Source organism: Oryza sativa, chromosome 2, assembly GCF_034140825.1.
Source record: "Oryza sativa Japonica Group chromosome 2, ASM3414082v1".
Taxonomy (NCBI): Eukaryota; Viridiplantae; Streptophyta; class Magnoliopsida; order Poales; family Poaceae; genus Oryza; species Oryza sativa.
The window spans coordinates 31,344,219-31,414,804 of NC_089036.1; the positions used below are offsets into that span (position 1 = coordinate 31,344,219).

At 44.4% G+C, this 70,586-nt stretch overlaps 5 protein-coding genes and 1 pseudogene across 6 annotated transcripts in view; 2 read left to right on the forward strand and 4 right to left on the reverse strand.

The window, feature by feature from the left end:
- Positions 1–10,000: 10,000 nt before the first annotated feature.
- On the forward strand, positions 10,001–11,821 carry LOC136355317 (uncharacterized; annotated as a pseudogene).
- Positions 11,822–12,579: 758 nt separating this feature from the next.
- LOC4330669 (dynamin-2A) lies at positions 12,580–22,066 on the reverse strand. The gene is made up of 22 exons (XM_015771175.3): positions 21,868–22,066; positions 21,710–21,760; positions 21,490–21,610; positions 21,284–21,388; positions 20,750–20,811; positions 20,292–20,409; positions 19,845–20,190; positions 18,911–19,058; positions 18,715–18,816; positions 18,513–18,632; positions 17,710–17,793; positions 17,488–17,615; positions 17,031–17,109; positions 16,765–16,903; positions 16,505–16,581; positions 16,292–16,348; positions 15,957–16,095; positions 15,722–15,879; positions 15,301–15,414; positions 15,128–15,195; positions 14,393–14,565; positions 12,580–13,194 (listed from the first exon to the last, which is right to left on the reverse strand). Exons 1-22 carry the CDS (start codon positions 22,021–22,023, stop codon positions 12,968–12,970), a joined length of 2,772 nt encoding a protein of 923 aa, XP_015626661.1. The 5' UTR covers positions 22,024–22,066; the 3' UTR covers positions 12,580–12,967.
- Positions 22,067–23,702: 1,636 nt separating this feature from the next.
- LOC4330670 (DExH-box ATP-dependent RNA helicase DExH15 chloroplastic) lies at positions 23,703–32,985 on the forward strand. Of its 2 annotated transcripts, none has more exons than XR_010739009.1 (16): positions 23,703–24,251; positions 25,179–25,354; positions 25,818–25,931; positions 26,285–26,393; positions 26,477–26,563; positions 26,964–27,082; positions 27,264–27,441; positions 27,576–28,175; positions 28,262–28,540; positions 29,130–29,336; positions 29,602–29,946; positions 30,363–30,599; positions 31,172–31,392; positions 32,345–32,394; positions 32,481–32,627; positions 32,726–32,985. XR_010739009.1 is itself a non-coding variant. In NM_001416878.1 (16 exons), the coding sequence occupies exons 1-16, from the start codon at positions 23,730–23,732 to the stop codon at positions 32,822–32,824; spliced, it is 3,540 nt and encodes a 1,179-aa protein (NP_001403807.1). In that variant the 5' UTR covers positions 23,705–23,729; the 3' UTR covers positions 32,825–32,983. The 2 variants fall into 2 exon arrangements, 1 of the variants encoding a protein (NP_001403807.1); NM_001416878.1 differs by having other exon boundaries at positions 23,705–24,251; positions 32,295–32,394; positions 32,726–32,983.
- LOC4330671 (formin-like protein 16) lies at positions 32,984–37,393 on the reverse strand. The gene is made up of 2 exons (NM_001417120.1): positions 35,881–37,393; positions 32,984–34,606 (listed from the first exon to the last, which is right to left on the reverse strand). The coding sequence occupies exons 1-2, from the start codon at positions 37,179–37,181 to the stop codon at positions 33,187–33,189; spliced, it is 2,721 nt and encodes a 906-aa protein (NP_001404049.1). The 5' UTR covers positions 37,182–37,393; the 3' UTR covers positions 32,984–33,186.
- Positions 37,394–50,513: 13,120 nt separating this feature from the next.
- LOC4330672 (probable galacturonosyltransferase-like 9) lies at positions 50,514–52,229 on the reverse strand. The gene has a single exon (XM_015767508.3). The coding sequence runs from the start codon at positions 52,057–52,059 to the stop codon at positions 50,938–50,940; it is 1,122 nt and encodes a 373-aa protein (XP_015622994.1). The 5' UTR covers positions 52,060–52,229; the 3' UTR covers positions 50,514–50,937.
- Positions 52,230–69,690: 17,461 nt separating this feature from the next.
- LOC4330673 (pyruvate dehydrogenase E1 component subunit alpha-1, mitochondrial-like) overlaps positions 69,691–70,586 on the reverse strand; it is a 4,184-nt gene continuing 3,288 nt past the window's right edge. Inside the window, exons 7-8 of the mRNA NM_001416879.1 lie at positions 70,582–70,586; positions 69,691–70,104 (exon numbers count right to left, since the gene is read on the reverse strand). The exon at positions 70,582–70,586 is cut by the window's right edge and continues 61 nt beyond it. Coding sequence (NP_001403808.1) covers positions 70,060–70,104; positions 70,582–70,586 — 50 coding nt within the window. The 3' untranslated portion in view covers positions 69,691–70,059. The remainder of the gene's footprint in view (positions 70,105–70,581) is intronic.

The following is a 70,586-nucleotide window of genomic DNA, read 5'->3' on the forward strand; positions in this document are numbered from 1 at the left end:
ACTCCAAAAGAGTTGGCGGTGGAACAAAAGGGCCTAACACACGGACGGCTGCTGCAGACTGCCTCCTCTACTCCTCGTCGGCCTGGCTGCCTCCTGTAGTCGGCTCCTCAGTCAAAGAAACGTCGATCGGCTGACGCGAAGGGACCGGCGGAACCTGTCGAGGGCCGGCAGCAGCACGGGCCGCTGGCGGTGGGGGAGCTGGGTAGTCGAAACGGAACACGGTGGAAGAACCAACAACACGATTCCGCGCAGTGCAGATAAAGCGTGGGCCACGGCGGGAGGAAGCAACTGGGGTGTGTCCGGGGGTGTAGGAAGGGCTAACTGGGTGTGGGTAGGGGGAGTACACTGGTGAGTACGGCGCACGCGAGCTGGGGGAGCGCGGGCCACTGGGGGTGCGAGCAGAGCCGCGGGAGCTGTGGGAGGACAGGTGGCTGGCATGGCAGAGGCGACCTGAGTCCCAAGAGACAATGTCAACTGAGGTGACACCCTCCTCGGCCAGACGGGCCTCCAAAGCGGCGTAGCGGCGGGCAAGGGAGCGGTAAGCCTCAAGGAGTAGGTCGTGCTGAGTGGCCTGAGCCTCCGAAAGCTTGACCATGCGAGTCAGCACTGGCTAAGACTCGCTGTACGGACAAGGGTACCTGGCGTCTGCGTGGCCAGAAGGAAGGCGTGGAAGCTGCCGGAAGGCAGAGCCCCCGAGATGGTGGCTGTAGTCGTGGGCCAGGCGACGAAGCGCAGTCCAGGAGAGGTCCTGGTACGCGATCTGGAGAGTGGGCCTGGCCACAGAGAAGTGGTGTGGGCGAAGGCCAGCTCCGTGTATACCTCCACGAGGGTAAAGGTACACAGAGAGCTCACAGCGAGGGGGAACACGGTCCACGGAGTACCCCGTGTACTCGGGACACGAGAAGCCAAGGAAGCGGGCGAGGTCACGAAGCTGAGCGACGTGGTGACCCTCACCGAAACCGTGGGAACTGAAGCTGGCGTTCACTGCCATCTATAATTTTGAAAGAGGGAGAAAAGATCAGTAACCATTTTAGAAACAAACTATTGAAAATAAGGAAACCAAAAGAAGCCTTAGCTTTTCGCAAGTAGTTTTGAACTTAGTATCCTTAGGGTCGTCCTAAACGTCGGGTTTCGCCCTAGGGCCAAGCCTGTGCTCTGATACCATCTCTTGTCACGCCCCGAACTAGTACCGACCGGAACTAGCCCGTGACGCTCCAAATTAACCTGTTAATCGATACCAGTCCTAGGAAACAGTGCTGGTATCATAGGAAGACGGATTATCACAGCAACATAGGTCTCTTTATTATAGAGTAGAGGTACAGTCATGTTGGGCTGCGGACAGATCCCGAGCTCACAACTGCATTACAAAAGGGAAACGGAAGCCAGGACTTGGACCAAACAACACAGGCGCGACTTGGGAACTAGGCCGAAACCCTAAAACTCATCGTAGCCGGCTTGCTCCTGGAAGAATTCCTCATCAGCAGGATCCGCTTCATCTTCTTCAGCAACTGGGGGGATTATTTATATAGAGCAAGGGTGAGTACGGGAGTACTCAGCAAGCCATGGGAAATAAGTGTTTAATGCAGGCTTCAAGGAAAGGCTGTTGTTTTTGCAATTGATTTTATTTGAACTCTCTTCTGAAAACAACTAAGTGAGTGGTTCTCAAACGACACGGATGAGACAGTGCGTCTCGTCCGGTCGGAGTATGTGCAATGTATCAGTCTTTAGAATTGAATCAAGGTTGGCACCCGGCCAACAGCTTTTCAAACAGCCACCCGGGCCAACAACTTTCAAACGGCCACCCGGGCCTAGCTGATCCCATCAGCTGCAGATTTTTCAAACATCGAACCCCTTTCCACAACAGCAATTTCACAAGCAGTAGTCAAACAAAACTACGCTAGGAATCACCTGACATCCACCCATGACCGTGGGCACGGCTGTTCGAACAGTTTGTTAACCTCTGCAGAGGGGGTACACTTTACCCACACGACATTACTAACCCGGATCACCCAGCCCGTGGGGATCAGCCACGTCGGGAGACCTCCAAGCTTTCATGACAAGGCATTTTGAAAGCCGACACAGGTTTACCATATGCCGACGAGAGGGGTCCCAGACCAACAACAGGTTAGGTCCCAGACCATACTGTGCCAGGAAGCCCAGGGGTCCTCCCCGACACCACCCCGGTGAATCCACATGTCTCTCGGCATCAAGGTTCCCCTGATAAGCTAGTTACTCAGCCAGGGGTGTCCCATTCCACCCATGTGGTCGTACTTGTCTTATGTTCGGATGAAATTCCAAGGAAACGGTCCTTAAGTGCAAGAGCGGAAAACCGTACACCCGGTACGTTCCCCGGTCCGCGGTTTTGGAAATTTCTTTAGTTCGCAAGCACCGACCCAGGTGTCAGGTTTTCCAAGTCTTCTGTAAAACCCAAGTTTTACCCAAGTTGTTTTTCAGATTTTAAGTTTGAAGGCGACCGTCGGTACTCGCACATAGTGCACGATTTCCGAGGCGCAACTGGGTGGTTACAAGGGAACATGGTATAACAATTAACAAAGGAAGGATCAAATGCAACAAACTAGGTAGGTCCGCCAATCTGCCTTGCAGATGGGACAAACAGATTAAGTGTGATCCTATCAATGCATAATATTTTTCAAGCAACATAATTAAATTCAAATATAGGCTCAAGATGTTCAAGGGTGGCTTGCCTTGCTCGAGATCTGGAGCTTGATCCTCGAAATCCTCGCACTGCGGGTCTTCGGGCTCCGAAACTACACGCGAAACCGGACAACTCAACAAACGGCGAAAATAAAGCCCTATTAATGACCTCTAAGCATGCCATTAGATAGATCTCGAGATTTGAGGAATTTTGGAAGTTGAACGGAGTCAAATGGATTTACGGTTGGGAAGATATTGAATTTCTAAGATTATTGGATTTTTGGTCTAAAGGAAAAGGATTTAATTAGATCCTTTTTGAAAAAAGAAAAGAAAAGAAAAGAAAAGAGGGAGGGAAATTAGACTTTTCCTCGGGCGGCTAGGGCGCGGCCCGAGAGAAATGGGGCGGTCCGGCCGAGCTAAATGGGCCGGCCGGCCCAAGGCGGCCCAAGGCGCGCGCGCGCGGGAGGGGAGGAGAGACAGAGCCGGTGGACCGGGCTCACCACGCGTGGTCCTGGGTGGGACCCGCTTGTCGGTGACACGGTTCACCGTGCGGAGCGAGCACGCGGCGCACGAGCGCGGGCGGGGGAGGGATGCGATGCACGCGTGCGGTTCGCGGTGGAACGGATGCGGCGGGCCCACGCGCAGCCTCACGGCTCGCGGTGGAACGCGCGCACGGGAGGGGCTGACCGGGGTCGGCCCGACCCGATCTCGGCCGAGCTGGCGCCGACGTGGCGCCTACGTGGCGCCTACGTGGCTGCCACACGGGCTGGCGGGAGGTAGACGACGACGCCGGCCGGAACGGACGGCGGACGACAGCGGCGAGCGGCGGAGCGAACCACGGTGATACAGGCGAAAGCGAGCACACCGGGTGGTTGTTCAGGACGAGGGGAGACGAGCCAACGGCTCGGATTCGCCGGAGGGAGTGCGTCGACGGCGGAATGCGGCGGCGGCAACCGGCGGGGAGGGAAGAGGGAAAAGGCGACGAGGTCACGAGGGGCCGATTCCCGGCGGCGAGAGCAACTATGCGGCTACGGGAATCCGCCCCTTGCTCCGGATTAGGAGGAAACGCATCGAGGGAGGCCGGCGACGAGAGGCGCTTCCGAGCTCGGGCGGCGACGGCGGCGAGCACACGGCGAGCGACGGCAACGGTCGGGGCGGCGCCGGCTAGCTACGGGTAGGCTACTCGTGCTACTACCCGAGTCTAAGGGGAGGAGATGGATTGAGGAGGGAGAACGGGGAGATGCACTACCGAGATGAGGCGGGGTGCTGTGACGAGAGGCCGACGGCGCGGGAGTAATCTCTCCGGCCTCGGGCCGGGGAAGAGGAAGGAGAGGGCGCGCCCGAAGTCCCCTTCCGCGTCCTCGCTCGTGCCGGCTCCTCCGACATGCGCAACGACGAACGGCGACGGCAAAACAGAGGGGCGGCAACAATGGAGTGGAGGCGATAGGACAACGAGAGGAGAAGAGAGGGAGGGCGCCTGGGCTTTAAAGGGCGGCAATGTCGGTTTGGAAACCGACTTTGGGCGGTCAAGGCGCGAGCTGGCGCTCCGGCTAGCGACCAAATCGGTGACAGGGCGGAGGGAGGATGACGCCGGCGGGAGGAAAAAGGGGGAAAAAGGAGGGAGAGAAAGGGGGCTTGCCCCTTGCCTCTTTGGGAAAAGGAGGAGGGGAGCGGGGGCGACGCGGCAGAGAGAGGAGGGGGCTCTGCCTCCGTCCCTTGGCGGCTTGCGCGCGGAGTGGCGGGGCCGAGGCGATGACGACGGCGATGACGGCGGGGCGGTGTGGAGCGGAGCGGCGACACGGGCGACAGGCGCGGGCAGGCGCGACAGAGGGTGACGGCGGCGGCGACCAGGCGGTCGGCCACCACGGCACGCGCGCGCGGGTTGCAACGGGAGGCGCGGCAGTTTGAGTGGCGCGGCTCGGGCACGCGCGCTGGCTTGCGGGGCCGAGCGGCTGCAGGCGCGGCAGGGCAGCTGGGCCGGGCGGTGCGGACGGCGCAGACGGCGCGGCTCTCGCGCACGCGCGCGCGGCGCGCGGGCGGAGCGGAGGGAGAGGGAGAGAGAGAGAGAGAGGGCGCCGGGGAGGGAGGGGGAGATAGACCGAGAGAGATTCGGCCCATCGACCCTGGGGGAGGCAAAATAGACTTTTGCGGAGGAATTTGATTTGGAAGGATTTGGATTCGGGATTGAACTCGACGATAGATCGGGGATTTGAGATCTTGAGATGGCACGGACACTAGACAACAAGCAAAGAAGCAAATTTCGCAATTAGGGTTTTTAAGAGATAATTTTCCCGCTAGGCGCCACGACGGAACGGGCGCTACATAACAGCACATCCTCCAATAGTGAAAACATAACATGTGAGCGATCTTCTCCTATCCAAATCTCCAGCAAAATCTGAATCCACATAACCAACAAGTTCATCTCTAGATCTCCCAAACTGCAAACAAGCACTAGATGTACCACGTAGGTATCTGAAAATCCATTGAACAGCTTTCCAATGCTCTTTGCCAGGATTAGCCATGTATCTACTGACAACACTCAATGCATGTGATAAGTCAGGACGAAAACATACCATGGCATACATAAGTGAACCAACTGCATTTGAATAAGGAACTCTAGACATGTACTCAATATCATAATCTGATTGTGGACATAAATCTGAAATGTGCAGCTAAAGGAGTACTCACTGGTTTTGCATCATGCATATTGAAACGACGAAGAACTTTTTCAATATAACCTTTCTGACTAAGATATAACTTGCCATAATGTCTTTCTCTAGTAATTTCCATACCGAGAATTTTCTTCGCTGTACCCAAATCCTTCATCTCAAATTCACTACTCAATTGTACCTTCAACTTTGCTATCTCTGATTTGTCTTTTGCAGCAATCAACATATCATCGACATAAAGTAGCAAATATATAGCTGAACCATCAACAACTTTGAGATAAACACAACTATCATAATTGGATCTTCTAAACTTCTGAGAAAGCATGAAAGAGTCAAATCTCTTATACCATTGTCTAGGTGACTGCTTCAACCCATAAAGAGATTTCTTTAACCTATAAACTAGGTTCTCTTTTCCAGGAACAATAAAACCTTCAGGTTGCTCCATATAAATGTCCTCTTCTAACTCCCCATGTAAAAATGCAGTTTCAACATCCATTTGCTCTAGTTCATAATCATGCATTGCAACAATACTGAGTAAAGTGCGAATTGAACTATGCTTCACAACAGGGGAAAAGACATCATTAAAATCAATACCTGGAATCTGGCTATAACCTTTTGCAACTAACCTTGCTTTGTATCTTGCCTCACCACTTGGAGACATACCTTCCTTTCTTTTGAAGATCCACTTTCAATGGATAGGTTTCTTCTCCTTTGGCAATTTCACCAATTCCCAAGTATGATTCTTTTCAAGTGACTCCATCTCATCATGCATAGCAGTTATCCATTTATTGCAATCATCAGAAACAATAGCCTCAGAATATGTAGAAGGTTCGGCATTACCTTCAATTTCTTCTGCTACACTCAAAGCATAAGTAACTATGTTCGCTTCTTCAATATATCTTTGAGGAGGTTTAGTATTTCTTTTGGGCTTATCTTTTGCAATAGAACGTTTTGGAGACTGCTGAACATTAGAAGAATTTGTATCTTCAATAACAGGTGCATCTTGATTAATAGCAACATCTTCTTTTTCTGGTGCATGCCCTGAACTGATCAAGTGCTCCACCTGCACATTTGCTTTCTCCTGACTCTCAACAGGAACATTAGTAGAAGGTTTGTCATGTAACATAACTGATTCATGGAAGACAACATTTCTACTAATCACAACCTTTTTGGTTTCAGGACACCATAACTTATAGCCTTTCACACTAGACGGATAACCAAGAAAAATGCACTTAATAGCTCTAGGCTCCAATTTACCATTATCAACATGAGCATAAGCAATACAACCAAATACTTTTAAGGCTGAATAATTTGCTGGGGAACCAGATCATACCTCAATTGGAGTCTTCTTATCAATGGCATAACTGGGTGATCGATTGATAAGATAACAAGCAGTGGAAACGGCTTCCGCCCAAAACTGTTTAGGCAAACCTGCATTAGACAACATACAACGGGCCTTTTATATAATTGTCTTGTTCATACGCTCAGCTACGCCGTTTTGTTAAGGTGTGTGAGGAACAGTGTAGTGACGCACAATGCCTTCAGACTTGCAATATGATTTAAATATCTTAGAACAGAACTCCATCCCACTGTCAGTACGAAGGATTTTCACCTTTCTTTCAGTTTGTCTTTCAACCATAGTTTTCCACTCTTTAAACACATCAAAAGCTTGATATTTGCGCTTCAAGAAATAAGGCCAAACTTTTCGCGAATAATCATCAACGATAGTCATCATGTAACGAGCACCTCCAAAAGATGTCTTACGACCAGGCCCCCATAAATTAGAATGCACATAATCAAGAATACCTTCAGTAGTATGTGTAGATGTGTTGAACTTCACCCTCTTATGCTTGCCAAAGATGCAATGCTCACAAAATTTGAGCTTCCCGATGCTTTGTCCATCTAGCAATCCTCGCTTGCTCAATTCTGCCAAACCAATTTCACTCATATGCCCAAGACGCATATGCCAAATATTAGTAGCATCGGAATTAGATAATGAATCAGAAACTGCAGCAATATTACCTAATATAGTTGTACCTCACAAATGGTACAGGTTGGCAGATTTAATATCAGCTTTCATCACAACAAGAGAGCATTTAGTTACCTTCAAAATTCCGTCTCCACCGGAATATTTGTACCCTTTACGATCAAGAGTACATAAACAGATGAGACTTCTCTTTAAATTTGGAATATGCCGCACATCTGACAAATGTTCTGATACAGCCATCAAACATCTTGATCTGAACTGTTCCAATACCTGCAACCTCGCATGGTGTATCATCACCCATCAAAACAGTACCACCTTGAACAGCTTCATAGGTAGCAAACCAATCCCTATTCGGGCACATGTGATAGGTGCATGCAGTATCAAGAATCCACTGGTCACTAGTTTGTGCACAGCCAGCATAAGCAACAAGCAATTCTGTATCAGACTTCTCATCAGTAACAACTGCGGCTTTACCTTCCTCTTCTTTCTTACCTTTTGGTATATACTTTCTGGTTCTCTTGTCTTTGTCCTGTAGCTTCCAACACTCAGAGATATCATGTCCATCTCTCTTGTAGTATTTGCATGACTTATACCTGCCTCTGGACTTTGATCTCCCACGGTAGCTACTTGAACTTTTGTCTCTTGATTTATTGTTTGTGTTCTTCTCATGTTGCCTGCCCCGAACAACCAAGCCTTCTGCTTGTGAATTTGAACCTTCAGAGGGTATCATCTTCTTCATCTTTTCTTTGGCATGCAAAGCATCATAAACTTCTTTCAAAATTAGAGTATCACGGCTATAAAGTATAGTATCCCTGAAGTTTGCATATGAGCTAGACAATGAATACAATAAAATAAGGCTTAAATCCTCTTCATCATACTTTACCTCCATAGACTCAAGGTCAGCAACAATTTCCTTGAAAGCGGAGAGATGGTCCATCACAGACCCATCATCTTGCAACTTGTGCAAAAATAACTTTTGCTTCAGGTGCATCTTACTGGTCAGATCCTTAGTCATGCATATCTGTTCCAGCTTCAACCACAGCCCAGCGGCTGTCTCCTCCTTAAGCACCTCCTGCAAAATATTGTTAGATAGATAAAGATGAATATATGACATAGCCTTACGATCCCTTTTCTTCTCATCACCGGACCAATCCTGTGTCCTCTTGTCAAATCCAGAAAGCGCATCATCGAGGTCTTGTTGTGCAAGAACAGCTCGCATCTTCACTTGCCAAAGTGAGAATCTTGTGTCTCGGTCCAGGAGCGGTAGATCATACTTCAAACTCGCCATGGGAATTAATCCTGAATTTGCTAGTAAGAAATTAGAGTAAACTAGCAAAGACGCGAAACCTGGGTGCACTTCCTGTGTGCACAAAGCGAAGTATGTAGATTTTCTGGTACACAAGCTTTGGTGCGCTTAGCAATTTTCTCTGGAAAAATCACCAAGGACAAAGCCACACAGGGGCTTCGGCTGTGGCTGCCCTACTTTTTCTTCCTTATCCGCGTGCGCTGCTGGCTTGCTCCTCCCGCGCGGCTTCTGTACTGCTGCTTTGATGCGCGACGAGACGATGAGACGATGCGCGGCTGCTGCGGCTTTTCTCCTCTGCGCCGTGTGCCGACGACGTGCCGCCGTCGCCGATAGATGAGATCGATTTCTTCGATTCGAAAAAACACGCCGGTGGCCGGGGACAGTAGATCGATCTCTAAAGCTCTGATACCACTTGTTATGAAAATAGATGCACAACGGAGACACAAATTTTACGTGGAAAACCCTTGCGGGAAAAAACCACGGGCGCCGACCGGCAATGATCACTATAGAAGAGTTGATTACAAACGTAGGGGAATCACAATGGGAACGTCTCCCCTTCCCGTACGGCTTACAAGAGTATATATAGAGGATAAAAGAAAGACACCTAATAGGAACTCCTACTAGAAAACTAATCTGAATATATTATGAGCCTAAAATTCGGATCATATATTTAACAGATTTCCTGGACTTCAAGCGATCGCTACATTTTCAGATTGCCAGCCATCGTGAGTGTTGTGCCACGGACCGGACGCCACACCTCCTATTGGATGGGAAACTATTCTAAATTCTCGATGGGATATCCTTCCGTTATTTACAATACATGTTACTTAAATAGTTATAAAAGAATTTAAGAAGATATATTAATATGTGATATATCACTCCACAAACATATAACTTAAAATTCAACTTCGACACGTTGCAACGAAAAAAATTAAACTACAGCTAATTAATGTATATTCACAGTCAATTTTTTTTATATGTAGAAATTGAATTTTAAGTTGTATGTTTGTAAAGTGATATATATCACATGTTAGCATATATTCTAAATTTTTTTCATAAGTATTTGATCAACATGCAAGCAATAAGAGGATATTCTTTTGAGAGTTCAAAAATCCACTCTTCTATTCGACCATGACACGGCTTAGACTCTTGGCCAGCGTTACCCGAGTTAAGGTTCATACATTTCGAGCTTTCAAGCAGGTGATCAGAAAGAAACCGAGCTATCCCCGTATGGAACATTTCAAGCAGGAACGGCAATGTTCGTGCATGCTAACAGAGAAAAGATAGGATGGCGCGAGAATGATGAAGATGAAGCTTAGTGCCTCGCTACCCAAAAGGCAATATTCTTCTATAAGGTGATGAAGATAATTCCATCACTCTTACAAGCTAGAAGGCTCTCCCCCATCCCCCGGCGTCGCCCCCGCGCTGGCGACCGGGGGGCGAAAGCCCTAGCACCACCGCCGCCTTCCCTCTCCCCCTCCCCCACCTCGCCGCCGCCGGAGCTCGCCCGCCGGCTCCGGAGCTCGCCGCCGGAAAGCCGGCGGGCGAGCCATGATGGCAGCGGCGGGGCTCCCTCCAGGGCGGCGACCCCTCTCAGGCGCGGAGAGGCGGCGAACGGCGGCGGTTGGGGGAGCGACGGCGGTGGCCCATCCTGGCAAGGAGGCGGCGGATCCAACTCCGCCTTCGCCGGATCTAGCCATCCCCTGGCTGGATCCAGCCGGAGGGTGTGTGGTTGGTGGCGGACGAGGCCGTGGCGCTGCGGCGCGTCAAGGACGGCAGCACCGGCGCAACGAGGCGGTAGCAACGGTGCGACGTTGGCAGAGGAGGCGGCGGCAACGACGCGCCGGCGACGATGCTTGCACGGCTGCTGGCGGTGGCTGCCGCGGCGAGGAGATGCGCGCGGGCGGCAGAGCTCGTGCCGCCGGGCCGGGCGGCAGCGGGGCGAGCGACGGCGGCAGCACGGCGGCGATGGCGGCTCGAGGCTCGACGGTGGCGGTGCCGGTGGCTGCCGCGGCTGTGGCCCGAGGCAGCCGGGGCAACACCTGTGGTGGCAGTGGCGGTGGCTGACGGTGTGGAGCCTAAGGCCTCGGAGCTTGGCGCAGGTGGCGTCAGCGGCTGACCGGCGACTGCTGTGGCACGGTGGGAGGAGGCACGGTGGTGTTTCAGCAGCAGCGGTTGCGATGGCGGTGACTGCGGTCACCGGAGGCATGGCGGTCTCGGACGGCTAGCCGAGGGCGTGGCATACGGCTGCATCTGGTCGGCGCGGCATCGTTTGGAGGAGGGGTCGGAGACCGGCTTGGCGCAGAGTGGCGCAGCCGATGGCAGTAGAGGCCGGCTCGGCGCGAGAGGCGCGGGCGGCGGAGATGGAGGCCGGCTTGGCGTGAGAGGCGCAGCTGATGGAGGGAGGCCGGATTGGCGCGAGAGGCGCGTCCGGTGGAGGAGGCCGGCTTGGCGCGAGAGGCGCGGCCGGCGGTGGAGGAGGCAACCTCGGTGTGAGAAGGAGCTGCCGGTAGGTGTGGCGCGGTCTTCAGCGCTTGAAGGCTGGCCGGCGGGGGACGTTGGTGCAGGGGTCCCACATGTCGGCAGAGCTTGAGTGGTGGTAGAGCATCGGTGCGTCAGACGTGGATTTGCAGGTGGTGAGCGGTGGGTGAAACCCAGCCCGGCCTTGGCCGGGCCGACAACGATTCCCTGAGGGCGTTGTCGTGCTGTCTCACCCCCCAAGGTTGGTTGCCGGGCGAAAGCCTAGTCTTTGGCTCCTTTGAGCTCCGACGAACGGCGGCGGCGGTTTTTCCGTCGTTTCTCTTCTTGAAGACGCCGTTTTGGCGTCCCCTAGGGGGCGATCTCACCTGTGTACCTTTGTTGGTCTAGCGGCGGTCGATCACGCTTAGCGGCGGCTGGTCCGGTGCTAGTCTTCTCCTGGGTTGTGTGTTGGCGCTGTTGGGGTGTGGGTGGTGGTATATTTTTTCCTTTTTCCTGGTTACGACCCTCCAGGGTTGTAATCTTGTAATTTTTTTTCCTGCTCTATCAATAGAACTTCGCACCGTCTCGTGCGAGTCGTTAAAAAAAAAAACAAGCGGTATAGAAAGCCGTCCAATTATATGCCAGTTTTTAGTCTCGCAAAAACATCAATGTAACTTCATGTGGATTACTTTTGGCTATAAAAGCCGGCTTGATACTGTATCAGGACAGAGGACCTTTTTACTAGAACAGCAGTGGTCGTACGAGTCATTTTGCATACGTCGAGTTCACTCTCTGATAAGGATAGGCAAGGAAATATTTCTCCGTCTATTCTCATCTTTGTTTGTGGACTTGGGTCAGTAGGTCACAACAATGAGGCTGTGACTACAGCGATAAGTTAGCAGCTCATCCTTTTCATCGGGTCTGTTTGGTAATGGTAGAGCTCAAAACCTCCAACTTCCAACTTTTAACTTTAACTTCAAGAGTTCAGTCTGGAATGAAATTGTAGAGGAGTCTAAACCCACATTCACCTCTCTAGTTCATTCTGTGAGAGCGTTTCACCCACCTCCGTTCCCATTATAGATGGAGCTCAAACTGTTTGGTTAGCCCAGCTCTAGAAGAGATGAAGCTAGAGCTATGCCAAACAAGTCCATCGATGAAGATTTAAGGCCAAAGGCAAATAATGTATTTATCTCTTCCTTTTAATTTGTGCTCTGATCAAGATTCATGACTGAATCTCACACATCCTAGAGGATAGAGCTCGTAAAATGCATCCAGTATCATAAGATTTACGAATCACTGGAAACACGACGAAAACATGTAGAATTCAAGAGGTATTCAAGGAAATTAATCTCGACAATGGGCCTTCATTTTGGTAAGAAATGGCGCACTATGTGGTCACACGAACACAAGGGTTACCATGTAGTACATTTTTCCCGTGGTTCTTCAAAGGAAGCCAGTCATCAAAGAATTGCACAGTATAAACACATATTAGTGATCCGGTGTGCCCCACAAATAAAGAATGACTCGTGTTAAAAAGAATGGAAGAAATAATACATTGCCAAGTTGATGGAAGAATTACAACAGCAGAGTACAAGACCAAGATCAACCGATCTGTGGTAACAAAATCCCACACCCACAGGCTGAGCGAGCCTCAGACAGATCAATATGCCAAAATGATCGTGAAACAACTGTAGATAAACTATAGGAGTATATTTCTATGAACAACTGAGATCCTCTGGATACACACCATTCATGCAAATCTCTCGTCAGCTCTATTCTTCGAGCCCATGCATGCCATCCCCCTGAATCAAATGGTTCTCGATGCATCAATTCCGTTGTACTTCATACCTAGCATGAAAATATGATGTTGGCGGATGATGATCAACATGCTTAATATTTTTGCCCTGGAGGTGCTGGTGGCAAACGGTTTGGTGTGCGTCGGCTGCCAGAGTTACCACCATTCACGTCCCCATTTTCATAGCGTTTGCCACGGCTGTCAGCACTTCTTGACCTTGTTTCATTGTGTGAACTGGATCGATCAACAGAGCCATTTGATGCAGAATCGAACGCAGACCTCCAGTCCTCACCTGACTGGCCAGAGGTCCGTGGGCTACTCTCTGCAAATGATTTGTTTTGTTTAGTCAGGATTAAGTGCTTGATATTTCCTACCAGGTAGCCAAAGAAATATGAACGAAAATACAAAATCATTCACCATTATATCTACGCAGTCTCAATCCATATACAGAGTCACAGATAGTAGACACTTCTAGAATATGCAGGAAAATTTAAATGTGAACAGCAAGTGTTCTGTCTTGCTCAGTTGTTATTAGCTAGATATCAGCTAGGTCATTTATCTTGTTCAGTTATCGTCATTTCTGTTAAAATTTACAAATCATGGTTGCAGACTTGTGCCATTAAAATTTCCAATAATTGCAATGCCCAAACTATGACAAGAATAGCTGGCAAACATGGGCCATGAATATAAACCAGATTACCAAGATGATGTTGTTACCCATGAACCTAGGCCAGCATTACCCTCTTATGTTTTGGCAAAATGATGCATGCAATGTCATCATCGACCCAACCTTAATGGCAACAGAATAGTTAGATAAAACCCTCACCTAGTATGAGAACCTATCATATTGCAGTATTCAGGCTTGTTTGTGAACTAATGAGATCTGAAGTTTTGAAGCTGACAGTCATGATCATGCAAAACATGAAGATGCGTGCTAATACCCTTAGCATACTATCTCTAAATTTCAAATTTTGATCTTCCAAACGAAATTGATTATGATATTGAGATATCGAAATTTAGGTTGTATAATATAGTATCACTTCCCTTGCATATGATTTTGAGCAAATTTGTACACAATTTGTTTGGTGATGGTTTCAGTGATTGCACTAAATTGGTGGTGTTCTACTTAATACTTCCCTAGATGAAGAGGCAGCAAAGCAAACTTGCTAAGTTTTAGTTATCTTAATTTTCATGCTAAGTTGTCATCACACAAATTCTGCTAAAGTTGAACCATCATATGTACTCGTGCTGTCCTGAAGTGCTTGTTCATGTGGCAGAACAATTATGGTCATGATCAGATGAGTTGTAATTCAACAAGGTTTCAAACATGGCCATCGTAGTAAATTCCATTGGCTTGCAGAAAATAGACTAGGAAAACTCAATATTATGATGGGAAAACAACCAATTAAAGTTCAGAAGAAAAGAAAACACACCTACAAAAGAAATGGACAAATTTGCAAGCACACAAAACTATTGCATTTGCTACTATCAACTAAGTATTTGAAATGTAGCCAACTTACCAGCTCCAGAACTATCATTGGTATACGATGCAACAGAAGCTCTATTGTCATGGATACTAAGCTGACGAGTAAGCTTTGACAATAGAGATGATTGTTTTTGGTACTTCTCCCGTCTACGTTTAGCATTGTGGTCCTCTTGGAGAAGTTCTTCAATCTTTGCATTGGTTTGAGCACTAATGATGAGAGTTGTAACAAGATTAGCAGCAAGTTACAAAAGGAACAGAATGACTATGAAATAAACACTTAACATGTATGTGGAGCGTGTAACAGTTTTATTTTTTCAGGTGTGCTTTACTTAATGGAATTTCTACCATTTAGTGCACCATATGTCATGTATCTACTTGTGATATGCCATGTGAAGGAATGTCATGAATAGAAATAAAAATAATAAATAAAATATGAGTTATGCGAACAATGTTCAGTAGCGCCTGCAGACATTGCAGTAAGTCCTTTAAGTTGAAAAAGGAAAACTAAGGGTATATCCATTTAGTGAAATATCTGCAGGTGCTCACCAAAGTCTTTGTGTTGGCAGTTTTCACTTGTTAACAACTGATCCAAGTGTTAACAGTGGCGTGTTAACAAGAGAAAACTGAGTTGAAAAGGAAAAAAAAAAAGACAATATCTATACTTAAGGTCAATGCAGTTCCATCTAGGGGTATGTCCATTTAGTGGAGAAAAAGAAAGAAGCGAAACCTTATGCAATGCACAAATACAAAGAAAGAATACGCATCAAACCTTATTTTGCTGTAGAGCTGATTTAGCATATCTTCCTTTGCTTTCTCCACTTGGCAAAGTACGATTGCCTGATCATGAAAAAGACAATAATAACAATTGCAACTATGACCATGTTAAATTGAGTTTAAAAAATAGTATGACTGTTGAAACAATTGTGAGGTTCAAATGTAAACCTTTGGAACATTTGCTGCCAAACTGTTCAAAACAGCCTCTACATAACCACGAACTTCTTGAGACATCCACCGAAGTTCTTCTTCAGGATCAGCAGGCTTCCGGGCCATCGTATCCTTAAGGGAGAGTAATTGTGTCACAGGCAATTCAAAATTTGTGTTTGACACATTCAAAAAATAATCATGGCCGTGGGAAAGTGGAACAGGTTGATATGAGTGTTCAGTTAAGATAGTTGCACAAAACAAGTGGCTTTAATTTCTTAGAGAAATTCAAATGATAAACATGGTCACTGGTAAAGTAGAAAACTTGCCACAAGCATCCACTGAAGAGAGGGTAAAAATAGCTTAGGCAATAACTCAGAATTGTAGATGTTAAAAGCTTTACAATGACAATAGCATAAAAAATGTCAAATAAGGAACATACAAGGGACCCATCAGAATGGCTTTGCCTCATGGAACCACCCTCAGGAGTATTTAAACCCTTCACAGAACCCCCTTTGCTTTGAATGACACCTCTTATCTTCTTCATCCATTCAACCTTGTCAGCAATAGTCTCGGCCTTCAGTATAACAGCACTATGAGCTGCAACATGAAATTCACACTTTAAGCAACATAATTAGCATTTAAAACCTCAGCATATAACGTTTAGAGACACTAACATTTCAGCACAGTTTTGTAGGCAACTCTGTTAGTAATCTTAAATACAAGACTTGGGCCTTTCTCTGCCCCATTGGCCTTCTTTGAATCCTTCAAACTCTTGGAAAGCTCTTCCTCTTCTATCTCTTCCAGATTACATTCCTGACTCACGCAGCAAATTGTGTTATTAAGTTCATATCTCATCTCTCATAGTTGTGCACACAACTTTTTTAGTTTGAATCATCGAATGTGAACTGGAACCACAAGGACTGTAAAATTACAAGTCTAAGGTGTAAACTAAAGTATCGTAGATCACTGTTGAGCATGAACACAGAAGTATAAAAAGTTAAGTGCACACCTCCAGGACAATAACACCTCGAAAATGTCTCTCCTCTTGTTTCTTGGTGTACCCAAGCTGGACATGAAAAAAAAAACAGTAAATGACACCAAATTCTTAACTAAATAAAGGACATTTGAAAATCGGCAGCAAATGACAAGATTATCATAAGTTATTATTCAGAAAAATCAAATATGGGGAACACCAGTACATCAGTGTACGAGATATATTAACCTTTCCACTCTTCTCATTTAGGACAAACCATCTTTTGCTCCATTCATTATTTTTTGCACTTTTCTTCAAAAGGTAGCCTGAGTAGAAAAGAAGAAATCATCTTATATGCAAAAAAGCCAAACCAGGATACAGAATTAACCAAAACCATCTGCAGTTACTTGTAACTACAAATGAAAGATTACACTAGCTGTGAAGAGCCAGAGTAAATAAAAAAAAACTACAGGAATGATAACCTATGGTGCATCAGCGCATCATTATACCTGCAGTTATTTCACCACCAGGCCCAGCAACCTGCAAATTTGGTCCCTCTTTTGCATCTTTATCTTTGTCTTGCTGACTGAATTTTTCTTTCAACGATTTCAAGGCACCACCAGATTGCTCAGATCCTGTGCCTGAGCCCTAATACAGAAGGCAACCAATGTTCAGGGCCAAACAAACGCAAGAAAAAGGAATCTTGCAGTCATTACTTTTAGCATGACCTTTCAGTAAGCACATTTGTGCAAGGTGCAAGAGGCAGAAATCATACCTTGTTGGACTGTTCTGCATCTTGGGCTTTCTTAGATGACCTGTTTTTCACCTCATCCTCACGACGTTGCCTTTCCATTCTGCAATGTCATATCAAACCAAATATAAGGATTGAACAATGCTATTATAAATCATGAAAACATCGTAAAGGTCTTTCAGCTCATAGACAGACACTAGTATGGAAACATTATCCACTTCAACTAAGGGATGAAACTATATTTCTCTAACAAAGAAGTTGTAATGAAGTGGTATACTTCGTGGGCACATCACTCTGTACAGAAAATATGCCGGCCTTTTTTCCATTTGGATTTAGGCAGTTGATGCTATTTCTATAAGACTACAAGTCAATGTTATTCTTCCCTATCAGCTTTTGTGGTGGAAATTATTTACTGAAGTTACATTAGAGCAGATTGAAACCAAACCAACTGTAAAGTTATTCAATTAAGAGCCTGACATACCTTCTTTGTACTAAACGGATGAAGTGTTGTGGTGGGACAAAGGCACGCTCCATATCAACAAGTGCAACTACCATCTTTTTTGCATCACTTTTGAAGACATCCAATGCATTGGTTGCAATTTCAACGACCTTCAGAAAAGAGATGATGGGATGTTGTGCTCAGGAAGCAGGTGAAAGGGAAGTAGAATGCATTGTAAGTTGGTGAAATAGAACAAAGTGGTACCTCGCGTTTGAATGGAGGATATCTTCCAAGTCCTGGTGTAGCATTTGCAGAAGCATTTACTATGTCCAATAATACACGGTGTACCTAGTATATTGACAAAATGTATTTAGTTTACATATTGACACTACACTGGCAAGCATAGTTATTAGAAGCAGACCGGACCGGCGGTTCACCCGGAATAAACCGGAACCAACACTCTTAGCGGCCTGGTTCGATTAAAAGACCAGTGCGCAATCGGACCGGTAAACACCTGATCAAACTGAACGGTTCTCTATCTTTTGGGTCGGCTATAAACCGGTGACTGCCCACGTGGGCCTGTCAAGTGGAGTGGACTCGTCAGCCATGCATGCGAGTAACACAAAAATTGAGGGAAAAAAGGGTGAAGACTGGGATTCGAACCCGTGACCAAGCTACAACACCAAAAATACTCCACCGTTGGGCTATGACAGCTGTTGTGATTATAGTGCAGCATATGTCTATTTAAACCGGATCAAAGCGGCGATCTAACCGGTTAGACCAGTAAACCACTGAACCGAGCCCATCAGATGTTCAATCATCGATCTGGTCTTAATAACTATGCTGGCAAGTGCCTACCCATGCACAGTAACAAAATGATTAATTAATGCATCATAAACTTCATTGGAAGTTACAAAGTTTAAAATTAGCAGGATAAATATAGCCACCAAAATCCACTTCTGACATTCATCCAAAGGGTAAAAATGAAATTGCATCTCAACTATTCATATTTTACCTTTTTAAGTGAGTTAGTAAATTATACATATAGGGGATCAAAAAAGACATACCTCTTCAACACACAGCCGTGATGGCTCCTTTGCCATTTCAAGTACTCCTTTTATTAAGGATTTTAAACCTTTCTCTGGAGATATCAAATATGGTTGATAACCATCGGCTTCCAGGACAATCTAGAATATAAAGATAACAGTAATCATCATAAGCAAAGTGTGCCCACTCTAAAATTAATTCTAGAAGGGCTTTTGAATTTACCCTTTTGACATTGTTAATATCAAAATGCCTGTCCAAAGGAAGCTGTTTGATCCTATCTGGAAACTTCCCCTCAAAGCTTGCAACAATTTTCCAACCAGACCCCTTTTGATTGAATAACAGCCTTGTAATCAGGTATTTCATTTGGCACATACTAATTAAGGTATATATAAAGACCATACTTGAGCTTATCACTAACCTCACCAGAAGTAACATGGGCAAGAAACTTGTCTTCGAATTCACGGCAAAGCTCCAAAGCAACAGCCCTGGTTCCTTCAGCGCTTGATACCATCTGTTCTCCCAACCTTGCAAGTTCATTTTGCACTATCTGAGACTTCCCCTGAAGCCTGCAATTGTAGCAAGGTACATATATCAGCAATTTAACAAGAAATTAAAATCAACTTATTTTACAGAAGGCCAGAGTGTCCATGATCCATTGTGTGATGATAACATTACATTGATAGATCAAATAAGGGTCATTTATGCCGCGGAAAAGTTCATGAACTACATAAATTTAAATTTGGAGTTTAAAAGGTAGTTTAAGCTTGACATTTTGTAGCCAAGTAGAAACTGTTCACACATCTTTTATACTTGGCATTTCTCTTGTCATGGACGCATGTGTGTTGTAAGTATGTAGTTGCAGATGCAAAAAGATTGGCCAAATGCACAGAAGTTCAGAAGAAATGAGTAGATAACCATGTTTGACATCATCTAAATGTACCAAGCTAGGTCAAATAGGAAATTGGAGCTTGGAAGTGCTGACAAAAAAACAACTTGATTCCACAGGTGCATAAACACAAGAGAAGGTACAAGCTCCAATAATGGTACTGCGGAGGGGATATCTAGATACATGAAATATGATTGCGACATAGAACCTGGACAATTTGTGCTACATGCATATTGTTTACTTTTAACTACAACGATACTGTAGAAGGGAAATCTTAGTGAAATGAAATGTGAAAGATGTTTTGACATCCAAATTCCATGTGAAAGATGTTTTGACATCCAAATTCCAAGACCATCTAAGTTTCAGTTTTCTTAAAAGTTGGGGTTGTGCTTAGTTTACTTTAAAAATAAAATAAAGTTCAATTATTTAGGAAAATAAAAATAATAAAAAAGGGCAATGCACTTACCCGGACAAAAGGTTAGGTAGCCGAATTTTCATCCTTTTACGTATCTGCTTAGCAATGGTATCCACGAGAGCAATTCTCCCTAGCTTACTTCGAGGAGCTCCAGTTAGGATGGATTTGAGTGTCTCCGCTTCAGCCTGCCAGGCAGTTTCCAGTGAGTTCTCAGAACCAACTGATCCAGCTTGGGCCGATGCAATTGAGACAGATTGCCCTATTAGAGCAACCCACTCAATTTCAGCTGCTGCTCGTGGTGCACCCTTGTTAGACAAGATAGCCTGAACACAAGATACAGTTTTTGCATCTGCAGATGCTTGATCAATTTTACTTAAAACACCTATTGTTCTGGTTCCTACAACAAGATGAACAAGGATAAACATCAGTTTCTACTTGCTACGGAGAGAATGGTATGAATTGCCTATTGGGCAGGATTATAAGAATTTTATAACAGACCATCTGGATCAATATCCTTCGCTAGTCTGAGAGCTCGAGATGATGCAACATCAGCAGCTTGCATTGCTGGTATCACAACAATCAATATTGCATCATTATGTCCAGCATATTCACTGATCTGAAATGTGGAGAAAAGTCAATATCCAACACTTGTGAGAAGATGCAACAAACATGGTTCAGATACTTAAGATATTCGTGCTCTTTTATGTAATAAGTGCAAGCAACTAATATATCCATGGAGGGCATTCAATGCTTCTCAGTCAAAGTGCATGCACAATGTCATTACTATGATGCTTCCAACCTTTTCTAAAGGGAATATTTTCCACCAATACATTGATTAGATAATAAGTTTATCCAATTCATAAACACATTCATATGTTAATTATGAGGAGTCTGGATTATTCTACATGCGGTTCAATCATCGTTGTGTAATTGAGCAAGAAACTGCAAATACTCACAGTTGAATCATCCATAACTCGTTGGTCTATGCCAGGCAAATCGACCAATTTTATTGGAGGAGCTGGAAAAAAACAAAAGATGCTGAAGTGAGAATTCATTACCAATATAAACTTGTGAGCCTAACGGCCAAGGCCAGAGATGTAAACCATTTCCATCATCTAAAAATTACCAATATAAACAAAGGGAAGCAAACAGAAGAAATTATTGTACATGTAGCAGTACAATATCCAAAATTGTGCTTATTCTAAGTATGGTACTCAATCGTTGTAGTGTTGCAAAAACCTGAGAGCACATTCTAACAACTGTATCAGAAGACACTCTTGATACCGTTTTTCTACAACCACTTATTGTCTTACCATTTCAGCTTTCTATAACACATAAAATACACAAGGCATCAATGTCCGACAATTACAGGGGCAGTATGGGCAGTGGCGCAAACATTAGCACGACTCAGCACATGGCACATGCTCACTATACATCTGGCTTACCAACATTGTGCAATGTAAGAGTAAAAGTGAAGCCCAGCAACAAACCTGTACTTGTCCGCAGCTTGAGGTAAATCTCATCGTTTCGGCCTTTCCCTGATCCACCGGACGCCCCCTTGCTCAGCCTGTCCTGCAGCGAATGGCGGAGAGCACCTGCACGCCACAACGCCACCAGAAAGGGCCACCAAACTCAGCACACCAACCAGCCGGCGCCCATTGCCAGATCCAGCTAGCCAAGGGAAGATCTCACTCACTTGCCGACACCTGCTGCGACTTGCTGTCGATCTGCAGGACGATGGATTTGCTGCTCAGCCCCGGATCCCTCTGCAGGTCGACCACTATCGGCGCCCGCGTCGCCCCGTTCTCACCCGTCGGCTGCATCACCACACAGCAACCACCACCCAAAGCTTCACAAAAACCGAATGCCACAAAAGCAGAAGAGAGAGAAGCGAGCTAAACCCGAAGCACACTCACCAGCACGGGGTGGCCGATGAGGCTGTTGAGCACGGCCGACTTGCCGGCGCCCTGCACGGAACAACAACAAGCCGGATCGAGTCAGATCGGGCGGAGGAGAGAGGGGGAGCTGCCGCGGGCGGCGGCGGCGGCGGCTCCGGTGGAAGCAAAACACTTACGACGTTGCCGAGCGCGACGGCGTTGAGGAAGGTGGAGGGGCGGCGCGGGCTGGCCTCGTCGGAGGGGTCGTCGTCGGCCAGGAGGGAGGCGGCCTGGCGCATGGACTCGGCGAGCTGGACGAGCTCGTCCATGGCCTCCATGGCCGACGACGACATGGGCGCTGGGATCTCGAGGCTGGTCGGGGGTGGGAGAGATCTCGGGGGGCGTGGTGGCGTCTGGTGTGATGTGATGTGGTTGGGGGGATTCGGGGAGTGCGGGGAAATTGGAGGCGGACTTTTGGAATCCGCGAGGCGAGTCGGGGGGGTGTGTGGGTGTTGGCCTTGGGGGTGGTGCAAATTTGAGACGGGGAGGGGGGAGGAGGGAGTCGGTCGTTGCCTCCGTGCTTTTCAAGTGACGGGACCAGTCACCCGGTGCGGTGGGGGGTGCGAACGTTTGTTCGGTTCGTCCACGTCGGGTTTGGCTGGCTCCAATTCAGATCTGGCTTCTGCTGCAGGCTGCAGTGCTGCCGCTGCGACTGTGGGTATGGGAGTGGGTGGGCCTGAGAATGTTCAGTCATCTTGGGCCTTAGCTTGGGGCCTTGGGCTAGGTGTAAGCTGTCCATTTGTTGGTGGAGCCCAGTTTACTACTACTCGAGCACTTGGCCCAGGAGAACTTCTTTTTAAGCTAGCACAATTTAAAATAAAGCGATTAGCGCTCAAACTAGAGTCGGTGTTTAATTTTTATTAAACACCACTTTATCCTTGTAGTTTAGTTTTTTAAAGTAGAGTGGTAGTCTCACTCTTATCCTGAGGATTTCAGAAGTGTTTGATACAACTCCAACTTTATGGAAGAATTTCGAAGCATAAGCTATATAGAAGAAACAGACGCATCAAACTACATATAAATACCTACGAATATGTCTCTTTTAACATTTGCTTTCGAAGCGACAAAGGCCGGTGATGAATTCTTAACCTCATCAACTACTGAGAGATTGTTTTTATTTGATTGTTGTTTACGTATTTCATATCTCTAAAAATATTTTTTAAAAAATATATATTTTTTTTATTCCTATGATACAAATCAAGTGTAACTCAACTAATTGAGTAACTTATGGTGGAACATGTTTACTCGAGTTCAAGTTCAAAATGTAATTGCATTAACGACTAATTATTTTTTTCAGTGATAAGCAATGCATCCGTCGACAATGAGATGACCATGGTATTTCGGAGGAGCTCATAGAGATAGTATGTCCATTCATGGGGGTGATGATACGCGTGTTGTGAGCAAGTTTTATTTTTTAAAAAACTAGAAAAAATGTCCGTGCGTTGCAACGGGTGAAATTTATTTTAATCTTATTATTATATAGTTTAGTTAATGTGAAATTCACCATGAGAATTCGCTTGGATATATATTTTTCTAGAAAAACATGAGTTGCAATTAGGAGTCTGATCAGCTCAAGTTAGCATGCTAGTTTTTTTAAAAAAGATTCCTTATGCGACTCATTTTGTATTTTCAAAAACGAGCGAACTTAAAACCCGACACAAATACATATATGTATTTCCAAGAGCGAACGAATTTAAAACCCGACTCAAATATAGATATGTATTTCTAAAAGCGAACGAGCTTAAAAACCGATTTATACATGGATGACGTACCAAAGTACTAACAAAAACATTCTTAATTTTTATAATAAAAAATAGTATGGATACCGCCTCCTACAGTCCTGCTAGACTGTAAAGGCGTAAACCCACTGCGTTGGCGTATTCCAAATTCCCGCCCCACCGTACGGAATTACGAAAACAAAAATCCGAGCATTTATGCCATTATCTCGTCTTCCTCCCCGCCTCTCCCCCCCGCGCGAGAACCACCACACCCTCCCGCCATGCACTGCCTCGCCCCCCACTTCCTCCTCTTCCTCCCACTCTCCTCCGCCTCCCGCCACGCGCTCCCCCACACCCCACCCGCTCCTCTCCTCCTCCCCTCCCACCCAGCCCAAGCCCAAGCCCAAGCCCGCGCCGGCCCGCTCCGCCTCCCATCCGCGCGCTCCCCTTCCCGCGCCGCTGCCCCCGTCTCCGACGACGACGAGGACGAGGAGGATGACGAAGAGATAGACATCCGCGACGACGCGGACGTGGACGAGGAGTACGACGACGACGACGACGAGGAGCTGGACGAGGAGAGCGGCGGTGAGGAGGAGGAGGAGGAGGAAGGGGATGATGGGGTGGAGGAGTTGGAGGAGGAGGAGGGTGGGCGGGAGGGGACCGCTGCGCGGAGGCGGCGGTCGGAGGAGTACAAGTCGCAGCGGGTGGGGAAGCTGGTCGCCGAGGTGCGGGAGTTCGGGGAGGATATCATCGACTACAACGAGCTCGCGGGGATCTACGACTTCCCCATTGACAAGTTTCAGGTGGAGTAGTTTCTAATCCTGATGAACTAATTATGAGCGTATAGAGTGGGTAATGGCTCTGGATTTTACGTGGTGCGTTTGATTGCTTGGGGCGCTGAAACGGTTGGGATTTGAGCTAGCAGCGATATGTTGCTCTGTATATGTTAAGTTCCGTGTAGGTTTCTCCTGTTTGAGGCTACATTGGAGATATCTGACGACTCTGCAACGGTGAAATCGGATTCTGGCCATTTCCCCCGGGGGGGGGGGGGGGCTGTCTCGTTTGAGTGATGATTGGTATAAGTAGTTCTGGTGTATATGGTATCGTGGAACTAACAAGTAAAGTCATGATTCGTTGTAAATAAATTTTCTGTACTGGCTAGTAATCCACTGTCGTATGCAATTGAGGTTTATCTGAGTCCTTGTTTGTGCGTTTATTTAGATGGTAGGATTGTGGTCGATTCCTTTTTTCTGGAATACGCAAAAGGATTGTGGTCGATTCCTGTTATACATTGTGTCTTATCATTGGTCTGGTTTGATGATATTATTTATGAGCTACTTGTAAAGCTGTTTTGCACAACAGATAAAACAAAGATTTCCATGTCTTGATTATTAGCGACGCTCTAGTGCTCTCTACTTGTAGTATTCTACTGCTGTTGAAATGTTTGTGTTAAAATTGATTTTAAAAATGTTAGAATATCCATTGGGTACTAAAACAGGAAGGGATAAAAGGGTAGCTTTGGTTTTCTGCCAACAAATCTACCTCTTCACCATTGGTAACAGGAAGACATTTGGAAAATTGATGCTAATCTTTTATGTTGCACGAGGTCACCGGATATTGAACAGTTTTTTCCAAATTCTAGCAACTTGCTACTTGTTGTCCTGAGTGTCACCTCATGTTGTACAACCCACTACTTTTCATTTTCTTACCTGTTTCCTGTCTTCTCTCAGCGCTTGGCTATACAAGCATTTTTGAGAGGCTCATCTGTCGTAGTTTCTGCACCTACAAGTAGTGGGAAGACACTAATTGCAGAAGCTGCAGCTGTTGCAACAGTCGCTAGAGGAAGACGCCTCTTCTACACAACACCGTTAAAGGCCTTATCTAATCAGAAGTTCCGTGATTTCCGGTAAAATGCTACTTTTGTATGCCCCTCTTTTCAGTTAACGAGTAAAATCTGTAAGATATACTTTTCATGTCACATTAGTTGTTTTTATCTTAAATAGCATGCCCATGCCCCCAATCAATACACAACCTTGGAAGTTGCTCTCCTTTATACTTAGCAACATTGTGGCAAATACTGAAATGGCCAACTTAAATTTTACCATATTCCTTGACTGTCATAAGAAGCAAAAAACAGGTAAATGTACTTACCTTTTCTCTTTCAAAGTTACGTGCTGGACAGTTGAAAGCTGAAAGTTTATGCAATGCTGGTTCACTTTAGCATAAACATGATTGATTTCTGTTGAACTTGTGGCAAGTTGGAGAACTTCAGATCAGTTGTGCTGTTGTATTATTAGATATTTTTCCTAGGTGGCCAGTTTCTGATTAGTAGATTTATTTTGACACATCGCTGCTGTAAATTATTTCAGGAATACGTTTGGTGATCATAATGTTGGTCTTCTTACAGGAGATTCTGCTATTAACAAAGATGCTCAGATCCTGATAATGACAACAGAGATTCTGCGTAACATGCTGTATCAAAGGTATTTCACAGAAGAAGGATATATAGTGTGATTTGTGTGTACTGCTACGAGTAATTCACCCTGCAGAATTTGGCAGTCTGCCTCTTCCACTGTCGCTAGTGATGCATTCCGTGACAGGGACTGTTCACAGTATACTATAATTCAACACTATGTATATCCATGGGCAATGTCTCCCAAGTCATGCATGCGTGTTTAAGAATATCTATGATTTTTATTACAGCCACCTATATAGTTTCCCAAGGAAGTTTTTCTCTGAGATTCAGCCTATAATGGTAGTTAATTACAGATCGCAACTGATGTTGCCTGTCCTGTTTCTATTGAAAGAAAAATGATGTCTTGTATTTGGACTGCAGTGTCGGTATGGCAGCATCAGAAGGTAGATTATTTCAAGTTGATGTTATTGTTTTGGACGAAGTCCATTACTTAAGTGACATTTCACGTGGCACTGTTTGGGAAGAAACTGTATGCTATCTCATTACTCTCTAATTCATCATGTGTGTCATATTGGTCATTTTAATTAAATAAACATTTTTTTATATCTTTAGGTGATATATTGTCCAAAGGAAGTCCAGCTTATATGCTTATCAGCCACTGTTGCAAATCCTGATGAATTAGCTGGCTGGATTGGTCAGGTAATTGTACTTTTGACGTCTCTTTTGCATCATCTTAATTTTCTTTGCCGTTATGCTTTCTGCAACTATGTTAATAAACTGTATTGCATTTCTTTTGGACTTCCAGCAGTATGACAGATTGACAGGTGTAAGAATTTCTCTCTTCCTACTTTAGAATTGTTGTTTGGATTTTCTTATACAATGAAATAGGATTAAAATGATTAAAATAAATTATGGCGATTGGTATAAGAAAACATGCTCAAACATGCACATACCCATATTCATGCATATGTTATGACCATCTGTGTGCTCATCCATATTCAAAGTTGTGTACCCATACATTTTGGAATCCCTTTATTTCTTTTAAGTATTGGTGCTATTTTGTATGTGCGGAACTATTATGAAGTCTGTTCCTTCACAGATCCACGGTAAAACAGAGTTGGTGACATCACACAAACGACCAGTTCCACTTACTTGGCACTTCTCAAAGAAGTTTGCACTTGTACCACTTCTTGATGGGAAAGGAAAGAAAATGAATAGGTTTTTCCTTGTTCTTGTTGGCAACTTGGCATTATATACTTCAGATCATTTGTTAATTTATGTGCATAGAAATATTCATTACTTATTTTCCATGATGGTGCAATTGTTTTTGTGTCCATGCACATTGGTTCTGGTGTACTTGGGCCAAATCATATATATCTTTTGCATTCAATCCATACAGGAAATTGCGAATGTCTCACTTCCAGAACCTATCTTCTCCAAAAAGTGAATTCTATTATGTGAAAGGAAAGAGGAAGCTTAGAACAACTAAAAATGAACAAGGTAACAGAAGCCCCTTGGACATCTCAAAACAGGTTCAGTTGTCAAAGCATGAGCTCACCAATATGCGCCGGTCTCAAGTATGAACCACAATCTCTTTTAAACTCTTTAAGATGTGTATCCTTGCACAATAACTTTAAATTTTCACGTGGTCATATATATATTTTTGTTAGGACTAATGATTGTCATTTCTTGTTTGCCTTTTGCAATGCAGGTTCCATTAATACGTGATACTTTATCACAACTTTGGGAAAATGACATGCTTCCAGCTATTTGGTTTATTTTTAGTAGAAGAGGGTGTGATGCAGCTGTTGAATATCTTGAAGATTGTAGACTTCTGCATGATTGCGAGGCTAGTGAAGTTGAGCTGGAACTTAAGAGGTTCAGGATGCAATACCCTGATGCTATCCGGGAAAGTGCTGTGAAAGGACTCTTACGAGGAGTTGCTGCCCATCATGCTGGTTGCTTGCCACTGTGGAAATCTTTCATTGAAGAATTATTTCAGCGTGGCCTTGTTAAAGTAGTCTTTGCAACAGAAACCCTTGCAGCAGGGATTAACATGCCTGCTAGAACATCTGTGATTTCTTCTCTCAGCAAAAGAATTGACGCTGGGCGCCAGCTCTTAACCCCAAATGAATTATTCCAGATGGCAGGTCGTGCTGGACGAAGAGGGATTGATACAGTTGGGCATTCTGTTCTTGTTCAGACTACTTATGAAGGGCCTGAAGAATGTTGCGATGTTATCTTTGCTGGACTTGAGCCACTTGTTTCACAATTTACTGCATCATATGGGATGGTTTTGAATCTCCTTGCTGTATGTATCTTACTTTAATGCTTCATCATATTTTTCCTGTTTTGTTCATTATCCCTTTATCTCATGCATTAAAATATACTATGCAGGGCTCAAAAGTTACTCATAATCAGAAAGAATCGGATGATATTAAGGTTAAGCGTTCTGGAAGAACTTTAGAAGAAGCTCGAAAGTTAGTTGAGCAAAGCTTTGGTAACTATGTTGGGAGCAATGTAATGGTTGCTGCTAAAGAAGAGCTTGAAAGAATACAGAGTGAAATACAATATCTCTCTTCAGAAATTACAGATGAATCCATTGACCGAAAGTGTAGGGAAGAATTATCTGAGGAAGACTATGCTGAGATTTCCCTTCTTCAAAAGAAATTGAAGGTAATACTGATCGCTTTATCTGGTTATAATAACCCATATAATGGGTCTTAGATTATAACTTTCTCACTTAATAATGCACAAAGATACGTGTCACTGAATGTTATGACAAGGAAACACTCCTTGAATGCATCTTTTGTTTTTTTCTTATTTATTCCATCAATGTATAACCACATGGGCTATCAACTCCCACTGTTTCATTGCTTCATTGAGCATTTTATAGAGAACTTTCCCTTGGAATTCATGGCATTTCAAACATACTCTAAACAGTAACTTTGAGCAGACATACATTCTCAACTTATTGTCCTTGTTTTAAAGATAATTCTTATTTCAGTTTTGAAAAATAGCCTCCATTGTGACATGCGATTTTTTAACATGCTAACACTGGTGTAAGGTTTTTCTTATTATGAACTTAATAAAAAGCCAGTATGCGGAGTTGGTAATACTAAAGACCCTTGTATTTTTAGCTCGTGAAAGCTTCTGGGAATTGGACTAAAAATCATGTGCATAATAGAAATGGTTTTCCTAATATGTTGATGAATGTGTTGCTTATTATGTATTTTTACACACTTATATTATGGCTACTCATTAGGAAGAGAAGCAGATGAGAAATGAACTGAAAAAAAGGATGGAACTAGAGAGAATGGTGGCATGGAAAACTCGGTTGGAAGAATTTGAAAGTGGTCACCTTCCTTTCATGTGCTTGCAGTACAAAGACAAAGATTCAGTTCAGCATACTATTCCTGCTGTTTTCATTGGAAGCCTCAGTTCATTTGCGGATCAAAAGATTGTGAGCTTGGTGAGTGAATCAGCTGTATACTCTTGCATGAGCAATGCAGAAGGGAAAAGCTACACAGTTACTTCCTTATTATTTTTATTCTCTTCAATATGGTGGTAACTGTTAATTGATTATTAGATATGATAAGGGACTAGTACTGAGTCTTTGCTATTTCTGTCTACAAATTTTTGCTGCATATACCCTAAGAACAGAACCACACAAGTTTTCATCTCTCTGTTTGTAGTACTGTTCCTTTTCCTTGTTCTTATTTTAGATACTATTGCAGGTGGAAAATGATTCTCCTGTTGCTGGCAAGCAGAAAGTTGACAATGAAGGACAGCAATATTACCCATCTTATTATGTAGCCTTGAGTTCAGACAACTCATGGTATCTATTCACCGAAAAATGGATTAAAGCTGTTTACAAGACAGGTCTACCTGCTGTTCCTTCAGCAGAGGGAGGCCCTCTCCCTAGAGAAACCCTGAAGCAGCTCCTTTTGCGTGAAGATATGATGTGGGATAAAATTGCAAAATCAGAATATGGTTCTTTGTTATGCATGGATGGATCTCTGGACACATGGTCGTGGAGTCTCAATGTTCCCGTGCTTAATAGCCTTTCAGAAGATGATGAGGTTTGAACTTGTTCCTTGTTTTCCCTGTGAATTTGTCTTTTGCTAGGGGTGATGTAAATTATAGTTGATACTTGGTAGGGTTAATGTAAACTAGATTTGATACTTCAATGGAGTTTTATCTGCTTGCGTTATTCCAAAGAATCAATCTTTTTAACTAATACCCAACGTTGGGTTCCCATTTCTCTCTCCCGAAAAGGAAAAACACAAGGTGAACTTTTCTTTCTGTCGTTCTTGTTCTCCTGAGAATTATCTCTAGATTCTATATGGTTATCTGCAGAAGAATGACGATTTCCTGTAAGAATTTCATGTGGCGCCATTTGTTCCCCACTGTGTATATTGTTTAATACAATTGAAATTGTCTCCAAATCTGAAGTTAGGGATTAGTGCTTGTAACTTCTTTTAATTACATTTCACAGGTAGAACGATTCTCCCAGGAACATCAAGATGCTGTAGAATGTCATAAGCAACAGAGAAAGAAAGTTTCACAATTGAAGAAAACAATCAGGAGTACTAAGGGTTTCAAAGAATTTCAAAAGATCATCGACATGAGAAACTTTACAAAAGAAAAGATCGAGCGTTTGGAAGCTAGATCTCGTCGTTTGACTCGGCGGATAAGACAAATTGAACCAACTGGTTGGAAGGAATTTTTGCAGGTGAGCATGCAACTTCTTTATATGTTCGATGAACTTTTGTAGTTACATCGTTGATGAAACAGCGTGGTATTCATTGCTCTTGAATGAAAATGAGTTAATTTGCCTTTATTTGTTCCAGACATCATGTTCCTTACCTAAATATAGTTTTGTTGATTTTTCCTCTAGCTAAGCCATATGAATAAACAACAAATTTAGGCATTTTATAATGTGATGTCTCCTCTGTTGGTGCTCCTCCTTTCCCTTTTCTCTCAACCATGTCCCTTTGGTCTGACTTATGGTGCCTTGGTTTCCTAAAATCCTCTCACCAGCCCAGTGCACACAACCTAAGTAATCTATCTTACAACACAAGTGGCACCTACTATGTGTAATTTTTTTGCTGGGTTTACTATGTGTAAGTTTTGATATAATATTTCGATATTTCTTCAGAAAACATATCGTGGTTAGACAGGTGTTCGCAGTCTTTTGAATAGATGGGTTATGGGTACAATTCCAGATTGTTATGCTATTAATTATGCCTGCCATTATTGAACATTTTCCAACATTGAGTTGTGGTTCTCTAAATTGGCATGCAGATTAGCAAAGTCATACAAGAGGCTAGAGCATTAGATATCAATACTCAGGTAATCTATCCGTTGGGTGAGACGGCAGCAGCCATACGAGGGGAAAACGAGCTCTGGCTTGCCATGGTTCTTAGGAACAAGGTCCTTTTGGATCTGAAGCCTTCTCAACTTGCAGCAATATGTGGAAGTTTAGTGTCAGAAGGGATCAAACTTCGTCCCTGGAAAAACAGCAGGTATGCTACTCCACAGCACCACCCGTTTCTTCATTTTTTATAGCTTGCTATGTTTATCTGCTTTCAAATTACTTTCATTGTGTTTAGATCTTTATACTTACCCTTAGTGCAGCCCAAATTGGTGAAATGCACTCACATATAGTAACTATAAATCATTTGGACCATATATCCCATGTGCTGTGCTGGACAGACCAGTGCATTGGCTGTCTCAGATATACTTTATATTAACGTCAATCATGATTAGTTTGTAAATTGAACTCTGAATAATAATCAATCTGCTTCACCAATAAAAATCTATATCCAATCATTTGGTGACATGCACTGTGGCATATTGAGCATGTATACATAGGGTATGTTTGGTACTTTGGTTCCGTGCCATAGCCTTACCAAATTTTGGCGTGTCTGAATTTTGGTGAGACAACAAATCAATAGACTATAAACATTCCAACCACATAAATTTGTTAGCTCCGGAAACATTCAGACTTTCACCACTCTAAAAATTTAAGACGGCAAACCAAACATGCTTCAACATACTTCTCCCTAATAAAAAATTATTGTGTCAAAACTTAGCATCACAAAAATTTGGTAAGGTTGATTTTGTTACCAAATCAAACATGCCTATAGTGCCAATGAATAATATTTACTGAATTCTCGATTTATGAATATATTTCCATGGGGAAACACTAAGATTTGGAATAATGAATATGAACTCCATGGTGTCGTTTTCTTAGGGGTTGTTTTGTTCAATGCTTCAACTTGCCACACCGCACTTTAGGTTGCCACACGCCCACATCTTCTTAGTCTTGTGTTTGGTTTATTGTCATAGTTATGGCTTGCCACACTTTCTTAGCACCTTTCCCTACATGTCATAGACTCCATGCTAACTATTTGTCGCCTTGAAGTTATGTATATGAACCATCTTCTGTTGTTACTGGTGTTATAAACTACTTAGAAGAGCAGAGAAACTCACTCGTCGATCTCCAAGAGAAGCACAGTGTAAAGGTTTGGAAGACGATGTTCCTGTTCTGTGTTCTCTAATCAATAAATTCAATCCCCTTCTTAGTTATCACCGGTCCCTCCACATACAGATACCCTGCGAAATAGATGCCCAGTTTGCTGGGATGGTTGAAGCCTGGGCATCAGGGTTGACCTGGAGGGAGATAATGATGGACTCGGCAATGGATGATGGAGATTTAGCCCGTCTGCTCAGACGCACGATTGATTTACTAGCCCAGGTATATTATCTTGACCTGATATTTCCAGTGTACTATCAGCTTGATGGCACTATTATGATTAGCATGACAATACATAACACTCGTTAGTATTGTTCCAGATTCCAAAATTGCCAGATATAGATCCGGTTCTCCAAAAGAACGCACAAATTGCTTGCAACATCATGGACCGGGTACCGATAAGTGAGCTTGCTGGCTGAAAGTATGTGAAATCTGTAAGTACCACATTGAATGTGAAATCTGTAAGTACCACATTGAATGTGAAATCTGTAAGTACCACATTGACCATTTGTTTTAGGTAGGCAATTCTTTGTTGTATCATGCACATGCAGTTATCAAATTGACAGAGATCATTTTCCAAGCGATTCTTGATATCCTTGTATCAAATTTTGTACAAGTTTCTAAACAAAAATCTATCCACGTTCTTATACTACTTATATGAAGCAATGGAGAAAATAACCAACACAAATAATGTATTATGTACAGTCTGCTTCTAACCTATACCTCCAAAAAACAACCAATGCAAACAATCATCATTTACAGTTACACGTCTCCATTCATTCTATTCCTCGTCACTACTTGAATCAGAGTCTGCATTGTCCTTCATAAAATGTGCCGGCAAGTTGGGGAATCTTGGCATGACCCTCTTCCTTTTGCTATCTACCTCTTCCGGTGGTTTCTGAGCCGGTGCTGGTGCGTCATCAGCTGCCCCCTTGGTTGTGGCCGCTGGGGCCGCCGGTTGTGATGATGACGGTGGTGGTGTTGGCTTCTTTTGCTGCTGCAATTTCCTCTTGATGTCTACACATGCCTGATCAACCATCCCCAGGAAGTCCCTAACTATGATGAACAGCTGGAGGGGATGTGCATTCTTGTCCTTGGTGGCACCAGTATGGTAATACTCCGTTGTCCGCTGCACCAGTTCAAGCACTTTCTCCTGGTTTCCTTTTAGTTCATTCAGTTCTTGTTCTGCAGCCTTCACAAATCCTCGCAACCCTCTTGCGAATCCATCGTCCCCATAGGTCTCCAAGAGCTTCTTGGTACCTGCCAGCCGGTTGCCCAGAATTGCGCACTCGTTGACAACAGTGTCATAGTCCACCAGTGCCGCCTTCTTCACATTGGCAAACTCAGTGCTGAGACCTCCAACAATCGGTAGCCCGAGGTTCAGGTATTCATTTTGCCTCTCCTCCCGTGATGGACCCTGACTTGTGGAGCTTGCTGCTGGGTTGCCACCATCGGTGCTCTTGGCAAGGCTGCCAGAGCGTCGAAGACTGTAGTTGCGGTTGATGGCTAGACGCTTCCCCTCTGAACGCACAACCTCCTCAATGACAAAGTGGAGCAAGGTGGTGCTCCCGTCTGTGCTCTTCACATCAGAAAGCTTGCGGAGTGCAGTAAGGTTGAAGGCCTGTGCATTACCGCGTGCTGTCCCAGCATTCATCCGATTGCCTGCCTTGAGCACAGCCTCGAGCAGTTTGAAGAACAGCCCCTTTGTCCTCAGCTCCTGGCTTGCCATCTCAAGAGTCCGGAGTGACTGCTTGAGCTGTGCAACCTCAGCAGCATAGTTTGCCTTGAAAAGCAGTGCATTGACGCGTGCAAATGGGCTGGGCACATCAAGGAGGAGCCGGAGTAGGAAGAACTCCGCTGGAGCAAGCCTGTCAGGGTTCCCAGAGAACTTCAGAAGTGTGTTCTCCTCTTCCTTGGAGATGTTGAGCCGAGACAGCTTCTCAAGGACCTCCGTGCTGAGCTCGGTATGGCCGTTTAGGAGGGCGTCAATGATTTCCTCTCGCCCCACGGTGAGGGACCGGAGGATGATGGAAATGTTGTGCGACTTGCGTGGCTCAAGCAAGAATATTTGCTCTGGCGAGTTCGAGCGTCCGAGGCCAGCTGAGGTGCTGCCACCAGAGGCATCCTTGGAGTCTGCAGGCTTTGTCTTGCGGTTTACCGCGGCGGTGCCAAACAGTGCCTCGATGATGCCTTCATCCAAGCTAGAAACAGAACAAAATAACTTAGTTAGAATTGTTCAGATGAGTAAAAAGATTGAGAAACACCGGTAATCAGTTTTTTCAAACAATAGCATCACATTCAAGCCATATAAAAAAAAGTAAATTTACATACTGTAGTATCCATTATCAATATGGGCCATGCCTATATTCATTTGGCTATGAATCCCTTATCTTTTGGAGGGACTCTCATGGCAATTGGCAGGTGATTGTCCAGTGGCGCAAGCGGACAAAGACAAAGGGTGCCTGTCTTGCCTAAGTTGAATGTGTCCTGCGTTCACATCCTTTTACTGAATTCCTATCATTGTTTTCTAATGAGGCCAAAGTGAATTCCCGTCCCCATCAAGATTTATTATAGATTGACCTTGTTCACCTCATGGAATGACTAAACCATAATTTCCCAGCATGCACCATGATTTCGACTAGAAAGTGTCTACTAGAGCAATTTTACCTAAGAAGACATAGTAGTTCAAAAGAAAGGAGTACTATGATTTAAAAAGCTAATCTTGTAGTACCAAACAACTATATTTGAGTATGTCAAGCTTAGAAATGTTCCTTTTCCTGTTCAATGAGAAAGCATGCTACACTGCTACGCCAACTCGTATACTTGTTCCACGAAATCCCGTGTACCCATTCCCCTTGCCCATGTAAGCCAAAAGAAGTCACGCCCATCAGATAAAACCAAAAGCAGCCATCCGTCCCTGTCGCGGGCTCGTGGCTTTGTATGTAAAGCGCCCTTAATCAACAGAAAATCAACAGAAAATGTAAAGCGCCTCCAGAAAGAGCATACGCGCACAGAAAAGGCAGCAGGATTTGGGCGCCCTTCCGATGATGCTGCGACGACGCGACGTGATTCCACCGAAAAGGCGACATGAAACTACGCTATACTAGTCTGTGATCCCATCTAAGAATGTGCACCTGCTTTGCACGATCTGAGATCAAACCTTTTCATGCCAACTGCGCCATTCTGCACAGTGACAACTAAAAATGCAAGTGAAATATCCTAGGTTTATGCCTTGGTTGATCTGTATGACATTCCTATCTGAAGTGCAACTTTGTACTCTGTATGTTCAGCTGAATAGTAGAGTACTCTGCTCCTACCAACTAGGAGTAATAAACATTCACACTAGCAGTATGCACAAGAAGCACCTAAAGATAATTAACATCTGTACCTACGGCGATAGTACTATACTACCGTATTCTTTCAGTTCAGGAGTACTAAAAAGTACACAGAAATGAAAATGAGAAGAGGAGCTTACTTGAATGAGCCGCCGGTGATATTGTCCCACACCATGGAGTGATCGGTGGCCGCCACATTGACCTTGTCCCAATGCAGCGGCTTCAGCTTCGCCTGCTGATCCGCGGAACCGGTTGGGACGCCCGGCGCCGCCGGCGGCCTCGACGCGCCTCCCTTCGGCGGCGGTGGAGGCGGCCCACCTTTCTTTCCTCCCGGAGGAGGCGGCGGCGGCGGGGACGGGCCTTTGGGCGGTGGCGGCGGAGGTGGGCCTTTGGCAGGTGGCGGCGGAGGCGGGCCTTTGGGAGGTGGTGGCGGAGGTGCGGCTTTAGGCGGCGGCGGTGGGGGTGGCGCCGCGGCTGCTGGTTTGGGCGGTGGCGGTGGCGGCGGCGCGGGTGACGCGACGGCGGCGGCGGCGATAGATTGCGGTCGTGATGGGCTTTCCCTTCCAGGCGGCAGTGGCAGCGATGGAGATGGTGAGGCTGGTCGGGCGGCAGGGGCTGGTGCCGGAGATGGGGACGAGCGGGGTACCGAGCTGACGGCGGTGATCGCCGGCGTCGACGGTGGCCGCGCGTACGCCTCGGCGGCGGCCACAGAGAAGGACGAGGTGGAGCCGGCGCTGGGCGCGTACAGCGACTCGTCAAACTCAGCGGACGCGGAGTCGAGGGAGCCCCTCGGTATGAGCGGCTCCTGATCTATCCTGTTCTTCCTCGACCGCGGCGGCGACGGAGCCGACGACTCGTGGGCATCCTGCCTCCTCTCCGCGCGGTACGGCCGGGGCGGCGGCGGCTGCGGTGGACGCCGGCTCGCCGGGGGCTTCCTCCCCCTCCCGCCGTCGCCCTCCTTCTCGAACTCCCGCCAGTATATCGCGTCGAGGCCGTTCTCGTCCACCATGTTGCCCCGCGCCGGCCGCTTCGGCTCCCTCTCCGGCCGCTTCCCGGTGAGCGCGCCGCCCTGCGCTCCACCATAATGCTGCCCGGCCCCGCCCGCTTCGGTGAGCTCCCTCTTCTTCCCGTGCCGGAGGAACAGGAAGAAGGCGAGGCCCGACACCGCGAAGCTGCTCAGCGCCGTGCTCACCACGGCCACGGCGATGTCGCTCCGCTTCCCCGACGACGACGGCGGCGACGACGACGGGGTGGCCGTAGGCGTGCCGGGGGACGGAGACGGCGAGGTGATCGGCGGCGGCGTGGCGAAGGCCGGCGTCCGGGTGGACGGGAACCTCGTCTGGATGTTCTGCCCCTGCGCCGCGGCGAGCGGGGCGACGCCGACGAGGAGGAGGAGGAGGAGGAATAGGGGGAGAGGAGTCGGAGACGGAGCCGGAGCCATCGCTGCGGCGAAATGGAAAGTGACGGAGATGAGGCGAGGCGGTAGGATTGACTTAGCGGAATCGATGGGTTGAGCTTATCGTTGAGCTGGGCTGCGTCGCGTCGCGTGGCGTGCGTTTGACCTGGCCGGGTTGGGGGTTGGTTGTTTACTTGGTCGGGCGCCGGACGAGGGAGGACGGCTCATGGTTGGGTACTTGGGATGGGTCGTTGGGTGGGAAGAGAAGAGAATGGAAGGGAAGGGAAGGGAAGACGCGTTGTTGCTGTGGAGGAAGGAAAGGAGCGGAGCGGAGGCGAGGCGGAAACCGCGCGGGCGCCGCCTCCGCCGCCGCGTGACTGGGGAAGGGTAGCTGTCGCATGCATTTTCTCCGCTTGCTTTCGTTGTTGGCTGCGGCCTGCGGGGACGCGGAACTGACGCGGCGGGGGTTCCGCGATCGGGGCCGTCCGTTACATGATCCGATGGACATGGAAAACGCGTAGGTCCTTGTAAAACCCTCCCTACCTCAAAAAGATCTGAAATTTAACAGGGCGACCGGGAGGTTAAGCTCTGAGCCACAGCAACAGTAATATCACTGTCTCTGGGACGCAAGCTGGACTCCTGTATAGGCCGAGGGAGAGTTCATCCAAGGCCACATGTTGACAGCACTAGCTGTAACCCTTTGTCTTATTGTAAAGCCAGGTGTTGAGTCGATATCGTCCGGCCAGGAATCACGTGCCAGATGGACGGCGGTCGCATTGTTTTGCTCCGCGCCTGCACCTATACTTTAAACTGGCTAGCAGCGACCAGCGACATTGAGCTGGTACATCGATCGCCGGCCAAGGCCAAAAACCCAAACTCCAAAATGTACCGACCGTAGCCGGACGTTACCTTCTCCGTGGCCGTAGCTGAACCCGAATCTTTTCGGTTTCTGAAACGAACGAGCTGGAAGAGCGGAAGAACTAATCAGGACCCGCACCACCACCGCCACGCCGAAAAGTTGGCCGCTCGCACTTGCTTCGCTGTGTCTCCGCGTCCGTCTCCCTGTTGCGGGGGACAATGGACGACTACCAGAAGAAGGGACGCGCTTGCCGAAGTGCTGCAGTGGCGTGCTCGCTCCAACGGTCTACACGCCCGCCTTGCTAATGCGGTCGGTGATCACACGCGCGTCACGTAGACGCAGACGCGGGTGGGGTACTGCTAATGCGCAGCGATGACCCGCACTCCCCTCCCCCTATATCCGATTCCTCCTCTTCTCACCTTTCCTCCTTCCCTTCTTCCCAAAAATTTAAAAAAAACAAAAGTTAGAAAAATATATGTATAGAAATACTATATATAAAAAATTTGAATTGGGTATGTAAATTTTTGACTTATAAATTTTGGATCTATAAACTTTAGGGGTATAAACTTTAGAGGTATAGAAATACTATATATAGAAAATATTTAAATTCAAATTTGAATTTGAATTTGAATTAGATATAATTTAAATTCAAATTTAAAACGGGTATATAAACTTTTGACTTATAAACTTTAGGTTATAAACTTTAGATGTATAAACTTTAGATCTATAAACTTTAGATGTATAAAAATACTATATATAAAAAAATATTTGGATTCAAATTCAAATTTGAATCAGATATATAAACTTTTGACTTATAAACTTTTGGTCTCTAAACTTTAAATGTGTAAACTTGATGTGTATAAACTTTAAGTGCATAAATTTACTAAAAAAGGAAGTAATACGGTGCCAAAAAAAGAAACAAGGTGGAGGGAGGGAGGGGGAGCCGATCGCTAGCCGAATGCCTGGGCGATCGATCGCTCATTAGAGTTTCCTCTCTTTGTACTGCACTATAAATTTTTAAAAAATAAAAAAACAAAGTTAGAAAAATTTATGTATAGAAATACTATATATAAAAAATATTTGAATTCAAATTTAAATTTGAAACGGGTATGTAAACTTTTGATTTATAAACTTTGAGTCTATAAAGTAATATTCGAATTCAAATTCAAATTTGAATCGGGTATGTAAACTTTTGACTTATAAACTTTGGGTCTATAAACTTTAGGTGTATAAACTTTAGATGTATAAAATACTATATATAAAAAAAATGAATTCAAATTCAAATTTGAATCGGATATAATTCAAATTCAAATTTGAATCGGGTATATAAAGTTTTGACTTATAAACTTTGGGTCTATAAACTTTAGGTCTATAAACTTTAGGTGTATAAACTTTATATGTATATAAATACTATATATAAAAAATATTTGAATTCAAATTCAAATTTGAATCGGATATAAAAACTTTTGATTTATAAACTTTGGGTCTATAAACTTTAAATGTGTAAACTTGATGTGTATAAACTTTAAGTGTATAAATTTACTAAAATAGGAAAATAATGCGATGCAAAAAAAACGTGGAGGAGAGGGAAAACCGATCGCTCCTGGCGATCAATCGCCAACTAGGAGTTGGCAACGCACGCGGTTTTCCTCGTCATCTCTAGCCGCGCCGGCACCGCGCCCCCGCGCGCGCATCCGACGGGCCGGGCACCGCACGTAGCGCTGGCTTCCGGATCGACCCGGTCGCGGGCGCGGACAAGGCGAGGGAAAGCTGCGTGTGGAGGGGGCCGCCTAATGCGCGGGTGATCGCGTAGGATCACCGCGCACGATCAGTTTACATTCTCATGTGCAACGGCTTAGTTTGTTTAGATTGGTGTAGTTAGTTTCTTCTTCCCGTACACGTGTGTTTAGATTGGTTTTGATAACAAAATCAAAAAATTAGTTTGAAAGAAAAAAACAAATTCAAATTCAAATTTAAATCGGGTATGTAAAATTTTGACCTATGAACTTTGGATCTATAAACTTTAGATGTATAAACTTTAGATGTATATAGAAATACTATATTATCGGAGATATGGGTCCGGGGGTATGTGGAGTAAAGGGGAATTATTTTCCCTCCGGCCACGTGACTCCACAGGTTGGCCCCCCTCGGGCTCTCCCGCGGCTTCGCCCCGAGGCCCTCGCCCGGCTGCCGCGCGGCAGAGAGAGAGAGCAAGAAGGGAGCGCAGGCTGAACAGCCATAAATGTGCGACGCCCCAACTGTCCCTCACCGCATTTAATGTGGTCAGGACAGACGTGCGGCGCGCCTAGCTAACCCCTATCCATCGGGTATGATCGGTCTGTGACCGGCCCGTCTCCGTCCCATCCGATGGATAAGGCAATCATGTCCTCACGTCGCCCTTGTCCCCGACGGAGTGGGGGTGGGTATGACTCTACACATCCGGGCGCTACTCGAGGAAGGGCTGTTGCATGTCATCGTTCATTTATAAGGGAATGACAGGGCTGACCCCCGTGTCAGGCGGGGGACGGCGCTGGGTTTCGCGCAAGAATCGGTTATTGTTTAGCTTCCGAGAGAAGGCACAGTTTGAAACCCAAAAAGGTGGAGTGGGGTCCCCCCCCAATGGAGGGTAAGTAGAGGTGGCATATGTGGTATCCCCTTAAGCTATAAAAGGAGGACCCTGCCCACCGAGAAAAAAAAGGAGGGGGGGGGGGCCAAAAAAAAAAAAGAAAACCCGAACTCCAGAAGAGAGGAAGCAAGTGCGCTCTCTGGAGAAAAGAAACCCTTGTAAAACTCATCCATAATCCCAAACACAGGAGTAGGGTGTTACGCTCGATAGCGGCCCGAACCTGTATAATCCGACTACGTGCATTCATTCTTGAGAGTCGTAGGGACGAGCAAGCGACTAACGAGAGACGAGCCTCCGCCCCCGGCCGAACTCACGAAAGGGGGGTCTCACGACTCCCCGCTATTGAGGGTCTTCCCTCGACATATATAAAGAAAATATTTGAATTCAAATTCAAATTTGAATTGGATATAATTCAAATTCAAATTTTAAACGGATATATAAACTTTTGTCTAATAAACTTTGGGTCTATAAACTTTAGTTGTATAAACTTTAGATGTATATAAATACTATATATAAAAAATATTTGAATTCAAATTCAAATTTGAATCGAATATATAAACTTTTGACTTATAAACTTTAGGTCTCTAAACTTTATATGTGTAAATTTGAGGTGACTTCAAATTCAAATTTGAATCGGATATATAAACTTTTGACTTGTAAACTTTGGGTATATAAATTTTAGATGTATATAAATACTATATATAAAAAATATTTGAATTCAAATTCAAATTTGAATCGGATATATAAACTTTTGACTTATAAACTTTAGGTCTCTAAATTTTATATGTGTAAATTTGAGGTGAATTCAAATTCAAATTTAAATCGGATATATAAACTTTTGACTTCTCTAAATTTTATATGTGTAAATTTAAGGTGTACAAACTTTAGGTGCATAAAATTACTAAAATAGGAAAGTAATGCGGTGCCGAAAAAGGAAAATTGAGGGAGGGGGACCGCGCTTAGCCTTTCCGCGCAGACGCTACCATCGCCGTGACGATATGAACCAACGGAATGCATATTGTTTCTTGGTTTTAGCCAACGTTATTTACTAGTATACTTTATTTCCCGCTAGAAAATGACTGATCCTGTGACTTGGCTTTATGACGGAAAGATACAGTAAGTTACTATAATCATCTAAGGTTTATTATCAACTACCATGAAACGAGACGAGATCAAATGTCAAATTGTTCGCAATAAACACACGTAACATGTGCCAATGGCTGACCACGAAACAGGGGTACCACTGGCTGTAATAATCATCGGTTGGTAGCTCGTGCAATTTGTTTGATCTCCTTATCAGACAGTCTAGTGGCTGAATTAATTTTGCGCGTGTGTTACATACAGGAATGAAAAAAAATAAACCAAATTACCTCCATTAACTATTTGCTTTAATTCAAACCATGACTTTATAGAACTGAAATGGACACCCTCAAGCCACTGAAACAGTCAACATAGCTCTTTTGTCACAGGCTACCTTGTGTTTAGCTGACGTGGCTGATATTATGGCATGCGATGGGTTACCTGTCCATTGTCTTTCATCCTCTTTGTTTTAGTTGGATTTCTGGAAGAGTTTTTTTACTGTCCAGCAGGCTTTGGTGGTACCAAATGCTAACCATCAGATGAATTGGATCCAACGGCTGAAATTGATCGGTACCACCCGGTATCGCTTAGTCGTTTGGGTGGTACCGCACGGGTGGAAGGGTAAGGTGGTCTTTTCGCATAGAAAATTTTGGGAACTCGATCGGATCGACGTCTTTCCTCTCCAGATGGCCAGATGCGTGCCGTCGCCGCCGTTGTGTGACCTTGGCTGGCCGTCGCCGCCGTGGTGTCGTCCCCATCCGCAGATGGGCCGGACCAAGACGAGAACACATGGGGGCCATCGTCAATGGAGCAGACCAACACTCTCTGGGCGATATGCCTCAGCGAGAGGTGGAGGGTCGTGCCCATGTTGGCGATGGCAAGGTCAAGCTCCGTCGAGGCAGTCTCCAGCTTGCACCGTGGAGGACTCCTCCGCGACGGCTGCCGTCTCATGCCATCTTCCGAAGCACAGGGATTGCGCAGAGATTTGCAGATGGCAACATAATCCTCGGGAGTATTGCTCATTTCAAATCCTAAAAAGTTAAAAGATTGGAATTTTTTTCCCTCTGACTGAAAGTTTTAACTTTGAGCAATGCTTCTGTCCATCTATCGAGATCAGTTCTTGATAAACAATAATGTCTCTTTCACTCTTTGTTTGAGTACCATCTTTGTACTGTACCTGTATATCTATCTGTATATCTGTATGTACTACTATCAGTTAGAAAGTCCGAAACAATCCTCATTGTGCATGCATCGAATCAATCCTCACTGGCGACCGCGGCCGGACGACGGAGCGAAAGAAGAGAACATCTCTAGCGCCCCTGCCTGTCCAGAAGTAGTTGTTGCCGTACGCGACACGAGCATACCGGCGTGCTGCAGCGCCTCGACGCCGGCAGGAAGCCTGCATGGGTTCTTGTGCAACGAAGCAGGTAGAACTGATGGCTAAGCACTAATACGCACGCCGCGAACACGCCGGAGAAACAGGGGTGCTGCGGGGGCATCGACGGGAGGGAATGAACCGGCGGCGCCAGCTGCCCGTGGAATATTTTACGGTGGGGAGGAGAAGCGTGGGGGGATTGCGGCGCGGATGGGTCAAGTTGCAAAGCCGGGGGAGATTCCTATTGTGCCCTTGCACATTGGACAATTAGATTCAATCTGGTACCATTATGATGGTACCAGTACCTTGAGGTACAATTTGGCGGACTAGAGCAAATCTTTTTCTGGAATGGTTGTTTAGCGAGTATATAATTAAGTCAACAGATTCTCTTTTAATCACTTCAGCTGTTGATTTATAAATTGTTTAGATTCTCCTTATAAGCATGTGATTGGCATTGAAATTATCGTAGTGATAGTAATCATAAGAGTATTATGGTAGTACAAAATTTGAATCCTAAATATTCTTATATTTTAGAATGGATGTAGTATAAGATAATCTAGAAACACACACAATCAGATTTTCTTTTTCTCCCAATTTACATGAAAAAATTTAACCTTCAAGCAAATGTAATGGCTTGTTTTTCTATTTAGTAAACGATATTTTATATATAGGTTTAACTTGGAGCTTCAGCGTTCTGAATCACTGTATTTGTTCAAGTCAAGACCTGTAGATCACCAAATCTTGTCATCATCTGTGGTAGTTAAGGCCTGTAAATAAAATCCAGTCAATGGAGACGGGCACAGTTCTTCATGATAAGTGGAGATTTTTTAAGGTTTATATTAGTAAATTTATTATGTTTGACATTATAATGGTTGACCCACATGAAGCAACCATTCGTCGTTTCAACTGTTTTCCGGTGCCATTTTTTTATTCTTTTCCCGGACGGAAAATATTGCTCAGCAAAATTTCTTAGGGTGCGTTCGTTCCACGGACAATGAGATAGCACATCGTTTTCCGCGCGCACGCTTCCCAAACTACTAAACGGTACGTTTTTTGCAAAAATTTTCTATAGGAAAGTTGCTTTAAAAAATCATATTAATCCATTTTTGCAATTTAAAATAGTTAATACTCAATTAATCACATGCTAATGGCTCACCTCATTTTGCGTATCTTCCCAATCTTCTCAATCCCCTATTCCTCAAACTCGCCTTTATAAAAGGTGTAGATAGAGTGCCAAACCTGTAGCCAACAGCTACTCAATTGAAATATTTGTTATGATCCCGCAAAAAGAAAAAATAAATATTTGTTATGGTGACTATATGGATTTGTTTGGCACATCTCTAGCTCCAACTTCACCTCTCTTCGAGCCGAAACTCAGCCAAATAGTTTCAGCTCTATTTAAAAAGGAAATGAAACAGACTGAAGTGTTTTTACACAAAATGAACTAGAGATGTGGTGTTGGGTTTAGACTATTCCACAACTTTACTTCGTAACCACCTCCTACAGGTAAATTTATGAGTTGAAACCCTATGAAATAGACCCTGTATACTCAACCTTAAGCATCTTTCTCTAAAACTTCTGAACTTCAGTTGTTAAAAAATAGTTGGACGAACGCAATATTTTCGTTTTATTTTCAGATTGTTTTTGGACGTAGGGCCAGATCAAGCATTTGTGCTACAAGTACAAACTCTCATATGAATGCATTTGTTCTTTGCAATTTAATACCAGGTCTCACATGGATGCACATTTATGGGAGTCATACCGTTTCTTCATCACATATATAGTGACAGAATACCTACCGTATACATGCTATTCGCATGAGCAATAATACCATTATATACCTGTGCCTTTTGGTCATGGAAACGAGTAATATTTGGCAATTTGCACCATACTCTTTTATCTACAAATGGCAAATCGCCTTGCCTTTCTCTGACCTAGGCAAAGTGCTATGAAGAAATTAATCAAGAAATGGCCCATGTGATGCCGAGCTACCGGCGCCGAATCCCAAATTAATGTGGTTTTTGGCTGTCTACGTCAACAAGCCTGAGATTTTTAATCCTACCTTTTCATTCCTCGTTCCCTTTTCCCGTTGATTCGTAACTAAATTAGGTCATTAACAACTGGTGTGATTTGTGGGTGTTCGCCGGACTATCTGGTCATTTGGTTGCTTTTGAACGTGGTACAATACTAGAAGCATAGGACCGAATTACAGGGTGGTTCAAATTGGACTTAAACTGATTCTATAAAAAGTTATCAGGTTCAAAGCACGTTTTTGCATGGGATCAATCAGGTTGGAACCAACTGCAATGTGACTGTGACTGAATACTATTATCTTCATGACGTAACAGCGACACTGCTAACTCACCAAGCTCAGATTTGTCTCAGCTGCACCGGACAAGGAAATTTAAGGAGAAGGGTAACAACGAAAGTGATACGAAGTTGAAGACGTTTTGCCCGTATCTAGCTAGAATCTCTCGTCTCTCTGCGCGTTGAAACTTCAAACAACGGTAAATTTTGGAGGTGTTCTTAGGATCGTTATCTCCTACAGCTTCCCCTGTACAATCTAAGCTGACTTGACCCACGGCGGCTTCTGCAGATTTGGTCTTAATTTGGTTCTGATCAACCAAGATCTGGGGACTATTAGACCTACATATCACTATATGGCAGATTGGCAGTGATAGCAACTAGTAGTCAGTAACAGCTAACAACAACACAAGTTATGTGATGATGGGATATTAAGAGGATTAGTCATTAATACAGTATCATGCAGAAGAAGAGCAGAAGGTCCTCCAGTGCTATCAACGCGTCAGATTAGCAGTTCAGATTTCAGAACAACACATGAAAACAAGTGCAATCAATTTCCCACCCCAATTCTATTGCCTCGATATTGACTTGACACCAAATTCTATTGCCGGAGTTCGCTGAACCGGAAGAGAGACCTTGCCGTTGTCCGGCGTCTATCGTTTCCCAGAGAAACGCCGGCCTCTGCCTCCACCGTGACGAGCTCTGTCGGCCGCCGGCCATGGGGAAAAAGCCGGTTAATAGAAGTCCAAAGGTAAAAAATTCTGCGACAAATGGGCCGGTTTAACCAATGGGCCTACTCTTCATGGAAGCCCATAGGCCTTAGCTGCTCGTGCTTATGCACTGATCATGATGGACCTTGGGCTAAAAACACAAGCTAAATTTGACAAAATTATGAATTTCCTGATTCCATTTTCACGAACTGATGCCTTCCTATTGAATTTTCACCCTCAGCAAAGGACACATCATACTTATGTAGTATCGGCATTTGTGCGTTGCAAAGTGTCAAGTGCTAAATTACAAATGTTCAAATTCATCATGTCTACTCATCAATTGTGTTTCAGGCCACTCATCTGTCAATAATTCTTGTGGGAAAATTCGGTCCATCAAATCCAAACCCCATATGTGGCTGGGCTTCAGGAAGCTTTTGCCTAGAGCTAGTTGGGCCTGACCATGGCAACGAGCTACTCCCAGTCTCCCGGACAAGTAAACTGCAAAATCACAATTCACAAGTCAAATGATCAAACATATCTTTTAAAAAAAAAGAAGCTTCTTTCTTGTATACAGTACATATAGCTTTAGCCTTTCTGTCCAAGCAGTTCACTTGCTTTCTCCACCAGCAGGTAAAGAATGCTGTACTTAGTTGGATCTGATGCCCTGTTCTTAGAGTAGGCTTGTCACCTTCCCTTCCATCTGGGTTTCACTCTCACCAAGCCATGATCCAATTCTTTACTGATGCTACCTAGCCATCTATAGTTCTACATATATATATATATATATATATATATATATATATATATATATATATATATATATACACGACTTTATTCTCAAATTTGTCTTGGTTTGATTCTTTCTGCAGGACCAGTCTTGCAACGTGAGGTTTGCATCTGTGACAATTCCATAAACTTAGGAGACAAGCAAGGGTGTGTCCCGGCCTCTACCCCAAGTATCCGATGCCTTGGAGTAGACTATACTTTGCTCATGAGTGTGATTTCTAGTCCTTTTCAGTGACTAAATGTACCAGGCATTAGACAATTAGTACTTAAACCTAATGACAAATCTCGTTACAGTTAGATTATCATCAATGCTTGGTGAGATTTCTGAATCCGAAATCTTGACTTGCTCCTGAATCATGACAGGAATTGTCTTTCTGAATTTCGAATACAATTCAACGAAAAGCATGCATGATCGTACAAATCTGTGTTCCATGGTCTGTGTCTGGGTTTGATGAGCTTAGCAAGGCAACAGTACCGGACTATCTATCTCTTTCTTGTGCTGAGTTTTTGCAACAGAAACTCACCAAATTTGTCCTGCATTTTTGTGAAAGGCTTAAGACTAGCCTTGTCTCTGCAGTCTGCACTGCATTTCTTCTTTAGAACAGTGATTGTAGTTTGGTGCAACGAACACTTGCAAAGAGCCAAGGACAGCTCTGTAGTCTGTACTACTACTAACCCCCTGCATCCTCCTTTCGATATTCCTTTCTCAGGGAGTTAGTTACCTGCACGCATTTAGGTGAGCAACCCAGTTGTAAGATTCCTGTTCGTTGCTTAACCAAATCCGTTAATTAACCAATGCCTCTCAATCCAATCTAGTGACACACACAACAAATCATTACGAGATATTCTTTACCTTGGACAACCCGGCTAATCTGTTCTTGTCCTCTTTAATTAACAAGTCAAGAACAGGTCGTTGGGAGCTGTTCAGTAGCATGCTCCTAGTGACAGCCGTACGGTTCAGGTACAAAGTGTACAAGGCTTCTAGATGACTAGAGCCGCGCCAAAATCCAAATGTGCAACCTAGCTAGTATTACCGGCTTTAATCACCTGTGTGACACTGATTAGTCAGCTGTAATGAGCTTGATAAGCTTACACTAACTAGCTAGACTCAATGTCATTGTCATACTCCCTTTCCCTGCTTTGCTGATGACTGACGCCATTATAATGATGTTACTTAACGTCGCCAAATACAAAGGATGGACATAGATAATAGCAGCAGCTTTGGTGGCCACGGAGGCCCAATTGTTGGCGGTGGTTGGTTTTTAGGTGGTTTGATGAGTTTGTTATGCTCTTAAACTCATCCAGTGCTGTACTTTTTAACAGGGGAAAAGATGGCTACCTGTCTCGCTACAGTTTGGCCCCTTTTGCTGCTAACACTAGCACCTCTCATGGTCTCACTCTAATCTGCATGATCATTTCGTTTTATGTGCAGACAAAATACCCGATTCTTTTCAGATTATTTAACTGGATTATTAGAATGGATTAATTGCTGTACGCTTCAAAAAGTAAGTTTTTTTTCAAAATCTTTTTTTCTAATGTATTGTTTGGATTACTTGTTTTAAATATATGTTAAGTTTATTCATCTATATTTAATTTATCCCAATAATTAAGTAGATAATCCATAACAATAATTTAAATTAAATAGCGTCGTTCGGGCCTAACGCCTTTCGGTTCGGTGAATGTGCTACGCTCAAAATGACACCTGCTCCAAGCAGCGCCAAGCTTCAAACATTCAGGCCAGTTTCTGGCTTAAAATCGATCTGGTCGTCGCTGCACGTCGTGAATTCATAGAGAGATCAACCAGGAAAGCTGAATCCAACCACATGAAATGATGAATTCGCCTCGTGTCTGAACTCTGAAGCTTCGCGTTTCTGAAACCGATCGGTGGCCGACAGTTTCGGCAACAGACGAACCTGCAGCTACAGCATAGCTTCCAGGAGGGTTGGCTGCTTAGGCTTTGGTCGTCTGGAATGCATGATCCAGGAAGCAACCGTGACCGTCCGATGGAGATCCAACGACGCTGGGGTGGTTCGTTGGGCAGTGGCCATCACTGGAGCCAACTAAAAACTCGTGTTTTTTCTTTTGCTGGGCTCGGGGTTTACGGGTATGAAGCATGTGAAAGGAATTGAATACGATTTGGAGTGTAGGGTGGTTGATGACAAGTAGGTGAAGTTCATCACACTCACAGGATTGAGAGAGGGGCAGAGAATGCAAGAACAATCATGGGCTCCATGCACTTGCCTTGCATTTTCCAATTCTCCAGCTGGTCATTGGCAGCCTCCAGGCTGGGGAGTTGTGGGTCGTAGCGTATAAACCCTTGCGTTGCGCCATCATCAAGCAACGTGGCAGCATCTCCTGCAATGTCTCCCTATCTCTCAGCCGTCCGATCACGAAATTGACGATCGACATTTTAGTAGGAAAACTTTTTTTTTAAAAAAGATATGGGGTGATGTCAACCATCTAGCTTGTGATGTCAAGGTTTTTGCTGTTCTTGGTGCTTGTGGGGTAAAGGGGACTTCTATGCATTATTCAAGTGCAGGCATATTTGGGAACATAAATAGCAAAATGGCTAGTATCTTCTAGAGGTTAAGAAAAGGCATGCTTACAAGTTGTAAAGTTGTATAATAGGGAAAGGTAGGAAATGTGCTGAACTGCTGATGGTGGACGTTTTATGTGGTGTGGAGGATGCCCATATGCGAGAAGTCTAAAGCTGCTTTCAGAATTATTAGCAGAACATGTTCTTGAAGATTGACAGTGTATGCTATGCAGCTATCTCAGTCATCAATCATCACAGAACAATATAATTGAGATGCTGTTGCTGCTACAATTTCAGAGAACAGCCTTTTGTTATTTCCATGGTTGTCAAAAGTTTGAACTGAAGAAAATTTCCTGCTTTGCTCTGCGTGAACTGTACTGGGAATTTTTAAACTGAAGTGAACTGTATTACTGATTTTGTGGAGATTTAGGTGGGTTAGTTGGGGGATTAGTACAATAAATTTTGAATATTAGTTAGTCTGTTGAGAGGTCCCTATCTTCTGCTTCGACTTTCTGATATAAAAGTTCATCTTAACAAACTATATTATTATTTGTTTCATTGGCTGTCTTTGCAGCTGTATGTGCGCAATCCATCTGTAAAGATCCTCTAATAGTATAATGCTCTTGCTCCACTTGAAATGCTCTTTGCTACGTGTATGCGAAGAAACACAAGGCACCAACTCACAAGTCAGAACATACAAGTCATCTCACTGCTTCAGACTTTCAGAGAAACAAAAACTTCCAGAACACAGGAAACAAGCTTGAAATCCAAACAGAAGCTCAGAGCATACAGCCAGGGGAAAACATACCAGCATACCAGCAGGTAGCAGCAGCAATTTCTGACAGTGCAAAAACTACAGAATCAGCAGTACATTAGGCCATTCTGGATTAACAGAGTCAGCAGAAAGGGTAAATCATGCAGATTAGACCATTGTGTATGAATAACAGTAAGAAAAAGAAACATAGCAGCAGCAAAAGATTGAACCATTGTGGATCAACATAACTGGCAAAACACAGACTGCAAGAGATTGAGGCATTGAGCCATTCTGGTCTTCAGGATGAGCTATAGATGCAACATTGTTTCAGCTCAGACACAAGGATGGGATCAACTCATTTTGATTCAAATCAATTCAATCAATATTATGCGAGTTCAGCGAACAAACATGTGGATTCTGAACTAATAGACAAAAAAATGAAACCTTTATCCTATCCAAGAATTGTACACCACCAATCAAGTAATTCCATCCCCCCAAAGTCAGCCACCTCCAAACCGAAGCCTAACGAATCAATCTGAATTGTACCACAAATGAACAAGAATTTGCTTCCTCTATTCTCCATCTTCCCTTTGTGCGCCACCGCAGTGTGCCGCCCCTCCCCTTCACTGTCCTGTACAGCCGAAGGCGGCAGCTGGCTTGTGGTGGCAGCTGTGATGGCTGTGGCAATGAATTGCAAAGCAATTCCATCACCACACACAGCTCCACAAGGCAACCTCAATGAAAGAATTATTGTGTATACTCATTAGCTGTCTACCAAGAAAATGCCGCCGCAGGCAATGCCGATGATGACAATGCGAACGGTGCTGATGCTGAAGATGAATCACCCTCTGCAATGTAGAGGTCGTATGATTTCCAAGTGTGGTCGAGCGGGCAAGGCTTGCCGGCGTCGAGCCGGTCCCATGGCTTGCCCTTCCCGGACCAGTGCATGAGGCTGACAGGGCCCTTGTGGAGAGGGCGGCAGCTGCCGAGGACGTTGTCGCCGCCCAATCCGTGCTGGTTCCAGCGGTGGTCGACGGCCTCCACCTCGCCGGCGAACACCAGCAAGAACGGGGGCAGCGACCCTAGCTCGTAGATTCGCTTCTCCTTCTGCAGCTCCATCCACACCTCGATGCGGCGACGGTAGTTGCCGACGCGCCACCGCCGGAGGTCGATGACCATGACGCCGGTGTTGAAGTAGCAGGGCGCGCGGCGTCGCCCGGCGAAGACGCGGTCGCCGAGCTGCGGGTCGGACCAGAAGGTCTCGGTGAAGTAGCGGGAGAAGTTGGCGTGGCAGTACTCGGGCGCGGCCACGACGGCGGCGGCGGGCAGGCGCGTCTCCCAGAGGCGCCTCACGTCGTCGACGGCGAGCACGTCGGAGTCGAGGTATATCGCCCGCGGGACGCACTTGGGGAGCAGGTCGGCGAGGTAGTTCCTGGCGTAGTTGAGCGGCGCCTCGAGAGCGGCGCGCACGGACGCCGAGATGAGCCCGGTGACCGCGTCAGCGCGGAACGGGTAGATCTCGAACCGAAGCGACGGGAACGACGCCGCCACGGCGGTCCTCAGCTCCCCGACCCCACCCCCGCACCCCTCGCCGCCGTCCGCCGCCGCCAGGAAGTGGAAGAATATCGACTCCGGGCACGACGCGTGCTTGAGCAGCGAGTAGATGGCCGCCATGGACCCCCTCAGGTAGTGCGCGTCGAGCGTCATCGCGATGTGGACCAGCCCCGGGTCGCACACCCCCGCCCCCGCCACCGCCGCCGGGCACCCCTCCCCGTTCCTGTACTCCGGCGCCTCCGCGAACCTCGGCAACGCCGCGCCCACATCCCCCACCACCACCGCCACCACCACCACCACCAACGCCAATCCGGCCCGCATCGCCGGATTGCCCCCCATATCCGGCGCCTCCGGCCTCGATTCCCTCCTCCTCCTCCCACCCTCGGGGGGGTTGGGGTGGGTTCTTGGAGGTCGGCGTCCCCTTCTTCCTCGTCGCGCTTGTATGTGCGGGGGTGGGTGGCGAGCGAGGCGGAGGCGAGGCGAGGGCGAGGGCGGAGGCGATCGAATCCGCCGGGTTTGTTTTTTCGGGGGGGAGATTTATACATGTGGCTTTACCAATAAAACCACCGTGTTTTTTTAGAATATGCGGGTCCCGCGTCGTCGCCTTCGCTTTGCTTACGCGTTAATCTCCCCTGCAACGCGACCGCGACCGACCGAGAGCCGGGGTTGGTTCGTTAGGGCTAAAATGGATCGGCGTTACTGCTTCACAAGCTCTCTTTTCTTTTTTCTGGGAGATACTCGGCAACGCACACACCACGTACTCTCTCTCCCTCGCTCTTTCTAGTTTCATAATTTCTAACGATTTAGATAACGATGACATATATCTTCAAAATATATTTTGACTATACAGTCATAAAATATAAGCATTTTTAAGCATAGTAAAAAGTCAAACATTTTTAACTTTTGACTATTAATAACAAGAAAAATAAAAAAATCAATTATATAAAATTAATGTTAGTAGATTTATCATTAAACAAACTATCATAATATGTATCTTTTTTTATTTAAAACATCTTGCTTTTATATATATTGTTAATCAAAGTAGCATCTCGGAGACCGTGTCAGAGTCCAAAAATACTTATATTTTGGGACGGAGGGAGTACACAATAAATAAATATTTTTTCGTCTAAAAAATAAGTGTACTTCTATAGTTTCAACTTCAAATTAAACTAGAGATGTGCATTTATTTTAGGACGAAGGAAATATATTTTTAGTTTTATTCTACTACTTTTAAACTAATATTTTAAAATTTATTAATAATAGAAGTTATAAATGTTAATCTTAATTTCGTTTGAAACGTCAAAAATTACGGAAGCCGAGTATCTCGGCTTCGGCTGTCTTCTTGTAGCAGTAGCAACGCGAAGCAACAGCGACCACGGCTGATCACATGTGGGCGCGCCCGTGACAGTGTTAATGCATTCATCAGAGTTGGCAAGTGGACGCCGCAAGCTTCGCATTAGGATCAGGGGATAAAAAAAAAAGAGTATATGCGTTTGGATGATTACAGTGTTAATCATGATCATGCTACGAATAGTCATATGACAGCTACGAGACACATTCGGTGAATTATAAATACCCGTGCAAGCAGGGGATTGCAATGTTTAATTGTGTTACAAATATAGCCATTATGATATATATTTTTTGCAGTGTTAATGAATCTTCATTTATGTCTTGATATTTGTGTCATTTTGGTGAGGCCTAAGCTAAGTTATTGGTGTACATTCATGTGCGACCAAAATAAATTGTGAAGAGAAATTTTCTTCGCGGGAACATACAAATCGGAGAAATTTGTCAAAGCTTTCAAGCTGACGATGGTACGAATTGTCCCTATGTGGTCCTCTACGATCGTACACGCAAATCCCTCCAAATTTCACCGATATATTGGTACTAGACGACATCTTTTCACGGTATATATATAACAAAAATGATTTTGACCACCTTTATACCAACATCAGGTAGAAGTATAATGTTACATACTCCCTCCTCCCTCCGTCCCGAAAAAAACGAATGAAAGACTGGATGTGATATATTCTAGTACAATAAATCTGGATAGAGGTATATCCAGATTCATAGTACTAGGATGTGTCTATGTTGGTTTTTTATGGGACGGAGGGAGTACACGCGCTATGATTCTAGTAGTTAAGGCTCACTATTACAGAATTGCATGTTCTTTCTAAAAAAATTCATAGGCATTTTAGTAAAAAAAACAGAATTAAGGGGATGTTGACGTAAAACACAAGGCCTGGGAGATCTGCTTAACTCCAGTGTAGGTCCAAAGCTCACCTTCGGGTGTGTTAGCGTGCCAGTTGATTTGATCCTGCAATCAACAAAAAATAGAAACAAAGAGATCGCGGTTTAATCTATAAATGATAGCCGATCGGCTAAGTGCCGATGACATATCATTTATCTTTGAGCCGATGTCATATGTGAATCGATCGGCGACTATAAATAGATAATAAAAAACTAAACCTACTCGATCGGCTGTAGATATTACCAATATATAGTTCTTATATCGATATATATTTAAATCAAGTGATTGGGATAGATCGGTCGCCATGCCGAGACAGTATAAATCACTTGGATCGAAATATATATTAATAACAGGACTATATATGTTTATAGCATAGCCGATCATATAGATCTAGCATGTATTGGCTAATACTCCGATACTACTCTATATAAGAATATTAAAACAAGTATAATATATCAAACAAAAGCTTAATATACTTAAATGCAATAAGATCTTGACATAAAGGGCGGATTTAACATGTCACTGAAGCATATAGAGCGAATATAGTTAAATCAGATAAGATCGGCTGAAACTCCGATACTACCCTAATCGGCAACCAGAAGGCAGGCTAGAGATTGATATTCTAAGCACGACTTAATAGATCAAACTCAACTGATGCGGCATTAAGTATGAAAAGAAGAATAATATCTAGACAATCAAGCCGCTGAAAGTTTCATAGAGTGGTGGATATCTTATATAATCTAAATCAACATCAAAATCTAACCTAATCGGCTGCCCTCTACTAACAAATGTTAGCCGATTGTAGGTTAGATAGTGATATTGCCAGAGATTATGTACGATATATGATAACTCGATGAATTACGTAAACAAGATTAGAGTATCATAAAGATGGAAGCACTAATCCCGATAACACAAGCCATCATAACAAGTTTTACCTCTTGTTGAAGATCGAAACCGATGCAGCTCAACCCGAAAGCAAGAACTCGTCGAAATAAAACTAAAGCAAAAAGGTGGCGATGCGCGGAAATTGTATTGAACGTGTGTGTTTTTAATTACATAGGGCTCGGAGTCTATTTATACCCGAAAATTACAAGATATGTCCATACCGAACACGACTATTATCTCTAACAAACTCTAAGATACCACAAGTGTTTACGGCAGACTTTTGCCCAAGCATATCTCTAAGGAAATTACATAAAATGTCCTAATTAATAGATACAATTGCCTTCCCAGGACTCTATCCATACGTGGCAATCTTCTTGAAGCACCTCAACCCAACCCGATGTCGTACACCAAGTCGTATTGTTGGAATCGGCTGCATCACCTAACCAAGTCTGACTCCAACTCAGCCGATCCAATCGTACCCGATCCGGACTTCAGCCGATTCTTACTTTGTTTCCGCGACAATCTTCATCTTCGACCCCGCTTCAATCTAATCTTCATCTCTGATACTGATATTACCAAATTTGGTCGTTAACACATGCCCCCCAAGTCCGGAATATTCGGTAATGTTTCGGATTTGCCGCATATCGCCTCCGAGCAAGTTTCGTACTCCGCCGTTTTCCGACCGTTATCCTCAGTGCTTTAAATACTAACCGCCGTCCTGAAAAATCTTTATCCCGTTACTTCCGTTTTCACCGCCGAAGCCAACCTTGTCCTCTTCTTCTCCGGCGATTTCTCCGACGCACAAGGCGATCCCCAGGCGACTTCATCTCCGGCCAGATCTCCACCCGCGACGATGTCTTCTTCCGCCAGCCCGTCTGCCGCGCCGTCAGCTGAGTACGCTGAGGTAAGTTCCCATCGGCTAGATCCCCTTTCTCAGCATCGAACCGATCTTACAACACCTCATCTTGTTTTCCCCTTCTTGGTTCTTTTGAATCTGCAGCATCTTTCCAACCTAGTTGCAATTCCCAACCTGTCGCACGAAAATTACTTCTCGTCCAAGTTGGCAACCCTAATCCCACCGAGTTCGTTATTGGCGAACCAATAGGATTCCTTTCAGACTGACCAACCCAGATTTAGGTCACTGGAGAAACACTTTCAAATCCTGGCCATCTCTCGAGAAAACCTCACCCGAGAAAACTTGGATCACATGGTTCAAGCGCATGTCGGCTAGCAAAAGAGTTCATTGGGATGAAATCGGAATCGGCCAAGCACTTGATCTCACCATAGCCAACTCAGCTAAAGACGAGCCCTTAATGGCAGCTGCCTCCTATTTTTGGTCCAATACCATCAATGCCTTCTTGTTCAATCAAGGGCCGATGATTCCAACTCTCATAGATATCATAATGATTACGGGTCTGGACGTCACCTCATCGGCTAACCCTATGAGCTTGAAAACGAAGAACCAATATGACTTCAGGACCAAGAGCATAGGCGGCTGGTCAGGCTATGTAGCAGCATATATGGGCCAAGGTTTTGTCACTCCTCGAGAACATGTAGCTTTTCTGCTAATGCGGCTAGAAAAATTCCTCTTTTGTGGATCAAGCTGTGGGCCTACAACCAACTGGCAGTTCGTAGCCGAAGCCTTGGAGACAAAGAGACAATTTCCTCTAGGCAAAATCCTCCTCGGCTATTTGTACCAAATGCTACACAATACATCGGCTAAGCTGGCCGTCGGCTCAGTAGTCGGAGCAGGTGGACCATGGTGGCTATTGCAATCTTGGTTGAATCTAGTAGTTATGAAGTTTGTCAATCGGCCATATGTAACAGAAGCCGAATTCCCAAGACTGGAACCGACTGTAGATGATGAAGAAGAAGAACGCACTCATCGTAGGTGCACATCTTACGGAGAATATGCCTCCACACCAGCCGATGCAGGAGCAAAGCTATCGGCCGAGCTGCTCAAGGACTGGTTCTGCAGTTTTTATGAGGGTTTCCAAAAAGATACTCGAGTTTGGTTCCTCTACGAAGATTCAATACTTCTGGAGAATCCATTGGACTTTAGGTTTGAAGATATCAATCACGAAAGATATCAAAAACCCAGAGAAATCTTCTCAGCTGCAATCAGTCCATGTATCCTCACTGTTGGCATTCATCAAGGAAGAAACATCCAGGTTTCTTATGAGTTTTATCACCCAATGAGCTCAGCCAGACAACTAGGAATGGGCCAACTCCCAATTGGCTTATTCTTTGCCGATAAGATCCAGTGCCGAGGGGAAATTTCATCAACCTTAATGATGGATCGGCTGCTTAATCTCCAGGACCCCCTCTAGGCAGCATTGACAATATAAAGCTGGCAGCCTTCAGGAGCAAAGCATTTAACAGATGGTGGGGTGAATGGAAACTGCACCTATTCCATCAATCGGCTTCTATGTATATGACAGACCTCTTTCCAGATGTTGTCCCTCAGGCATGTCTTGATTTACTTAATTTCATTTGAATAATTGTTTAGCCGACTAATCTTGACTAATTTTCCTTTTAATTTGTAGACAACAGAGTTCTCTCCTCCTCGCCAGAGCAATAGTGGCAGAAATATTGAGTATGCCCTAGGGCTGATTCCAAACGAGGGTGGACCATCTCCTCCTGTTATTGGCTATAATGCCCCCAGGACTTCAACTCTCCTTCAAGGGCTCATCAGAGAACCAGCCGACGCCGGCAAGAAGAGAAAAACTAGGTCATCGGCTATAGATGCATCGGCTTAGGCACCAAAGAAGAAAGCCAAGCCGAAGAAAACCAAGCTAGCTGATGATCTACCTGTCCTAGATCCATCCATTGAACAAGCTCTGGATGAAGAAGAGATCGAAGAAGATGTTGATCAAGCTGCAGCCGAGGTGAGTGACACAGAAAGAACTCTATTGGCTTCTCCCAAGCGAACTCCTCCAACTCCTTCTGATCCAGCTCACTTTTCAAGGGTAAACCACTTACATTGATCCCCTCTAGCAGTCATGTTCATTCATAGCCGATCACTCATTGATCTTGCATTTGCAGAAAAAGAAGACTACTGTGAGGAAGAAATTGGCTGCAACAACCTTTAAACCAGCCTCACCAGTAAAATTATCATATAAATCCTTTTCTTATGGCCAACCTTCCATAATACTTTATTCTTTTGCAGCCACCTCCTCCCTCTTCATCTCCTGTGCAGCGAATATCAAGTGATCGTACTCCATCGGCTGTAAAGATGCACTTAAACCCCCTAGTGGGTTTTGGTGATTAATGACAAGGTGGTTAAAGGGGACTAACGTGTTTATCAAGTTTATTCACAGGAGTTTAGTCCCAAAGCTAGTTTTGATGGTTAAGAATGCAAGGAGACCCCCCAATTCGAATGTTCCTAAGTGCAAAAATTATCGAAGGTGATTAGACTAGGTTTTTCTCTTTTGAAATTGAGTTTAGGAAAAACCGTACTATTAAGAGGGGTTTCAAGTGTGGTTCTAGGGTATACAAAGTGCTCTTAGTCTTATCCATGAGTCAAAAGATTTTTGGAATCATTTTTGAAAAATGATTTTCTCCCCGGGACAGAGAGGGCTACCCAGAGGTTCTGGCCGGAACTTCCGTGCACCGTTTATTTGTAAAAAAATTCCTAAATGCTGCCCGGAAGTTCCTGGCACTTTTGCCCGGAACCTCCTGGCAGGTTTCCAGTTCAAACTTGTGAGTAATGGCTAGATGACGTCACCTAGCCGTTATATATATGAATTTCGTCCCCAGGTCACCTTTTGGCCATTCCACTTCTGTTCATTCATGTTCTAGGGTTTTCTAGCCACTCCCAAGCTTCCTTTGCTTTCTCCACTCAAATCTAGAGCCTATCTTGTAAGATTGTGAGATTAGATGAGAGTGTAGGAGTGTTTTGGAGATGGCTTGAAGATTAGGTTTGACTGAGCACTTTGGATATCTTGTGGGCTGTCACTTGGGCTTATTACTCTTGGAGATCTTCTCCTAGACGGTTAGGTGTTGCCCGTGACTTCCAAATATCTTGTGGATATCCCGGGAAAGTTTGTGAAGGTTTTCCTCACCTCCGCAAGGAAATGAGGTAAGTGAGTAAAGATTCTTGTGCTGAGTTTTCAGAGGTTATCCTAGGTAGAGCAACTTGCACTTGTGGTCTTTTCTAGAAGAAATTTTGAGTTGGATCTTGGTGGTCACTCAATTCTAGAAAATGACCTAGAAGTGTTGAGTTGAAGGCTGTGGACCTCTTCTGGGATCTTTGCATAAGTAAGGCAAGGGGTTAATCAAGACCCGGCTCTTTGGAGCACCTTAACGGAGAGTAGGATTCGTGTGATCCGAACTTCGGGAAAAAAATCGTGTTTGTCTCTCTTGTGCATGATCTTTGTGTGAATCTGTTGATATTCTGCGATCTTCATCTTGTTCCTCTGTGTGCCTAAACTTCTCTTGCTAGGACCTGTTTTTCATCTCAGTTTAAATTTATCTCAGCTGCCCGGAAGTTCCTGGCTCAAGAACTCCGGAAGTTCCGGGCTACTCTTCCTGCCCGGAAGTTCCAGTGTTTATCACCGGGAGGTTCCGGGCCCTGTTAATTTAACTGCTGCAATTGTTAAGAAAATTTCAGGAAAGCCTATTCACCCCCCCTCTAGGCTACATCTCTGCACGTTCAGGCTGCAGATAGTCACAATGTTGAGGAAGAAGAACAACCTGTTGTTCCTAACATCCCAGTAAGTGTCACCTTCAAAAGGTTTTCAATCGGTTGTACCGTGCAATCTGATCTATAATTGTCTTCAATTTTCTCTTCTACAGGTCTTAGCCGATCTGTTCTCATTTGATATCAAAAACTATCTTGATGAAGAAACAGAAACTGATACCACCAGCAAAGCTCTAGCTCCCTTGTCTGATGATGTGAAAAAAACTCTTGAGGATATCTCTCATCGGCTAGAGGCATCATTAGACAACTTGGTGACTAACTGTGGTTTTATCAGGGCAAGGTTTGCAGATATCCAAGCTCTACTCCCAGATGAGCTAGCCGATGCCCTCACTCCAGCTGTCTACCTTGAACAACACCGATTCAAGCTGGAGATGGCCAAGCAGAGATTAGCCGATCATCGGGAGCGAAAAGACATCGAGGCCACAATCCAGGCAAATCGACAGCTTGTTCATGAAGAGAAGGCCAAGCTTGATCTGTTATCTGACGGCCCGATCAAAGCCAATATTGATCGGCTCGAAGCTCGCAAGATTTAGCTCTTGGCACAACTTCAAGAATGCAACACCGAGCTGGATCTGGAACACAAGAAGCTAGCCAATCTCCCACAAGTTGTCGAAGGACTTTGGGGTGAACACCCATCCGAAAAAGTAGGGACAATAGTTCAGCATTTAGGCCGTAACATTTAGCAAAAAACTAATCGCAGAAGGCAAGACTAAAATCAGCTATCAAGAATGTCGCTGATCTGACCAAGTCTCTGAAAGTTATCCCTGGAACCGACGCTTAAGATGCTCAAGCCATTGAAGAAGTGGAACAAATTAGGCGAAGAGCTATATTGGCTATCCGATACTACTCTATATCAGGATATTAAAACAAGTATAATATATCAAAAAAAAGCTTAATATACTTAAATGCAATAAGATCTTGACATAAAGGGCGGATTTAACATGTCACTGAAGCATATAGAGCGAATATGGTTAAATCAGATAAGATCGGCTGAAACTCCGATACTACCCTAATCAGCAACCAGAAGGCAGGCTAGAGATTGATATTCTAAGCATGACTTAATAGATCAAACTCAACTGATGCAGCATCAAGTATGAAAAGAAGAACAATATCTAGACAATCAAGCCGCTGGAAGTTTCATAGAGTGGTGGATATCTTATATAATCTAAATCAACATCAAAATCTAACCTAATTGGCTACCCTCTACTAACAGATGTTAGCCGATTGTAGGTTAGATAGTGATATTGCCAGAGATTATGTATGATATATGATAACTCGACGAATTACGTAAACAAGATTAGAGTATCATAAAGATGAAAGCACTAATCCCGATAACACAAGCCATCATAACAAGTTTTACCTCTTGTTGAAGATCGAAACCGATGCAGCTCAACCCGAAAGCAAGAACTCGTCGAAATAAAACTAAAGCAAAAAGGTGGCGATGCGCGGAAATTGTATTGAACGTGTGTGTTCTTAATTACATAGGGCTCGGTGTCTATTTATACCCGAAAATTACAAGATATGTCCATACCGAACACGACTATTATCTCTAACAAACTCTAAGATACCACAAGTGTTTACGGCAGACTTTTGCCCAAGCATATCTCTAAGGAAATTATATAAAATGTCCTAATTAATAGATACAATTGCCTTCCCAGGACTCTATCCATACGTGGCAATCATCTTGAAGCACCTCAACCCAACCCGATGTCGTACACCAAGTCGTATTGTTGGAATCGGCTGCATCACCTAACCAAGTCTGACTCCAACTCAGCCGATCCAATCGTAGCCGATCCGGATTTCAGCCGATTCTTACTCTGTTTCCGCGACAATCTTCATCTTCGACCCCGCTTCAATCTAATCTTCATCTCCGATACTGATATTACCAAATTTGGTCGTTAACAGGGGAATACATCCTAGTACATACATTGCCAAATAGACCAAAAGCATCGAGCCATCCTCAACAAAAGAGAGGCTAACTGAATTAAGGAAATTTACTTCCTAATGAATATCCTAATCCTTATGCCTCTATTGGCATACACATCTCTTGACATACCGGTAGAACCCTTTGGCTCCCTCCACAGAAATAACACAATTCACTTAGTGGTCACTTGAAATTGAGAGATTATTTCCATTGGAGAAAATCAGGCTAACAATATCGTGAAGAACATATCACTAACATGTACTAAGGAAAATCTATAATATCCCTCATGAGTTATAAGGAGAATATTTTTACTAATATAGCTTATGAGCCAAAGACTCGTGACCAAATGAAGGGAAATTAGCTTTTATGGAATACTTTATACTTCTACTGTTAGGCCATGTTTCTTTTTCTGATTTTGGATTTTTCCTTTCCACGCTTCCTAATGTAAGATCAACGTGTGTTTTGATTCTTATTCTGTGATGAACAATTGGCATATGTGATTATCAATTTTGATATTTGGAGATTATCGTCGAAGTGGTTTTGGAGATAATCAATTTTTAGGAGATGAACAGGGTTTACTGGTTTGTCGGGACCGGTTAGACCGGGCGGTGGTTGCCGTTCAGACCGGCACTATGTGAGCGGTCAGACCGGCCGGCCCGCGGTCTGACCGGCCGACACTGTGTCGGTTTCGGTTTCGGTTTGTTTGTTTGGATATCCGTGATTGTTTCATGGTTATGGCTTCTAGATGAATACTATACGTATGTAATACTGTTGTTTGCTAACAATGAGTCAAGTTGGAGATAGCTTGGTCTTAGAATATGGGTTCTTTGTTTGTTTCATGTGTAGGTGACTCGATGCCTCGGGAGAGTATTTGCAGTGATGGACCGGGAGTCGGCTTGGTGGTAAGACGATGTTCGTGGTGGTCAGATATCATGCGGGATACTAAGGCTAGAGTTGATGCACGTGGTTGATGGAGATTCCATATGGCATACGATGGAGGTATTGTGTGTGTATGGGATGCGGAGTCGAATTTGGAAGGAGTCCAAATTTGGTACGATTGGTTATGTAAAGTTTCTTTCTTGTACTAGAGGGTTTTCTAAGGTGTTTAGGACTCTTAGTATGAGTTTGGTTCGTGATTTTAGGCTGTCTACCTCATGTATAAATAGAGGGGGAGCGTGAGGCTTCCCGGTATCGCTTTTGAGAGCAATTGAGTTGCTAGTTTAGTTAGGGTTTCGAGTTTAGTCGAGATTTTTGTAAGGAGTGCTGTTGGTGCACTTTGTAAACACAGAGAGAAGCAATAAAGTTGTCATCTACTTTGAGAGTTCTTCGATTTGTGTTTCACCGAGTTTCGGCGGTCCAACCGGCGACACACCGGCGGTCAGACCGGCGAGAAGCGGCGGTCAGACCGGCGGTGGCTAGTCGGTCAGACCGACGTTCATCAGGCGGTCAAACCGGCGTATACACTTCGGTCAGACCGCGATCCATCGATTTCGAGGGTAACTTTTATTTCCGCTAAAAGTTTTTAGTTTTTGGGTATATCAACCATTCACCCCCTTCTGGTTGGCTTAGTTATTGTGATTCGATCCTAAACCTAATCTCCTAAACAATATGTTTCGTGCAAAAAAAATTCTTTATAAAAATATTTCTAAAGCAATCTTTTAACTTTGTAGTAGTTAATTGATTTGTCTATACCCTCAAAAATAGTTATAAAAAAATCAGATAGTTTATTAATTCCAGCTATCTTAACATGGCCGTAGTGGCATGAAAATTTAGTGTTGAATAATACAAAACAATAGAAACACTAAGGCCGAGTTTTAGTTCCGAAATTTTTCTTCAAACTTCCAACTTTTCCATCACATTAAAATTTTTCTACACCCACAAACTTTCAACTTTTCCGTCACATCGTTCGAATTGCAACTAAACTTTTAATTTTGGTGTTAACTAAACACACTCTAAATGAATTTGTAAATTTGCCTGTTTAAGTCACTGCTATTTTTCTTTTGAAAGGCCGTATTACATTTGGCACCTTAGCTGTATTCAAAATTGTTTCTTTGCATGTTTCGGCACGACACGGTATCAGGGGTGCCTAGCTCGTGGAACTGTTTCACGCAAGTCCCCGGGTCGCTGACCACCAACTGCGTGATGGGGCCCACACGGCGCACGCTGTTGGTCCCACATAACAGTGACCGCTTCTGTCCGAGTACAAACACAAACAGAACAGGGGACCTTGACCTTGAACGTGGCACCATGTGGTTTGGTTTCACGCCCATGATTTCCTTTTTCCTCTTTGCTTCCAAATATATAAACGTGTTTATATAAAAAAAAGGGAATATAGTATTATTGATTAGTGATACGGAGGTGGGAAAAAATATTGCAAGGGTTTCCAGAAATATTTGCATGCTAATGACAGCCCATTGGTCACAAGTCACAATGGTAAATCTCTAGTAATGAAAAGTCTTCCTAAGAGATATTACCGACATGCTGACATGCGTTCATTAAAGTAAGTTTGTATTAGTCAGCTGATGCTAACTAATCATTCTGTGAATGTAGTATAAACAGATGCGTGCCAACAACCGATATTGGTATTCTAGTGACAAGTGCCTCAAAAACTAACCAACTTACTGTAATAGTTCTAGGGTCCTGATTGGGGAGCTTCTAACAGTCGAAGATTTTTCTAGAAACTACAGTTACTAGAAGCTCCTCTCAAATAATCCAAATTTTTACCTAAATTTTAAGAAATTGTAGTTGTATAATCCATAAATGAACTACGAGCCACATGTTATATTTTTCAGCTTTTTCAATTTCTCACCAGCTCCTTATCATATTCTTTAAGCTCCCAAAAAGGTCCTAAGATTCCATAAGATATTTACTTTGCGAGCATGTTGAGTGTTGTTTTTTTAAAAAAAAATTATTGGACAGCATGGGTGCATTTGGATTTTGGAACTCGGACTTTGCTTTCATATGAAATGACAGAATTTTTGCATTCTAAAACAGGGGCTAAATATGAGAATAGAGCACTTCAAAAATATCATCATTGTTGGAGAGTCGTGACCAAATGCTGGTCCACAAAATGAGGGCCATAATTGAGCAGGACCCCTAGAGAATAAAATGCAGTCCATTGTTTGTCTATTAATTTGTCCCTTTCCATTTTCCCTCAGAATGTAGCTTCGAAGAAAAGCCTCCAAAGTCCAAATGGAATATATGTGTAGTAGCTCATCAAGCATGAAAGAAATGAGCATCATGTGATAGACTGTAGTGTGATTATTGAAGGAATATGTTCATGATTCAAAATATTATTCCCCTAGAGACATGTTTACAGTAGGGATTTCGCTGAAAATCCTTATGATCAGTAGGATGTCGTAAATGAAATCTTCCAAAGAGTAATAGCTGCATCACATTTGTATGGCCTCTCGTCCCTTCGAGAAATTGGCCTTTGTCGGTTGTCATTGCATTTTTTTTATATATACATTGGCGGCTGCTACAAGTTCGCACGTTTTGATTTTCTATTTGAGTTGGTGCAGCACACCGGTGGTTAGCTGTCACATGGCTTTTTTTTCTAGTAGTATTTTTCTGTTTGCATGTCTGCACAATAGGATCGATGTTTGTTGCCGAATCTTCCTCATACTAGCTGTCGACTGCTCATCCCCGTGCAAGTTCATACAGGGCAAGTGACGTACACGTTCACGAATGCAAGTTAAATTTGGTGATTTTTCTGACGGGAATGTTCAGCAAGTCTAGAAAAGGGAAAAGTGTTCACAATATGTTAGGGGAAAGTGGGAAACTTAAAACGAGGAGGAACTATTTTTTTTCTTTTTCTGATTATGCATGGGCTCTAGAGTTTTGCTTGCACGTTTTATTAACTCCTAAACGGTGCATTTTTGTATAAAAAAGTTTTCTTGATAGATACTATCATAAGGCAAAACTTCAACTTTATAGTAGTTCATTTATTTATTCATAGCTCAATTAGCTACCGCAAATATCAGTTAATCTATCTATTCATGCATTTCGGCTATATGACAGTTTCCCAATTTGAAGGCGTTTACGGGTAATTAATGTGGGATGTAGTGATCAGCGGTGCTGACTGCTGAATTATATATCGTACGCTTCAATCTGACAGATTTTGCGACAATACAAAATGTACTGGCTGTGCTTAGTTCTCGGGTAATCCAGGTCTAAACATGTCATTTTCACAAAAGGTATGTACATACGTTGGTGAAATTGGCTGCATATTGTCACCATGATCGAGACGTTTTCTGTCAAATATACACCTCAGTAGTGTTTGCTAAAAAAAAAATTGAGTGTAGCCGTCCAGAAGAAACCAACCGATGCTGCAAATGCGTTTTATACCGATCTCAAGTAATTTTCAAGTGCTACTGCTCAGCGGTTTTCCAGATGCAACTGGCATGGTCTCCATCACAAAGATTGGAACTTGTTATCACCGATTGAATCAGCTCATCTATACTACAGTATTAGGCCATGTTATCAGCAATTAGCTGCTTGATCAAGCTTGTACACAAAAGCGATTCCGTACTGATCAAGATCAATGTCTTTGTCCGATGTTATATGTGCAGTTTTTCAGTTGCAATTTGCCACTGCAAAAGCAATGCAGGGAGAGTCTGGAAACGAAAGGGATCGCGTCTTTTTCACAAAATCAATGATAGAACACGAAGCTAAAATGACTAGTCGGGGATGAAAAGCAGATTGCTGCCCTCATTACAACCAGAATTGTCAAATGGAAGCCTTAGCTTAGCGAGAAAGCAAGAGAAACTAATAACCAGAACTTGACGATGCGAAGTTGCAGATGTAATACAAGTCAGAGCCTCAGAGGCAAAGTTAAAGCCAACTGGCGAAAGCACCTATCTGAAACCGTACTGCTTGAGCAAAGAATATGCCATTGCCATCCCAACAATACGATGAAAGGACAAGCAGAACGAAATCGCCATGAATTATATGTATGCTTTCTAGAGAATTTCGTTTTTGTTCACGTTGCTATCGATCGAACCGGATGTTCATGTTCTACCTTCCACAAGTAGATCTTCTGCAGATTAACCCCATAAAAAACCTTGCAGCTTCAAGACGGACAGCGAAGGCGGCTTCGTCAGAATTCAACACGTCGAAATGCAGGACGTACGTACGTTCACATTTTGGTCGAGCACGGCACGCCACGACACCTCCAAAACGAAGCTGCAGGGAGAAGAAGAAGGAATAAATCCAAACCCAAATCAGCCACTGGACCGATCCATCCACGGAACAGTTTCTACCCCTTCTAGGCGTTCGCGTCGCCCACGCGACGGACACGCGGTCGCTGGGCGGCGCGCGCCACTGCAAAATCCGCGCGAGACGAAACGATGCCGTGTCAACCGCGAGCGCCGAGCGATCCACGCGACAAAAAAGCTGTTCACGGCGGCGCCACGCGCGCGTGGAACATTCCGTCCTATCGATCAGCTGCACGCTGTACGCGCGCGCGCACGGGAAAACGATCAATCGGCGGTTCATCCTCCGACTCGTTTCGACCGAAAAACCGATCGATCGCCCGGAAACGAAGCTGCAGGACTGCGGGAGGAGGCGGTGGTGTAGACGCAGTCATCTTCAGAGAACCCGACGTCGTGTAGGAGACTGCACGGCCTACGTGCACACACAGCTACACATGCAACACTACGTTCACACCCACGCGAATACGTCTCCTAACACATGCAGTATGAGGGACGGAAATCAACGTGACATACCTAATTTTACTAAAGTTCCGTTAAAAGTTCACTTATATTGTGTAATATTCATGGGCATCAGAATTTAAATCCTGCAGAGTGAAATCATACACCAACAACTCAACATGACACCACTGTTTAGTACTAGGAGACTAGGAGTTTTACTACTTTAGAATCGTTCTCCGTGGAGACCAGGAGTCACCGTCGGTGCGTAACTGCGTGTCTAATCGTATGGATCTACATGTATCTATAGTTTTCATCGTGTATGTATTTTTAAGAGAAATTGTTATTCTTGCTGTGTAAATTTACTACAAAGTTTATTGATGATGAAAGAGGAAAGGAAGTTTCCCACATTTTTTATATTCCCCGTTATTGCAAAAGAAAACAAAATCATTCTCTCTTTCGTGAGACATGATATTTGGGGTACGATTTTGTATCAGATTCGTTGGGTGATGTTGAGGCAATTTAGGCTTAGTTTAAGAACGGAATATGATATCTCAACTTCCATGCTCACTTCTTTGCCGCTTCTTTATACGGATGATTTCTTTTTGTTAACGTGGCCAGACACTATAGCAAGTTGGTTGTTTCTCCCACGAACCGTTCAAAGCTACGAGTCGCCCCCTTAACTTTTCTTTCTCGTATCGGTGACATCATCATGGCGCCATCAATCAATCAACCTAAACAAAAACCAAAATAACTCGTATCGGTGACATCATCATGGCGCCATCAATCAATCAACCTAAACAAAAACCAAAATAACGGCGCGCTTCTACTCTCTTCATGCGAAGTTACTATGCAATCCGCGGTGGACACGACACGGCGCCTCTTCTTCGTACGTGCCGCGCGCGCGCCCAGGTGTACGCACAGGTTGACGTACGCTTCCATCCGAGTCCGTGGCGAATCGCGTCGCGTGGAGACCCGGCGCGAGGTCGCGGATGGGAAACGGTAAAAACCGGAGAAAAGAAAAAAAGGTCTCGCGTATACGTGGTCAAGCAAGCCCGATACAGCGACGGGAACGTGCATTTCACACACATCACGCGCTAGTATTTTTAAGCCTTTGTGTATACGTACTCGCGTGAGCGTCCGCCTCAAGACTTGGACGTCCCATCACATCTCGACAGTTGCTGCGTCTGCGAGAGCGACGTGTGATGCTGCATTTGCTGCCTCTTATAGGTCTTTTTGGACCATTAATTTTTTTTCTACCTTTTCCTTTTTGTACGTACCTACGTGAATACGTGATCTCTCTCTTTTTCTCCCACTCTGCAGTGGCAAGTTAAGATATCGGAAACGAATCAAACGATACGGGACGGGGGGTACGTGGCCGGGTGCGTGCGTGCTGAGACTGGAGAATTGGGAGTTTGAATGGGTCATCCCGTTTTGCGTACGTACGTAGGCGACGAAGATCTGGGATCGAGGGAGTAGACGGTAGTCGAGTAGAGGGCGATGGGGCAACGGCTACTTTACATGTGCGCGTCTGCTTGTAGACCGTAGACCTGGCCCGTCGCGGGTACTGCATGTGGCAGCAGTGGTATCTTGGGCGTAGATGCATATGCATGAACCCCGTAACTAATTAGTACTACTATTATTACTACTTTTAACGAGTATCAATCGACTAGTTTTAAAAGGAACTGTACGTAGTTAAGTACGAGTATATCATAATCCCTATAGTGCGCTAGTGGGCACTGTTCATCGCCGTTCCATTGTCGTCCGGCGGCGTGGGCACGCTAGGGAGAGGAGGGATGTCGAGTAGTACGGTTTTTTGGTTGCAGTGTGTGTGGCCCGTGTATACAGTACTATACAAAATTCAGGGCTCGTAGGCACGGCCATGGGAACGTGTAGCTCCGTCCGGCCGTCACGCCAGGGTACTGTCAATACCGACCACAGCAGCTGGGGTACTGCAAATCGCGGGTATTCGATCAGCTCGGAACGGGACGCTTTTCATGTGCGGTCGGCGCCGTGCTAGAGTTTCATACGGAATCCCGGGTAAAACGAGATGCGAAATGATGAATACGCGGATGCACGGTCCCATCTTTGCTAGGCCTAGTTTGGCCCAACGGAAGGCTGACGTTAGGCTGGGCCGTACAGAAGGCTGGCACTGGGTTGGGCCTCCATTCCAGAAAAGATCCGTGGCACACTAACAGGCAGAAATTATAGGATAAATTTGTAGTGATATATATACTTCTAGAAAATTAGAAGTCTGATCGTCTTAGCATGTGAGGTTTTTTAAAGAGATTTCTTATACGAGTCATTTTGTATTTCTAAAAGTGAACAAAGTATTGTATTTCCAAAAGCGAACGAAGTATGGGGCGTTTTCGTTTTTCAAAAAGTGAACTAACTATAGGGCGTTTTTGGTTTAATACCCTACTAAAATTTAGCAGTGTCATGTAGAGTTAAATTTTTTTTTGGCAAACCTTGCCAAGACGACAAACATATATGTAATAATGCCTAGAAACATACGAAGAGCGAAGTGTTTTGTTTGCTACTCTATGTTTGACTTAAAATTTTGGTAGCGGATGGACAAATTTGATACGGTATCAAACCAAAACGTCCATATGTTTCCAAGACAGTAAGCGGCGAGGCAATTTATACTCTAGATGTATAATCTTGAACATTTTCTTCCGAAAAGGAGCAATCACGCAGGCAAAGTCTCAAGCTTGAATTTGAAGCCTGACAACAGCGGTTAGATGAATTGCAGAAAAGGAAAAGAAGCAAAAACAAATATGGTGCGATTCTTCCTGACGCATCTCTATACAGGTTCATTTTTGCAACAAAGAATGGCAGAAATGCCTGAGGACTTCTTCACCAATGCTTATTTCTCCAGGCTATCATATCATATTAGAAGAAATAATGCCGCCATCTTCTCGTTGTCAGCCTATGGAAGAGTAGCTCTCAATTCCTTCCTGTCTGCCCCAAATGACTGCAAAATCAAGGTTCGGTTAGAAATGGTTCATCTTCAAACGTTCAAAATGCAGCTGAGGTCAATTCAATGAGACCTGGTTAAAACCATACAGGCTCATTCAGTGCTTGTGAGTTATTATCGTGTGGTTATGGGCAAAATAAGTTCACTCTAACCAAACAAGACGTGCGTATAAAACATAAGCTGAAATTTGTGGTTTAATTTAAAATTGTAAAAAATCCGCTATTACAAGCCAGTGTACTGCTCCATTAGCCTCCATAAGCAGTTGAAAAAATAAGTGCACCATAAATTGAAATTTCTACACTTCAACTTCTTAGAGAACTAGTAAGAAAAGAGATACACCAAGCTGTAACTTCACATTATGAAGAGAATGTGTTTGTGTTTTAATCAAGTGCAGTGTTTGTCTTAGTAAAAGGAAATAATAATGCAGACTTCAATATCTGAGACGACTTAGATGAGTTAGACTTCTGAACTTACCTCCA

Excerpts from the sequence above, each read along its gene's own strand:
- LOC4330669 (XM_015771175.3), bottom strand. The coding sequence starts at position 22,023 with ATGTCGTCGTCGGCCATGGAGGCCATGGACGAGCTCGTCCAGCTCGCC. Across the intron at positions 18,633-18,714 it reads ATATTAACAATGTCAAAAGG|ATTGTCCTGGAAGCCGATGG; the intron begins GTAAATTCAAAA and ends TTTATATTCTAG. Across the intron at positions 15,415-15,721 it reads GCCATTCTGATGGGTCCCTT|GATACGATGGCCCGGAAGCC; the intron begins GTATGTTCCTTA and ends CTCTCCCTTAAG.
- LOC4330670 (NM_001416878.1), top strand. The coding sequence starts at position 23,730 with ATGCACTGCCTCGCCCCCCACTTCCTCCTCTTCCTCCCACTCTCCTCC. Across the intron at positions 28,176-28,261 it reads TGGTTTTGAATCTCCTTGCT|GGCTCAAAAGTTACTCATAA; the intron begins GTATGTATCTTA and ends TATACTATGCAG. Across the intron at positions 29,337-29,601 it reads ATCAAAAGATTGTGAGCTTG|GTGGAAAATGATTCTCCTGT; the intron begins GTGAGTGAATCA and ends ATACTATTGCAG.
- LOC4330671 (NM_001417120.1), bottom strand. The coding sequence starts at position 37,181 with ATGGCTCCGGCTCCGTCTCCGACTCCTCTCCCCCTATTCCTCCTCCTC. Across the intron at positions 34,607-35,880 it reads ATCACCGGCGGCTCATTCAA|CTTGGATGAAGGCATCATCG; the intron begins GTAAGCTCCTCT and ends TTCTGTTTCTAG.
- LOC4330672 (XM_015767508.3), bottom strand. The coding sequence starts at position 52,059 with ATGGGGGGCAATCCGGCGATGCGGGCCGGATTGGCGTTGGTGGTGGTG.